Below are 72,089 nucleotides of genomic sequence, written 5' to 3' on the forward strand. Positions count from 1 at the left end.
GATTGTAAACAACACAATTTACGATTTAGCATAATTAGAGCAATGGACAAGAGTATGGTAACAACACATTCATGTTAATAAATGCAAATAAAATGCATTTGGGGCATAAGAATTCAGAGCTACAATACAGGATTAATGCTATTGCACTCTCAACTATGACAACAGAAGAAATGGATTAGGAGTAATTTAAGATAACTCTGGTTGAATGCATATACTGTATAACATGTACTGTATAACAAAGAAGTGGACCACTTTAATATATACTGTACAAAAGTAATCTATTGTGTCTATTTACAGAACTGACAAAAAAGGATCTGCATTTACCATTGCAATATATTTTTCAATTATATTTGCATATAGTATTTTATAAGAGTTGGGGCGCCAAGCACGTACTTCTTCTTTCGTCTACCCCTGGTCAGGACCCTTTTCTCCCCTACCGGCACTCTCCATTGCAGCTCTGTGCGTGCTCTCTCCCCCCCTCCAAGAAGTACCAGATGCGCATGCATACGCACTCGAGACCTGCAGCCAATGGAGGTGAAGTGGCCCACCGGGTTGCCTTGGGCACCTGGTTGGCTTGGCCCGGGCCTGTCCATTCCTCTGGCCATGTTGGTAAATTGTATAAGCAAATAAACTTTACATATTCTTTGCTTTCACTCAATACATTTATTGTTTTCTGAAACTCGTCCTAGGCTCCTCCTAGCACTTATACCAGTGTAGATCATGTTTTATAGTATAAACTGTATATTTCACTACTGTGTACGTAAATTTAATTACACAGAGAAATGTAATTTGACATGTTCTGAATGAGTTTGTAAATACAAATTATAATCATTCTGATGATCATGCGTGCTTATTAATTAAAGTAAACAACTTCACTGTATGCTGATTGAGATGCCTGATTTAATATATGAAAATATTCAGAACACTGATCAAAGTGTGTTATTTGGTATTCAACTAATAATTATCATGAGAATATGAAGCTTTGTTATGGTAAATAAATGCATATAACAATTACTCTCATGTTCACAGAAAACTAATTTGACTAATTGTATTGATGATCAGGAGTTTATTTTGTATGTGTCATATTAAACCCAGTCCTTAAGCTGTACAAATGAAAACATACTCTCAAAAACAAGATTTAAAAATTGGCAATGAATGCCAGAAGGGACAAACAGTATCTGAGGATTATCCTTCTTGAGATAATCAGGAAATCAGGTCAGTGTATCTTGCATAATCAGCTTCAACTATGCTAGGAGGCAAGATAGGTATTGGAAAAGTTAAAAATACATTCATTCTATGAAAGTAAATACTATGGTTTTGGTTTGGGAAACCATACTAAAAATTTGCCCAATGAAATAAACTATGATGCTAAGCAGCATTGCTATAAACATTCCCTACAAATACACCATGCACCAAATTAAAATGAATGATGGTCCAGTTAAGGGGCAAAAGAGGGGTACCAACCTGCCTTCCCCAGCCTGTCCCTCATGAATACAATGCTGCCGACACTTAGGGGCAGATTTATCAAGGGTCGAATTTCGAAGTGGAAAATACTTCTAAATTCGACCATCGAATTGGATTACTTCGACTTTGAATGTCAAAGTCAAAGTTTTTTTTATCAAATTAGACGTTTTTGGTCAAAGTAAAATCGTTCGATCGTACGATGAAATCCTTCGAATCGAACGATTCGAACGATTTCGTCGATCGAACAAACGATTTGATTTTGACTTCTAAAAACGTAGCCAAATGTTGGCTATAGATTCTAGAAGGTCCCCATAGGCTAACATAGCAATACGGCAGGTTTAAGATGGCGAAGTGTCGAAGTCAAATGGTCGAATAGTCAAAGTATTTTCATTTCTAATCAAAGTCAAAATCTAATTTAAGCCTATTCAATGGTCGAAGCACCCAAAAATTTGTTCGAAATTCGAAGTTAACTTCGAAAATTCACTTCGACCCTTAGTAAATCTGCCCCTTACTGCTTTATACATAAAGTACATTTACAAATGACTTTAAACTGAAAATTTGTTGTTAATGTATATTTAAAAGTTACATGTTTTTTCATTTGGTAATGTTTTGGGGTTTTACAAATACCACAACACCGATGAATGACATAAATGTTTGGATGATACAAAAAAAATTATGGAAATTGAGCTTTTATTAATTTAGAAATAAAAATGATTATTCAAAATGCCTATGAACTAGGGATGCACTGAATCTAGGATGTGGTTTGGTATTCGGACAGGATTCAAACTTTTTCAGTAAGATTTAGCAGAATCCTTGTGCCTGACTGAACCGAATCCAAATTCTTGAAATCACACGACCTTTCCGCCCAAAACAAGGTAGAAAAAATGTTTCCCTCTCTTTTTCCCTTCTCTCTTCTATTTTGCGTATGCAAATCTGGATTTGGGTTTTGGTGTTCGGCCGAATCTTTAACAATTGATTTGAGTGTTTGGATGCATCCCAAAATATATAATTCAGTGCATCCCTACAAATAACAGCCCAAAAGATCTGTGGACAGAGCCGGGCCAAGCTGGGCAGGCGCCCTAGGCAGCCTGCCCAGTTGTTGCGCCGTCTGCGCATGCGCGAAAAGACGCTCGTACGAATGTGCAAAAAGACGCTCGTTAGCATGCACAAATAGATGCTTGCATGCATGCGCAAATAGATCAAGTTCCGCAAATAGAACAAGTGGGCTGCTGGCAGAAAAGGTACCTGACTAGGGGTAGGAGTAAGTATGTGCCTGGTGCCCCTCCACCGTTGCGCCCTAGGCACGTGCCTACTCTGCCTACCCCTAGTTCCAGCCCTGTCTGTGGATGTTTCTTGGCTGTCTCTTCAGAGCAAGCTTTTCATTTAGTTTGATCTCCATTATCTGAATATATTTACTGCCCATAGAACTGTGATAAGGCCAAGGCATATGTTTTGTTTAAATGTCCAACAACAGATTTGAGTAGGAAACACGGTCTGGGTTTTCTGAATAATTTATTAGTATAATTTCTTATTAGTATATTAGTATAATTTCAGGATACTGAGGAGGGACTGCCTGTGAAATAAGGAAACACTGTTGAATTTACTAGAAGTCAATGGACAAGATGTTGATTCCAATATACTGTTAATTCTGTGATAAGGAAAATCAACTTTACTAAGATAAGGAGGTTACAATTTCTAAGGGAAATCTTAAGTTATGGGATAATGTTAATTTTGATTTCTGATGTTTCTGTTGATGGAGGGGCTTATATATCAAAATACAAATTTTTATTTAGATAAAAAAGTCAGACCAAACTAGAATCCACGATTGGACCTTATTTATTATTTAAAAAGGGCGATTTAACTGGATTGGGGACAAACTCAATAAAGTTTAAAGTAGAGTGAAAAAACATATTGTATGATTTTTTCTGAGTTTTTTCACAAATTGCTCGGTTTTTTAGGGCTTTTTCCTGAAAAAACATAATTTTTCAGATTTTTGTCGAAAAATCCAAAATAGTCGGATTTTCAAGCTAATTGCAGCGCAGACCACAGAAACTTCCAAATAGGATAGGGACTAGGGATTGGCAAAACAATTATATTTACATATAGTAAGTATTTTATGAGTTTTGATTATAAAACAACTTTGATGAGTAACATATGAATCATTCAATATATCTATCCCTATTTATAGATATCAGTATTTTTAAATCTAGATTTCTTTTGGTTGAGGCATACCTCTTCTAATTCTAATAATGTTGCATCTAATACTGCCACATAGTTGGCAAATTTCTTCTGATTGGGGTCTGTCAAGGCTCATAATAATTGTACTTCTAATACTACCACGTAGTTGGCTAATTTGTTCTGGTTGAGGCCTACCTCTTCTAATTATAATTTTAATTCTAATAATGTTGCTTCTAATACTACCACATGATTGGGAAATTTCTTCTGGTTGGGGTCTGTCAAGGCTCCTAATCATTTTACTTCTATTATTGCCGCTGCTTTGCCGCATTGTTGGCAAAAAATGTTCATGTTGGGGCCTAGCAATGCTAATGATACTGTTGCTTCTACTATTGCAGCATGGCTAGAGTTGCCACATGGTCAGTATTTTACCAGCCTAAAAATGATGCTTGACCACAATGTTATTAAAAGGAAAACAACTAAATATATAAGAAGGCGGGTGGTTTTTTTTTTTCCAAAAAAGTGGCAACCCTAAGCATGGTTGGTAATTGTAGTCATACTATTAGTACCCAAAGTCCTGCTAAGTGCTGCCTCTAAGAGGCAGATTCACCAACCAGTAAAAATTTGCCAGTGACGGCTTTGCACCTATCGCTACACTTTGCCAGCCGAAAATTTGCTCAGACAACGCTAATTTACTAAAATACACAGTTGCGTCCAGGGTGCCAAACGCTGGAAAATTTTCACTAGCATTAATTCGGCAATCAAAGCAAAGATGCGCTAGTGATGGCTTTTTTGCATAAAAGTTGAATCCACGTATATATTGCAGCAAACACATTACATAACACAAGTCTAGGAAACCTTAATAAAAAAAAAATAGAGTTGTTATAATGCCATACACATGAGCCCAGTTTATAGTTTATGTTCCATATGTTAGGAAATGTATGGGGGAACCCAGTTACCCAAAAAAAATGTAAGAACTTTTGCAGGCTATCACTCTGAATAAAGGAAAAGATGCCAGCGTTTTTTGGGACTTAGAAAATTTTCCACTAGAAATTGAGGAAGATTTATGCACTCCAATGCACTTCCCCTGGTCTGAGCTGGTGAAGGCAAGTCTGGCGGAACAAGTAACATTCAGTAAAATCCGCATATTAGTGAATTTGCGGAGTTACGTTCATTCACCAGAGCGAAAATTTGCCTGGCGTTAAAGTGCAAAGCAACGCTAGCGTCTACCTCGTTTGCTAGCGAAGTGACACGTGCGCCCATCAGTATATCGGCAAAGTAACGGGCAGTAACGCAAGCGAATTGACGCTAGAGTTAGCCACTTCACCCTTTAGTAAATCTGCCCCTTATTGAGATGTCTACAAGTACACAAATGAGGTCTCTAAAAGGGGTGCTGGCAAAAGTCCTTCTCTCTCAGTCATCATACAAATAGCAAATTAACAATCTCTTCAACTCATGCTAGTGTTGTGTTATACTTGTATTGAAGGTTTGCATTATGTATAGGGTTGCCACCTGGCCGGTATTTTACCTGCCTGGCTGGTAAAAATAATGGTTGATCCCAATGTTATTGATAGGGAAAAAAGATAAATATATAGGAAGGCTGGTATTTGTTTCGAGAAAATATGGCATAATGTATCTGAGTTCTACTCAATAGCAAATTTGTCAAATAAAGCACCCGTGCATCGAACTCGGCACGTGAGCATCAAAATAGGCACCCGTTTGACAAACTAGGTGCACGAGCAGCAAAATAGGCACCCACGCGTCAAACTAGATGTGCAAGCATCAAACTAGGTGCCCTCATGTCAAAATCGACGTGCACAGCATCAAACCGATGCACGCGTCAACAGTATAAAAACCCAATGCACTGCCCTTACTACACCTGTAGGAGTGGAACATTTTTCTACAGGAAAGATGGCACATCCAGGCCTTATGAATGAGGAACAGTTAAACTATTTCATCCGCTATCTGCACAGGGAGAGTTATGACAACATCCCCCCTGGGACCCCCGAGATACAATCCCTGCACAGGAGCATAATGGAGAGGCTGCAGCACAGTCTGAGGCTGTGTGTTGTCCAGAGGATCTGGAGCAATCTTAAGCGGCTTCATGCAGACCTCGTGAATTAGCTAAGAGCAGAATTAGAAGGTAGATTTACTTAAACAGAATAAATACATTTCCCATCTTAACTACAATAAAGCCACTTCCTATTTATTTTGCTATTTTTGAGCAAATGAGTCCTTAGGTGAATAGTGTAACATCAGTAACAGTTAACTGTCATTTAACTGCAGAGAGCAAAAGTACATCAAATGGAAGTGGTGTATTGCTCAAACTGAAATTCTTTCATTGCCAGTTAAGTGGATCCAAGATGATCCAGCTGCAGAAAGGGCAGAGGAAGAGGCAGCAGAAGGGGGAGAGGAAGTGGCAGTGGAACCTGCTGCAGATCCTCCAGCACCTTCACCTCCTTCTCCTGTATATTTGGAGTTTATTTTTAATTAAACTACTACTCAGATGGTACTTGAAGTTGATTATATATATATATATATATATATATATATATATATATATATATATATATATATATATATATATAATGACACAATTATGACTATTCTCAATTTGAGTCACTCATGTCACATTAAAGGAGAAGGAAAGGTTAAAACTAAGTAAGCCTTATCAGAAAGGTCCATCTAAATATACCAGTAAACCCCCAAAGTAATGTTGCTCTGAGTCCCCTGTCAAAAGAAACACAGCATTTCTTATCTTCTATTGTGTACTCATGGGCTTCTATATCAGACTTCCTGCCTTCAGCTTAAACCTCATTGCCCTGGGCAAGAGCATGCTCAGTTTGCTCCTCTCCCCCCACCCCTCCCTTCTCTACTGTAATCTGAGCCCAGAGCAGGGAGAGACTCAGGCAGGAAGTGATGTCACACCACTTTAATACTTCAGCTCCTATCCTAAACAAACAGAGAGTTTCTAGAGCTTTTTACTCAGGTATGGTAAAATATTCTACAGAATAAATATAGCATTCTAGCTTGCACTATTGCAGCTAATCTATTGGCAATAAAATGCCTCCATAGCTTTCCTTCTCCTTTAAATTACATAGTATTTCAGATTCCTTACATTTACACATACATATATGGTTCATTCAAATAAATATGTTTTTTTTTTTTTCATTTTAATGTGGGAAACAAAGCACCCAGATATTATGTGTGTTCAGATGAATTATTAGTTGTGCCTATTTTAGTAAGCTATTAGTAATATATACACAATATACTTTGGGTTCAACAGCAATATAGACTGAGTAGTAGTATATACTATTACCAGTCTGTAACCAGTTCCTAAGATATGTACTGTACTATCACTTGCATATTCTTTATGACAAAACCCATATCAGATAGTACACAACACATGGATGATGCTTCAAAACATAGTAACTTTTTGCTGTGCAATAAAATAATAGACCATTAGCCCAGCATAATATATATATATATATATATATATATATATATATATATATACAACTTTCTCAAATAAGAAAATCACAGTGTAAACCATTTTTTTCCAAGTAATTAATCAAGGCACATTAACAAACATTTTCTGCCCCCACTGCTTCTTCTCAGCAGGGCTTCTTAAAGGGATGCCACAAGTCCACTCTGCCAACATGGCAATTTTCACATCAGGCACTTTTACGGCCAACATAACCCAAAGTCAAAATTAAATCATCCAGTGGAACCATACCTTGGTGTCCACAAATGAGAGATAATAATTCGGGTGGGGCTTCTCTATCTTCTGGCCACCAGTCAAGGCCACTTCCTTGCTTAGGAAATGACAGGGATCCCTCTTCCCAATGCTCTTAATTGTATCTTTTAATATGGTGCAACCCCACCACCACTGAGGCAGCAGCTCATCTAACTTCTGCTGCACCCACTCCCATTTTTCCTTGGAGGCACTGTTCATCATGCCTGGGTCTAAGTCTCAACTTAATAAAATGTCCCACTTGTCCTCTAGGTGAGTAACCATACTTTTTGAACACACACCAATTAATAACATTCTGCACCTTAGAGGCAGCATGGTATTTATCGGCATCCGCCTTTCCTGGCAGCACCCAGAAGGTAATTTCATCTTCAGTGGGGAGGTACCGGGATGCAGATGGGGGTGCAACCACAGCCCCCAATTCCTCCCACTCCGACTCCTCCAACTCTGTGGAGGGGGGTCGGCCCCCACTGCTCACTAGCCAGAGCACCAGGCTCACCTCTGCCATCCTCTCCTTCTGGACGGACAGGTGGAGCTTCACTAGCCACAGGCAAATCCTGACTGGCCCTTCTAGTTCCACAGTGGATGGTTCCTCTGCTGGTACCTCAACCAGCTGCACACTACAGTCCTCAGCGTTACTAACCTATCTGGCAGTAGCTCCAACAGGTAGTTCCCTCTCGGGCTGGCCAGCTCAGTTACCATACTGGCCTCTTCCACCCCACTGACCTCATGGACCTCCTCCTCCGCGGTCACCAAAGGACGCACCAGGGGTGTAGGACTCATGCCACCTGGTGATGGCTGCACGATGGCTACAGCCGCAGCCGGTAGCAAGGGTCCAGACTGCTGGGTCTTGTTCCACCTTTAGATGGCTCTCTAGGTCTTTGGGGACTGGCCCACATTGTGTCAGGTACTGCAGAGCCTCCAAACATACCTTCCACAATTCCAGCGTGGGGGCTTCCATGGGTGTGGTGTAAAAGGGCTCTCAACAGCAGGGCAACTTGCACTTCAAGCAGCTAGCCTCATACTCTCTCACCGCCCAGCTGAGCTCTGCACTACACTGGCCACAAACAGCAACTCTTTTCCTCGCCCCAGTCACCATCAATTTTTCTCCAAAAGTATTGAGCACCCATATCACGGGTTGGTATACTCTCCAAGGGCCAGTGCATTGCATTTTGCTGGTCAATCCAGTATTGGGCTGGCATTGCCAGCTTTCAAGGTTTCTGCATCTGCCATTTTGGTTGCAATAATGATGTGCCAGACCACAGCTCATGACCGCACCTTGTCACTATCAGAACTGCTGCTGTCCAATATGGTATGCTTCTGCCTAAAGACCCTCCTCTTTCCAGGAGTGCTGGTCACTTGCACCAAAACCATCCTATCCCACCAGCCTGTAAACATGCACTTCCGGCTGCCAAGTTTTTGGCACCATGGGCTCTACGTACCCCAGGAACAGTCTCTTCCTACTGTCTCCCACACTACAGTGCAACGTATAGTTAAGGCAGACATGGTTTCTCTCAAGATACAGTCACTTTTGGACCCAATAACTTGCTTCCACTAGTAACAATCTGCCTTTCCTGCTGCACTTTGTCACACTTTTGCCCGCAGCCCTACTGCGTCATGTCACCAGCATTCAACTCCAACTAGTGTGGGTAACCAAACACAACATCCAGGAGTCTCACACACTCTTGCTGGTTGGCACTGTACTACCAGTCTTACAGGGATCCCCCCACAGGGAAAGGTGGTATCCTGCCAACTACGCCAAATATTACAGAGGCCAGGGGAGGGCCTGGGTATTTACCCTTCTGTTACCTGAATGGAGCACCATTCATTGAGTGGGGAATCACCTGGAAGGAGACACAGCAGGCACGATGTGCAGTCAAACAAATTCTACTTTATTCATCACATCATACAATGGTGCAGCAGTTCACCAGTAGGGCTCAATTCCCTGGTCCTTCAGCATTTTCCTTCCCTTTTGACTGCACACTATCACAGGGGGGCTCACAGTCTCAGGCACACCTCATTAGATACTGACCAGCACTCTCTGCCAACCTAGCCATTTCAGCCCCGATTGGCGGGTATTCCTCTAGGCAAACTTAGAGGCCACAACTGCCCATGCTAGTCTCTAACTTACACCAACTATAGCGTACCCATTACACAAACTTCCTTACTACCTCAGACTACCAGAGAGTCTGATGCTCCCCTTCTTTCCCATGATGCTGCCTTTAACTTTCCTTTTTGTTACTTTCCTTCCTTTAACCGCTGGATAGCAACAGCTACCCTCTAAATCCCCCTGGTGGTTAACCTGGAAATTCCTGTCTTAACTATTTATTATACCTTTATACTTAAACAATCAACCATTTCACCCCACTACAAGTCGACCAGAGCTAATGTTACCAACCACAGATATTCTTAAGAAACTGGCGAAAAGTGTGAGCACTTTTTTTCTTTTTAAAAGATTGGAGTCCTTTAACAATGTAGGCAGGGCATGTGTGTAGCAGTATACTGAGCAAAACAGGAGTGTGAATTAATCTTCCCATTGACTCCAATGCAATTCAGCACATTCTGACACAAATAAAAACATGACATATTCATTGATCACAGTCTACAAAGCTTGAAAGTTAGGGAAAATGATTTATTGGTAGCCCCAAAGCTGACACAAACAAAACACCCATAGAAGATGGGTTTAATCAAATTGCATTGCGCGACAAAAAATAATGTTGCAATAATGTTGCATCCTTGTGCACGTCAAAAGCTTTTGCTAGTTTTTCACTAATAGGGACCCCTCCCAATGACTTATATGCAACCTCAGTGGGTCTGAGATGTCAGATTTTCGGATTCTGACTTTTACAGCATCAGGCTTTAATATTTTCAAGTTTTCAACATTTAAACTTTAATAAATAAACACCTAAATGTTCTGATTGTCTTTCTGTTTCTGTATTTGTATGAAATTGATTTTAATCAAGAAAAGCTTTCTTTCTTTCTTTCTTTCTTTCTTTCTTTCTTTCTTTCTTTCTTTTTTTCTTTCTTACTTTCATTCTTTCGTAAATTCAACTCAACAAACTGTCTAGAACTAGTTCAATCTGTGGTATATTTGCCTTCCCACAGAGCAACTGCAGTTTTGCTCCTCACAACAGAGACAATACATTCAACCCATATCAGTAACAGAAGAAAACACAACCTACATCATCACAGCAGTACAAAGGCCTTATTGAGCCATATGATGACCTGGGCATTGCTTTCATCTGTTTTTTGAACTGCAGGAAATATCTCATACTTCATCATGCAAAGGCTGAAATCATAATAAGCACTAGTTTTTCAATGGCAACAAATACAGAAGATTTGTGAAATAATCACACTGTGAAAAGTGTTTGCTATTTCGCTTTGGTTTGCTTAACATTTGCTACTCTGAATCAGATATATTTGTATATATATATATATATATATATATATATATATATATATACATACACAACAAGCAATTTTTAACAAGATTTTATTCTTTGTGCTTTCCTTACTCCTCATTACCCTGCATGAATACAAACAGTTCAGCACTTGGTCACTACAAGGTGGAAAGAAAATTACACATTTGTGGACCATGAGCATAAAGCCCAGAGTAGAAGATACATTTCCTTTTAATACATGTTTAAAGGGAAAATAAACCCCCTTTTTGACATAAGCTCATTCAGTTGGCCATATGAAAAAAAGATGCATGTCACGAACACTGAACTTATACATACTGTATGAATGCATTTTTTGACACAAGTATAACTGACTCCAGCAATTGAAAAGACACAATAAAAGTCTTTGCGTGCTCCCTAGGACCAGTTCCCCACCCACTTTAGGATCACAGTGCCTCACCTTGTTTTGTTATGGAATGATGGATTCTGGAACTTTAGGTTCCTTTGCTTTCCAAAAAAAACTGTAGCCTATTATGGAAAACAATGGGATTTCATGTCCTACTGTATCACATTACAAAGAAACAAGCTGATGGAGTGTAGTGGTAAAGGTAATATGAAGTTCAGAAATTGCAGTTAATGCTAAGGAAATACAGTAAATATCCACACACTATGGCTTATAACACACATACTACTTTAAGTAGTATCTGTATAGTAAAACCTATTTTATAACTTTTGGTGATGTTTAAGATAGGTTCCTGAAGAGATGCAGATATACATGACAATAGAATCCCTTGGGCCTTTGATCAAAATAGCCACTGTCTAGGCCCTTTTTTCATATCTGGATGGGATTCCCCTATATTATATCCCAGACTGGATTCCCTCAAAAATCCTGAGTTAGATCCCTTGGAAGCACTGGGTTCGATTCTATAGAACAATGCTGCACAAGCTCTCGTCTACTCTAACTGTCAATCTATCGACACTGCTACCTAAACAGGCTAAGTTTACCTGTACCTATAAAGGACAAGTCAGAACAAATTGATGATCCCTCCCATTTTTCCTGTCTACTCCCTCTACAGTAAACTCTCCCTCTTCCTCTTCTAGAAGTAGAAATATTTATTGATTGCATAAAACTGGGATGGGTCGGTTCTGGGTGGGGTACAGTGTCTGTGTTTTATTAAATGCTACTGTGTAGAGTGTGAAGACAACCAACCCAGACTCTGTTGATTTATAAATTATTGCATGTAGTCTACTGTGTGACTGGTGCTGAAGTGTTAATATCAATATTTCATTTTGAGGCCTAAACATATGTAAAAGCCTGCCTTTGAAGTATTTATTTAATTCCAGAAAACATCATATTTTTCATCTCACTACAGAAAGGGATTGCATTTCACTGTGATTATAGAGAGAGTTAGTCCCAGCAAGCACACACGCACAGACTATCTTGATTTCCATTCATACTGTGGAATCAGTATTCTCATATATTTTCATACACAGGCAGTGTATGGAGTTTTTTGTATTGCTGAGACAAGACAGTAACAAGTCAAGCATCACAAGTTTTGTACAGACTGAATTGATGTGCTGTTATTGGGTCCATTTACATGCTAAATTGTATATTAAAACTGACGTGGAATGCAGAGTGGAGGAGGTACACTGAAAGGGGGAGGGGTGATTTGGCTGATTGGATCCGATCCAGAGCTAGAGAAAGAGAGATATATATTATATTATTTTATATTGTAAATGAAAGACGATTGGCCAGCAAAGTACCTGCAGGAGTTCGACCAAAAAAAGGAAGGGAGAGAAGTGGGAGAAAAGACGTAGGGATGGGTGCACACTGCAGCTCTTAAGAAATTCTGGGTGGGTGGCACACATTGTACCTGTTAAGAAATGCTGGGGGGGCACACATTGCACCTGAATTTTGGAAGGCCACATTCCGCCTTTGTGTTGCATTTTGTTCTTCTTTCAATTATTTAAAAGTTGGGAGGTATACATGTTGCTGGATAACAAGTCTCAGCATAAGGATAATCTATGAAATTCAGATACATTCACAGTAATATACCTGTTGGCTTTTTCTGACATTGGCATTTATTATGTACCAAATAGAAATGCCTTTTGGTCAGTCATGGATTAAGTTCATTTGTCAGTTTTAATATATAGCAAAATGTCCCATACAAATCCATGATTTCCTCAGTGACATTGCGTTTGTTAGTATATATTTAATATTGAGATAGTATCAGTGCTTAAACTGTAGTAAAAAAGACAAGGAATGCTATGTGAATCTAAATGCACTTGCAGTTTCTGGTTTCACATATTTTAACACAAAGCCATTTGTTATTTCCATTCTGGTATTTCCTTCTAATGAACAGTTTGATGTCCAGTATAGATTTACCTAAGTATGTGGCCTATGGGGATCCCAAAATGAAAACTGTGCATATGACTTTTCTTGGCTGCCAATTCAGCTTCTGCAAACACAGCACTCTGCCTGTGTATTGTGTGTCATAAAGCAGCACAACAACAACCACAGTATATTCTAAATCACCCCACGTTGGGCCAGATTCAATTCAGAGAAAACTGTTCTGAAGTCTTTGAATAAAAAAAACTATCTAAATTTGGAGAAAAGTTTTTTCTGCTCAAAGTGAATCTCGTCCATTACAAACCATGAGATAACTTTTTCTTGCTGACTAATTACATACATACATACTCTGCCTTAATTTTCTACTTCTCCTCTCTACTTCTCTCCCAACAATTGTTTCTTTCCTTTTATATTCTATATTCTCATTTTATTGTGCTTTTAATCTCTTCATATTATTTGCATGCAGCAGTGGGGAAGAGCAAAAAAATAAAAAACTCTGGTATTACAATAAAAAAGTTCCAGGATTCAAAACTCTTGTATCCCCCTTGAGGGGACTGCTATTTCACAGAAATAAAGAAGTCGAGGGGGGCATCTCTGTGTGTCCCTCCCCATTTCCAGCACTGGATAGTATTTATGTACTTTTTCTACATAAGTTTTAACTGTTTAAGCTCGTCAAAGAAGTGTAGTATAGTTTCCCCTTAAATGGGATTAGTCAACGATATATGAGAGAAAACGTGTATAAGGATCAATTGTAATGCATTGAAACATACTATATTTTGGCCAAAGATGTACATTAGCATTTGATAAAAATATTTTAACCTTAACTGTAAATACAAATATTAAAACATTGGGTGGGTAACGATAGATTTCAGTTGTCTAAAATGTATTATCTATATCACCTGGAATATACTATGTTGTGAACCTTGCATCAGTTATGGAACTTCTATATATATATATATATATATATATATATATATATATATATATATATATATATATATATATATATATATATATATAATCCCACAGTCCCAAATATTGACTTTATATCCACAGGTTAACCAAGCAGAAACTGTCCTTAATGAAAGAACCATCTTCCACAAAAGTTATTTGTTAATTATTTATAACTGAAAAATAGAACTTCTCAAGTTATTAATCTCAGGTTTTAGGCTTCATTATACTAAAGATGAAAGATATAAAGGAATATGAACTTCTTGCTGTGCAGTAATTAGTTGGTTTAGTAGTTGTAAGATAAGGCTTTCACAAGATGGAGATGTGAGTTTAAAATCTAGCAGGTGTATAAAGTTCTTAAGATACATTTTTTGAGAAATTGCTGTTTAAATTAAAAAGTTCATAGACATTAATTGTGTTTGTTGTTTGTTTATTATGCTTCAGATGAGCTGCTGTGTTCCTTAGTTTGTAAAGAATAGAGCATAAAGAATAGAGTGTAACAAAGTCACCTGCTCGATGAAACTGAAAGGTAAGTGTGAAGTTATAACTAATTGTGCTTCAAGACTGTAGAGTCACAAAGTAATACTGTTGTCTGCATTAAAAAAGCATTTGTTTTAGCCTGAAAATAGTGTGCATGATTTAGTGCATTAGAGTATGAATGCATTAGGTAAAAGGCTACAAAACAGTAGTAGAAAATGCTTTTGCAATAAAAGCAAATAAGCTGGAATACTAAATGATGAAACCATGTACTGATACCAGAAATTAAACCTTATTTACAATTTTGTCAAAAAAATATTTGTCTGGTGCTTTTACATTACCCATCTGATCATCCATGTTCCCCTATAAGGTTATTGCCGTATTTGTGCCATATTTGTGCAGTAGTAGTCCATTTGCATTAGAAATTCTGACCAGTTGAGTAAGTAACTGTTACTTGAAGTTCCTAAAGTGACTGTTTTGCCAATCAGCGAAAAACATCAAAATGACCCATAGATAACTTTTAGGGCCTATATCATACTGTGTTAAACAGTGGAGAAAAACATCACCAGTGACATTGCCCACAGCAACAAATCAGCAATTAGATTTCAACTGTCATCTACAAGTTAGAAAACAAAAGCAAAGATTTGATTGGTTGCTATGGGCAACATCACCATTGATGTTTCTCTAAAGGGTCAAACTGGGCTGGGAAAAAACCCGGTGAGCCCCAGCACTCATGGGCCCTGCTGGCCCAGACCCGCTCCTGTTCTCCTTTCTGATCTACCCAGGGGAGGATTTGCTGGTGCAGGGGGTGTGGGGAATTGCAGCTGTGGTGGGGGCACGTGGGGGGTGGATTGGCTGCCCTTCCAAACTTCACTGCAGCACTACCCCAAACAGCCACCTTTACTCCTTTACATGTGCCAAAAAAACAGAGTAGCACTAGATGATTGCTGCTTATGTAGGGTTGCCACCTGGTTTTGACCAGGACAGCCCGGTTTTAGGGAGGGCTGTCTGGGTCAAAACTGCTTGCCTAGTTTTCCTAATTTGGAAAAATGGGTGGGATTCCCTAAGATTGATATAGTGTTCAACTAATCGCCACGTCACAGCCTCGCCCATCGATATCATTGGCCCTCCATTACTATGTCACCAGTCTGCCCCTCATGATGTCATTGACCCACCCCTCTGCCTGGAGTTACTGGCAGGGAAAGGTGCCAGCCTTATGCTTATGTTCTTTTGGAAGTAAGGTTAAATTGCCCAGACCATACAATTTATGATATGGAGGAGAAGACAGGATACATTTAAAGAGTAATTGACAAATGGAAAACAAATAATTTCATGCTATTAATAAATAAATCTGTATTTGCATAACCTTTAATACATCTCTGCTGTTTCTTGTATTTATAGAATAGAAGATTTATGTGTAGAATGCAGCTCGGTTGTGGCTTCTGTTTGATGCTTCAAGTTCTACCCCAGCAGAATGACTACATTACTAATATCTAACTTTAAAAAAAAAAAAAATACTTAAATGGCAGCAATTCCCAATGTAAAGTAGATACATTTTTTTAACAAAGAGTTGTTAGTAGCATTTATGATTGTTCCTTTATCTGGGAATCTAAGTGCATGTGTATGACATTAGTACAATAGTACAATACTTCTAGCTAATGATCTATTTAGGAAAGTATTGCATTTATTCAATATTCCTGTCACCACTAGAATAGCTGATCAAATCTGTTGAGTATTAAAATGGGAACTACGTAAGTAATTACACTTCCAGCTTTGCTAATGCATTGGGTGAATATTTGTCTGGCTTCTCAACCTTACAAGAGCTCATATATTTTTTAATACTAGCATACAGTGAAGAAAATATTTTATATTTAATAATTCTATCAAGTATTTAATGAGAACACATTATCTTATCTCCTCAGAAAGTGCTGTGCTTCTCAAATCTGTACATACAATGAATGTGCATGGTAGGTACATACCTTAAGCTACATGACTATTACAAGTAGAAGTCAAGTGTCTATGAATTGCAAATCTGTTTTCTTTAACTATCATAATGCTCCTCAATGCTCTCCTTTGTATTGACTATGTGCAATTAGTTGTATCACCTTGAGAGCACATTAGCTGAGACTACTGTTAATTGAATTCCGATTTGTTATGTTACTGCAATTCCCAGTTCTTTACTGTAACTGATAGCTTGGTGTTATTATTTAACTAATTAGGCATATGCGCATGTGATCTGTGGATTATGGGCAACTCACACGGAGAACAGTGCATCTCAGCTGACACATTGTTCAGGTACCATAATTAAAGGGTAACAAATTAATTGAAATAAATTCCACACATTGATTAGTGCTTTTCTGTGCTATTCTTTTTACTTATATCTTTATATTCTTATACTTTATAACTAATGGAAACTGTTTTCTTGATTTGTTTTTTTACAATAGCCTTTTCCTTAAACTGACTCTTTTAGCTCTCCAAAGTAGGCATGCTAGGCTTAGTAGCTGAGGCAAGAGAATTTTCCAGTGAGAATCATTCATGTAAGGAACATGTTGATCATCATTTCTTGCCATTATTACACTGTAATAAAATGTCAGAGGGTTGGATATTATGCTGGTTTGACATTGAGGGCTGAAAAAATTGTTGGGGAGTTAGTTATGAAAACTTAAATTTGTGAATATTATAAGTTTTTTAAATTAAAATAATTCAATAATTCATCAAACTTGACTGAGCACTCATTTATTAAAAATGTGATTCTTGAATACTCAGTTGCACAGTTCATCAATGAGTCTGACTTGACACTTGACACCCAATATTAGGTATTCCGATATTTTTTTCTGTGAATGAATATAGAACATTTGAATTTTGGAACCAAAATTATAGTACAAAAAAAATACAATAAAAATTCAAGTTCAATTGTTAATAGATCAGCCTCTAAAGGAGAGTCTGAAATTAAAGCTCACAATAATAAAATTGAACCTATTTATTCCTATGGGATTATTAGAGAAGTAAATGTGAACTCTTTTACCCACTGACAAATATGCCTCTAAAAAAAATCCCATAGAAATAAATAGAAAGTGGCAGAATTTTTCTATGGTGAGCTCTAACAGTAGAGCCTAACAGAAAAGATTCAAGTGTAAGCATAACATAATTCTCGTTTGATAATACAGTTGCCTCAGTTGGGCATCCAGCTCAATTTCAGGTTTTACGCGCCATGTGTGTGACGTCATCACACAGAGTGGCACAAAATTCAAACTATTTAAAGGGGCTTTAAATCCAAGCTCATTGGCCATTGTTAGGTCTAACTTTTTAGTTCTTGGGTGTGATCCTTGTATTGTTTGATTTCTGTTTTGACCCTTGCCTGCCTGACTATATTGAACTCTGCCAAATCTGACCCTTGCCTGCCTAACTACTCTGAACTTTACCAATCCTGACCCTTGCCTGCCGGACTATTATGATTCTACCAGTATTGACTCTTGCCTGCCTGACTATGCTTGAACGCTGCCTGTACAGATGATTGTCCTCGCTTGAACTCCGCTTGAAACGACCACTGCCTGCCTATGCTTTTTGTCTATTCCCTGAACTGTTGCCGTCCAAAACCTCGGTAACGACTGTGCCCCTTTACCCGTCTATAACTCTTGCTTTGCTTCTCTCTTATTAAGACCTGGTGGCATCTGAGTAGATGAGGGCTCCTCCTAAGGCCAAAAGAGGCTGCTACAGGCGGAAGCAGAGCCATGACCAGGGAGTTAAGCAACTGTTCTGGATGTAGGGAGCCGATTGTGACAGTGTTGCCTTAAGAATTCAGGACCTGTCATGCTTTAACATTTGATAATAGGCTGGAGAATGGTAGGAATCAGGCTATGGAAAAGTTGTGTCCTATTTAATTTAATTGACCAGAATATTTTTGTTTTAAATAATCGGATCCTGCTTTTTCTATTCCATTAAAAATTACAGCATTCCAGTTCATGCCTAAGAGCAAGGATGAACTTTCTTGAAAGCTAAGAATGCTACAGTCAAAGTTTGTTCTTAACATATCTCTGTAAAATCCATAACTTAAAACTGTTAAAACACTAAATATTTTCTGTCATATATACTTCTTTGTTTAGAGCAAATAATTACTTGCATTCCTAATGATAATAATTATATATTTACTTTTTCACACAAATGCTTAAAGATGGCTCAAACTAAATTGCAGATGCAAAAATATTAAATATTCTAAATCCTGTTACCAGCACTATGACATCAGCATCTTGCTGTTTCTTACAAGCAGAGATAACTGTGTTGCTGCTATCCCACTGTAATCAAAAACATGAGGTGGGAGAACATACTGCTGTTAAGATGTTCAGTGCTATAAAACCAGTGCTTTATGTTTCCAGCTCATATTGCAGAAACAAAGACCACATTTACACAGATTAGGTAAAATGCTTATTGGTGAATTTCCCTGCATTTGTTTGATCCCAGAGAGCTAGAGAAAAACATTTTGAGTGATGTTACTTTAAGAATACAATCCTGATGTTTTTGGACTACAGCTCCCACCTATTGTTCCTATTACCCAGTGTTGGACTGGCCCACCAGGATACCAGGAAAACTCATGGTGGGCCCAGGTGTCAGTGGGCCCTCTTGCTTCTAACAATTTGGCCTATTTTACAGTCATGCCCTATTTCTTTATGGGGAAAACAAGGCTTAATAATGGAATAATTGAGTATAATCAGTCGATATAAAATAAAGAAATTTAGTGAGAAGAGGAGGAATAATAGTTTTGAAAGTGGGCCCACAGTTTAAGGTTTTCTGGTGGGCCTCTGGCATCCCATTCTGACACTGCTATTGCTAGTTTATTAGGCACAAGCAACCATATATGTTACACAATAAGTCGCCATGAGAAAAAACACTAATCGACTTTGCATTTTTAATTGGAGTGAGAAAAAACTAAGTTGCAGAGACAAAAAAATCTCCTACTGACTTTATTGCTTTTGGAGCGATATAAATAAGTTGTTTTTGTAAGAAAATTGTTACATGTAAAATAAATGTTGTTACCTATTGACTACAATGTGCTTTGGGAATTTTTTAAATAATTTCACTAATCTTTCAGTGAAACGGGACAAATTCACTTATCACTAGTGATGAGCACATTTTTTGCCAGTTTTGCTGCAAAAAACCCCCATAGATTCCAATGGTTGAAAAACTTTGTTATACGTTAAAAAATGTTTGTCGCTCATAGACTTCAATGCATTTGGCAAATTGTTTGCCATTTTGCAAATTTTCTATTAATTGAAACGGGATAGATTCACTCATCACTTCATCACTAGACTGTGGAGTTCATTAAGTCTTATGTGTACCATCCTGTTTGTTTGTATATACTGACTACCACAAAGACATGACTTTTTTTGATCTACATGTGCTGCAAGCCTGAGTGATTGCAACTGCCAGAGGTAAAGAGGAGCTGTGTTTCATCATTTGTCATTGCACCAATCACTCACCAACTTCAACTTGTGCAATCATCTGTGCTTTGGAAAGGTCTGGATGGCTGGTCAAAACCTGCCACTGCAATACATGGATATCGGGCAGTATGTTCCAAGTCAGCTAATTTAACATTCAATTCTGTAGATGTCTGCCAGCTTAAAGGGAACCATATAAAAAGTCCTTTAACAGCTCTAGAAAAATATGAGAAATTATAATTTTATTGCTACAGTGCTACCATTTGTCAAGTCAGTGCTCAAGTACAGTCAGTCCTTGTAAAGTAGTTATCAATGCAGCCAGGGTCTTGCAGATATCATTGTCTACCTATTCACATGTACAGAAAGTTTGGATTGATTATTGTATTGTCCCAAGAGTAAAACAGACACGGTAGGTGCATATTTAACGGGAAACAAGTTGGTTGGGTGGTGGTGTCTTGTAGGCATTTATATTTAAGGTTCTTTTACTTCAAACTTTTAGCTTAAATCTGCTGCCTTTTCTTGAATACTTTTTATTCCTTAATGTGTCTGCCTTAGTACATTTTTAGACCAAATAAGTAGATCTTTGAAGTGAGGAAGGCCAATCAATTAAGGATGTCAGACCTGTTCTTCCCCCAACCCCTCCCACCACTTGCCATGTACTATATTTACAATACAAGATCCTGAAGAATTATGGAAATGTTTAGAAAATTCACTGTGAAAGGATTCACTGATTACATTAAATGTAACTGCAATCACTTTGCATACAATGCAATTGTTTAATCTATAATAGTAGGTAGTATGGTTAAAATTGGAAAAAAAAACAACCCAACAAAAACTGTGCATGCATCCCTAAAGTAATACTGCACATTTCAAATGGAATGGCAGGGAACTTGATGTGTAAAGGGTAAAAGCATCATCATTATCATTAGGATATTGATAGGGCTCATTTATCAACACTGGACAAATTTGCTCCTGAAAGTAACTCATAGCAACCAATCAGCAATAGGCTTTTTTTCAGCCAGCTGTAGGTAGAACAATTAATGCCACCATTTGATTGGTTGCCATGGATTACTGCCAAGGGCAACTTTGCCCATGTTAATAAAAGACCCACACTGTTTTGTTTTGTTTTTTTCATCAGGATAGCTTTAAATGTGTATATAGAGAGAGAGAGAGAGAGAGAGAGAGAGAGAGAGAGAGAGAGAGAGAGAGAGAGAGAGAGAGAGAGAGAGAGATTTACAGAATTTGTTTTCCGAAAAAAAAAGTTAGCATAGCTTTTCAGTTTTGTAGTTTGCTATTGGGATAAATTGGTTTATTAAGTGTAAAAACCACAGAAACCTCTAACGCAAAACGCCAAGTAAAAGTTGTCAAGGTCCTATAGAAGTCAATGGGAGCTGCACTTTTATTCAATTCGGACTTTTAGAGGTTTTCAAATTTTTTTTTGCTAGCAAAGATTTTAGAGGTTTTCAAGGTATTCAGATTTTTAGCATATTTTTGTGTCATTAAATATGTACAATAATATTTAAGACAGTGGCTGTGCTGGGCAAGACCTTGCTAACACATCAGTATGATATGTTTGAAGAATGTGTGCCTTGTAACAGGTTTTAATAGTAAAATTTATAGTTTGATTTACAGGTATTTCCAATATGTGCACTTTAAATATATACAGATTTGTCAAATAGAATTTGTCAAATAGGTAATATAATATGCATAGGTAATATGAGAATAGAAAATAAAGTGAAGCTCTAGTGTTCCAGATAAACACACACACACAGAAACAGAAAAGCATGCAAATAATGGCTGATTTTATCTATATTAACAGCTGCTGCTTCTCAAAGAGATTGGCGTTTATATTCACAGTGTTCTTCTATACCCCAATAGCAGTTTTTTTCTCAAATGCAGATGAGGTGATGCCTTTAGGCATAAGCAAGCAACTAGTGTTAGCCCGAGGCCCATGTATGCAATTGGTCCACTATTCAGAAAGAATTGTTAGTGGGGTTCTTAACAATGGCTGAGGTGGCCAGCCCCAGGCACTGACACAGTACAAAACAAATCACCACAAATACAAAAGGAAAATATCTAAGTATAGGATTAATTTATTGAATTGTAAAGTAAATGATGGTAAATCAAATTAGATTTTACAGACTGATATATCAATCGCATCCATGCCCAAACCCTGGCAATTACGTTAAGTATTAGTACGATACCCGTATTAGAGTTTTTTTTTTAAATAAAATTATTTAAAAAAAAAACAAAACAGCAGTTACCTTGTTTATTCCAAAGACCTAAACCATGTAATGTTTCATTATCATCCTTTTATTTTCTACATTTGGAGTTTAAACATACTCTCAATGTCACTACCACTGCCATTTAGTTTTTAAGAAGAATTAAATTTTCTTCTGCAAAACAGGTGGTGAGCTTTGTAGCTGAGGGGAATGAAAAAAAGAGATTGAAAACTAAAAGTCACAAAATACTTTTTCTTCTCCTTGAAATTTCAGATTAAAGAAAGCAACCTATTAAAGAGAACAAATATATAAGAAGAGATATGTAGAACTGCAGCACTTAGGCGGCAATATCACTACATGAAAAGAGGAATTAGCTTTGCAGTGGAGTCTTTACCAAAACTGTGAAATCTTTATTAAGTAGTGAGTTGAAATAATCTGTTTCCTGTGTAGAAAAAAGTGAGGCAGGGTCAAAAAGAAATATTGAATGTCTCTGAATACAAAATGAAGTTTAGACAATGTTTATTTATTTACTTATTTATTTTCTTACTTTTGACCTTGAGTTTTGTAAGTAGTGAAAAAAAGTAGTGTCTATTATATCTCTTCTTTCTGTTTTAATTTACTTTGTTCTCATTTTTTCACTTCTCAAAGTCTGCAGAAGTCATTTCTTACAATGCTTGGCTTTTTTGAGACTTAAAGGAAAACTATACCCCCAAAATGAATACTTAAGTAACAGATAGTTTATATCAAATTGAATGACATATTAAAGAATCTTACCAAACTGGAATATATATTTACATAAATATTGCCCTTTTACATCTCTTGCCTTGAACCACCATTTCGTGACTCTATCTGTGCTGCCTCTGAGATCACCTGACCAGAAATACTACAACACTAAAAAGTAGTAACCTCCGCTGTATGCTGGCAAATGCACAGAGTTTGTCAGGTAAAATGGGAGACCTAGAATTAATTGCATGCTCTAAAAATTATGATATAATTGGTATCACTGAGACCTGGTGGAATGAAACATGTGACTGGATTGTGAATTTAAATGGTTACACCCTTTTTAGGAGGGACAGAGGGATTAAAAAGGGTGGAGGAGTGTGTTTGTATGTAAAGCCTGAATTAAAGCCATGCGCTAAAGAAATAAAAATAGCTGGCACTGGTGAGGGTGTAGAATCACTCTGGGTAGAGATTTCGACTGGGCAAAAGGTATCAAAAAGAATTATCATTGGTGTATGCTATAAACCACCTCGTATAAGTGTCGAGTATGAAGCCCAGCTACTCTTGCAGATACAAGCGGCTTCACAGCTGGGTCAAGTTGTTGCTATGGGTGACTTCAATTATCCAGACATTGACTGGGGTAATGGGGTTGCTAAGACAGAAAAAGCTAGTAGGTTTGTAAATATGCTGAATGACAACTTTTTATTCCAGCTCGTTCAAGAACCTACTAGGAATAACTCTCTTTTGGACCTTGTAATAACTAACAATACTGAACTCATCTCTAACATTTGTGTGGGTGAGCATTTAGGGAATAGTGATCATAACATGGTCTCCTTTGAGATTCTGTTGCAGAAGCAATTCTATAAGGGAGTAACTAAAACACTAAATTTCAGATGTGCAAACTTTGACAGTATGAGGGCATCTCTGCAACATATTAAGTGGGAAATGCTTTTCACAGGGTTAAACACAGAACAAAAATGGGAAGTCTTTAAAATGCTGCTTAATAAATATACTTGTCAGTATATTCCACTTGTAAGCAAGGAACGTCGTTGCAAAGCAAAACCTTTTTGGTTCAATAGAAGCGTTGGTGTTGAGGTGGGTAAGAAAAGACGTGCTTTTAAGGCTTTCAAGTTAGCTGGTACAGCCGAAACATTTATAAGGTACAAGGAGGCCAATAAATCATGCAAAGAAGCTATAAGGCAAGCTAAAATTGCTATAGAAAAGGATATTGCAGCAAGCAGTAAAAAAATCCAAAATTATTTTTTAAATATGTCAATAGTAAAAAAATGAAGCAGGAAGGGGTGGGACCCTTACTATCAGAGGGGGGTCAGCTGGTTGCTGAAAACAAAATAAAAGCGCAGATTCTGAACTCGTATTTTTCATCTGTCTACACAAATGAAGAACCAGTAAGTGAAGGTTTCCTTCTTAACACTCCCAATTCTAGTAATACAACTAATGATGCATGGTTCACACATGAAGAAATTCAAAAGAGACTTGAACATGTTAAGATTAACAAAGGTCCAGGGCCAGATGGTATTCATCCCAGGGTAATTAGCGAGCTTAGCTCTGTGATTGCCAAACCTCTTTACTTAATTTTTCAGGATTCATTGAGATCTGGCATAGTGCTGAGAGACTGGCGAATTGCTAATGTGGTGCCTCTATTCAAAAAAGGATCCCGTTCTCAGCCTCAAAACTATAGGCCAGTTAGTCTGACGTCAGTATTAGGAAAGCTTTTCGAAGGGTTAATAAAGGATAAGATACTGGACTTCATAGCAAATCATAATACTATGAGTTTGTGCCAGCATGGTTTTATGCGTAAAAGATCTTGCCAGACTAACTTAATTTCTTTTTACGAGAATGTAAGTAGAGACCTTGATTCTGGGATGGCAGTGGATGTGATTTACTTAGACTTTGCTAAAGCATTTGATACAGTGCCACACAAAAGGTTACTGGTTAAATTAAGGAATGTTGGCCTGGAACATAGTATTTGTACCTGGATAGAGAACTGGCTAAAAGATAGACTACAAAGAGTGGTGGTAAATGGAACATTTTCTAATTGGACCAGTGTTGTTAGTGGAGTACCGCAGGGCTCTGTACTAGGTCCCTTGCTTTTCAACTTGTTTATTAATGACCTGGAGGTGGGCATTGAAAGTACTGTTTCTATTTTTGCAGATGATACTAAATTGTGCAGAACTATAGGTTCCATGCAGGATGCTGCCACTTTGCAAAGTGATCTGTCTAAACTGGAAAACTGGGCAGCAAACTGGAAAATGAGGTTCAACGTTGATAAATGCAAGGTTATGCACTTTGGCAAAAATAATATAAATGCAAGTTATACACTAAATGGCAATGTGTTGGGAGTTTCCTTAAATGAAAAGGATCTAGGGGTCTTTGTAGATAACACGTTGTCTAATTCTGGGCAGTGTCATTCTACTATTCGACTACTAAAGCAAATAAAGTTCTGTCTTGCATAAAAAAGTGCATTAACTCAAGGGATGAAAACATAATTATGCCTCTTTATAGGTCCCTGGTGAGGCCTCATCTGAAGTATGCAGTTCAGTTTTGGACTCCAGTCCTTAAGAGGGATATAAATGAGCTGGAGAGAGTGCAGAGACGTGCAACTAAATTGGTTAGAGGGACGGAAGACTTAAATTATGAGGGTAGACTGTCAAGGTTGGGGTTGTTTTCTCTGGAAAAAAGGCGCTTGCAAGGGGACATGATTACACTTTACAAGTACATTAGAGGACATTATAGACAAATGGCAGGGGACCTTTTTACCCATAAAGTGGATCACCGTACCAGAGGCCACCCCATTAGACTAGAAGAAAAGAACTTTCATTTGAAGCAACGTAGGGGGTTCTTCACAGTCAGGACAGTGAGGTTGTGGAATGCACTGCCGGGTGATGTTGCGATGGCTGATTCAGTTAATGCCTTTAAGAATGGCTTGGATGATTTTTTGGACAGACATAATATCAAAGGCTATTGTGAAACTAAACTCTATAGTTAGTATAGGTATGGGTATATAGAATTTTAATTAAAAGTAAGGAGGGGTGTGTGTATGGATGCTGGGTTTTCATTTGGAGGGGTTGAACTTGATGGACTTTGTCTTTTTTCAACCCAATTTAACTATGTAACTATGTAACTATGTAACACTAACTGTAACAGGAAGAAGTGAGGAAGCAAAAGGCAGAACTCTGTCTGTTAATTGGCTCATGGGACCTTACATGTGGTTTGTATGTGTGCACAGTGAATCTTATGATCTCAGGGGGCGGCCCTTATTTTTTAAAATGGCAATTTTCTATTTATGATTACCCAATGGCACATACTACTAAAAAAGTATATTATTATGATAATGGTTCATTTACATGAAGCAGGGTTTTACACATGAGCTGTTTTACTCAGTATCTTTTAATAGAGACCTACATTGTTTGGGGGGTATAGTTTTCCTTTAACAAAAAAAATTTTTCACTTTTCACCTTTTAATTCATAACTTCTTAGATCTTCAAAATAAACACGCCAAACTTTACAGTATTACAGATGCAAGAGGACTTTATTTTAGTGAACGTCCTGCCTCTCAGCATTGTCTATGCATCATAGGGACATTACTGAATTTGTTTAAGTATTTGGTGCTGGAAAATAGAAAAGAAAGTGCTTTTATATTAAAGGGGTCACACACAAACACACACACACAAACACACATATCTATGTAAAGCTATCCTGTTTAAAAAATGGGCAAAGTTGCCCTTGAGCAGTAATCCATGGCAACCATGGCAAATTGTTGCATTCATTGTTCTACCTGTAGCTGGCTGAGAAAAAATCCAATCACTGACTGGTTGCATATATACAGCCATGCCTTGACCAAACTGTGATAGCCAAAGTTTCAAATTACTGACTGTAGCATACAAGATAACAATAACACTGGGCTTTGAAAGTGCCCTAAATTAGCACTATTTTTTAGATAGTACATGAACCTGTTATCCAGAAAGCTCCGAATTATGGAAAAGCTGTCTCACAAGACTCCATTTTATCCAAATCCAAATTAGTAAAAAGTAATTCCCTTTTCTCTGTAATAATAAAACAGTAACTTGTACTTGATCCAAACTTGGGTTTAATGTTTACACTATTTTTTAGTTGACTTAAAGTATGCAATAAACAATAAAAAAACAATAAAAATAAATAATGAAGAACAATTTAAAAATTGCATAGAATTAGCCATTCTATAACATACCAAAATATAATTAAAGGGGAACCACCCCTTTAATGAGGGTGTCATAGTAGCATTTAACATTTTAGTTGTGATTTTCAATTTTATTTGGGATATTCTTTGTTTTGAGATATAGCAGATGTTTCTATCAACAATTATGTTTCAAAAAAAATTGTCAGGCAGAAATTGAAACTGCCTGAAACTGATTGTTTATTTACATAATTGAAAGGGGTGGATATTTGAGTGTTACACATTTAAGGTTGCTGTTGGGTGGTTTAGAGCACCTGATGAAGGGGTACGCACCCGAAACGTTGTACTTGTCGGCTTGACATTAAACACAGGAGAAATCCCTTAAGCAGCTATGTGTGCTGGAGTTACTTATGCTCATTAAAAAAAACATCAAAATTAGATCTGCTTGCAAGATGACATGGTAGGCTTTTGCAAATATGTTAGATCAGTACATAATAGTTTAAAAATATTTCACAGCAATGTAAAGGCCACAGACTTTTGCACTTGTAGCAATTGGAATGCTATACTTGCTGTGATGGTAAGCAAACATGATTCCTAAGTCATGGGGCTTGAGTTTGATATGTTTCACACAAGAATAACAGCCAAAGCAATAGTAAGAATTGTTTCTTTAAAGGGGTGAAACGTCAAAGCAGTGATTTTAAAGTACATTAAGAATACAATAATACTGAATTATATATACAAATTTAGGCTAACACATAAAAAAAACATAACACGAATACAGGCAGTTCCTTTTGGTAATTAGTAAATATTATGATGTAAATTTAAATTTTAAGATATGGTAATGTGTTTCTTCTGTCTTGAATGACATGAACAAAAGCATCTCAGATCAATTTGACACCGAGGAACTAAGCAAAATCAATGAATGCACAAGCTTACCCAACTAACAATACCCCAATTATTAGGGACATTGAAGCTTGCTAAGAAGTTGAAGTAATGATTTGGCTTCAGGTTTCTGTCATGCTCAGAATTGCATTTTTTGTAGGTTATTATTAACGTGCTGTATCTCTCACTGTTGTGCAATTCTGAGAGGCAATTGTTTTCTTGTCATCTAATTCCAACAATGTCTTGACCCACAGATGCATACATATCAAAGTTTGTCATAGAGAGTTTGATAGATCTATGTATGTTATATAATCATCTCTGCTTGTATGAAAACATTATTAAAACACCATTTGCTGTATAATTTTACCCTTTTATGAATACATTTACCCTGTAAATTGGCATTAAAGAATGAATGCAAATAACATACACCCAGGGGCACATTTACTAAGCTCGAGTGAAGGATTCGAATGAAAAAAACTTCGAATTTCAAAGTATTTTTTTGGGTACTTCGACCATCGAATAGGCTACTACGACCTTCAACTTCGATTTGAAAGATTCAAACTAAAAATCGTTCGACTATTCGACCATTCGATAGTCGAAGTTCTGTCTTTTTAAAAAAAACTTACTTACATACTTCGGTAGTTTAAACCTACAAATGTACAATGTTAGCCTATGGGGACCGTCCCCATCACTTTTCGAAGCTTTTTTTGATCGAAGAAAAATCCTTCGTTCGATCAATTAAAATCCTTTGAATCGTTACGAATCGATTTTTACTTAGATCGTTTGATTGTAGCATTTGCGCTAAATCCTTTGAATATTCGAATTTGAAGGATTTTACTTTGAGGGTCGAATTTGAGGGTTTATTAACTCTCGATATTCGACCCTTAGTAAATGTGCCCCCCAGAGTCAATTCCACCAAATTCAATAGTTATCATTGGTATGTTTGTGTCAGGTATTATTCTTAGAATGGGTAACAGCAAATAAATGTATATATATGTACCTGTTCCTGACTGTACCATATGCCACTTAATAATTTGTTTACATTAATGATGAGCACATTTTTTCACTATGCATGGATTCACAGCAAAATGCATTTTGCCATTGGTGGAAAACATCCATTCACTTCAATGCATTTGAAGTGAGATAAAACTTGAGAAAAAAAAACATTTACTTAAAGCAATTGAAGTGAGGAAAAAATGTTTCCACAGGCGAAAATATAATTTGCAAAAAAAAAGTTATTGCGATAAATAAAGTCGGTCATAGATTCTAATATATTTTGCTGTATCAAAAACTTTACTGAGACAAAAAAGTCAGCCATAAACTTTAATGCATTTTGTGAATTGTTTGCTGTTTCATGAATTTTTCAGCAGTTTCAAAAAAATTTTGGTGAAGCAAAATGGGACAGAGTCACTCATCATTAGCGGACATTAGAAAGTTAGCCTTTTTGTTATTTTTAATTATAAATTAATAAAAGAAGTAGGATCACATATATTTGGTGCACACAACAATCATAGATTTATCCAATATTCACAAGATTACTATTCACATGTGTATCAGGTGGCTTACTCCAAGTACTATTGTTAATTTTAATCATACTGCAAATTTCAATGCAATATTAAAAAAGATTGGTGTCTGATCTGAATAAAAAAAGTAGTAAATCCAAATGCAAAAATTAGTTTTTAAAATCTGTATTATATCATTACACATTTTGAATTAATTTAAGTATGCAACTGCAGAGAGCAAAGTGCAATTAAATGCTGTGTTTTCTCCAGAATTATACATCGTGTCTCAATTAGGCAATGCACCTGACGCATGATAAATCTTGACATGTTTTCAAATCTGTGCAACATTTTTGTCATACTTTTCTGAGAAAAAGCACTCATTGATTCTAATGCATTTGGTGCAAAAAAATGTATAAAAAGAATACTCATTGGCTTCAATGCAAGTGCAGAAATGTTATCAAAATTTTCTCCTCAGTATTAGTAATATTATTATGATTCAACGTAAAAAAGATGCCCATAGACTCCAATGGGTGAATAAAATTGTTGCATGTCAAAAAAAAACATCACTTTAATGCATTTGGTGATTTTTTCACCATTTTGTGAAGTGAAACAGCATTTAAATATAATCAGTTGGAGGCTTCCCCCACCTCAAAAAAGCAATATAATTACATACGTTCTACATTGCTGCGGATACATGATTTAAAATTTCACATGGGAACAACTGTATATCATTTCTACTTACAAACTTTAACAAAAATTAACCCAAATAATAAAGCTGCATATTAAAGTATATTTCACACTAATTATTAATTAAGGCCAAATATAAAAAATAAGATTACAAAAATATGTGGTTAATTAAACACAGCTATTGACACCAAGCATTTATAATTATACACATGTTCATTGCAACTGAAGTAACAGTACTTTGATTACAAAAAAAATTGCAGTTCTTCAATATTATACAATTTTTCCCACATTTTATTGTCAGTGCTATTGTTATGTTTTTAAACAGCAGTTTACATACAGATGAATAAAACAGTAGAGTACTATGGACACTGTATAAATATCAAATATTACATTACACACATGCACATTAACAGTCAATATACCTACCAGAGCCCTTGGCTGACTTAATAAACCAGCATTTTGTAACTGGTAAACTATTAAAAATATATCATGTTGAATTTACACTTATTCTTTTAATTATTCTTAGTTTTCCGTTGGGCACTGCTAACACCAGCTTGATCAACCAAGCTAGAAAACATTGTTTGTAAGAGAACATTTAATGTGTTTACACTTCTATCCTGAACTAAAATAAAAATAGATTTTAAAGTCTAAAATTGTGTAACAACGAAGACTTGATTTAGAATGTCAATTCAGTGTCAAGGTACAATTTTAAGACATATTTCAAAAATATATTTTAAAGCAAAAAAAGGTTTGCTTTAGGTAATGTGTCAGCACAAAATATTAGTTGGGTCAAAAGATATGCCAAGGTATAAAGTGAAGTTGACCTACTTGAGAAATGTGCTGTCAAAAGCTATAGTGGGAACTTGCTGGAGAATACATTTATTTATTGGACATTATACAGCAGGAATCATGAATGTATGTTTCACTATAACTTTAACGGAATTGCAGTCTCCAATAATCAACTTGCATGAAAATATTAATATTTGTTTGTTTTTGTTTTCTTTTTAATGCATTCATTGCAGTGACACGATAAAGGAAACGGGCTATAGGTCAGTAAGAAATACAGGAATAAAAATAAAAATTCAAAGACACAAACCATTATCCTAGCTGGGGGGGGGGTGTAGAAGATGTGGTAGTAGTAGTAGTTATGGGCATTTAAAGACTGACTCTTAAAATCAGGTTTTGCAACATAGGATCATAGCGCTGGAGTAAAGTGTAGAGATGAAGCCAAACTTGGTAAAAACGTGAAAAACATTATTAATCCAGTTGAAAGCACCAAAATACAAAGCAAGCAGGGTGAGACCTTGCTTAATGCGTGTCGTGACTTCCAAGTCACTTCATCAGAAGCCATGGCTTTTCTGTCTGTGACATCATCCAGCCTAGTTAAACTGTCCAAGCTGTTGCATCTGTAGAAGTAGAGAGCCCACACTGTTCCCTGCCAAGCTGCTAGCGACTCAGGAGGTGAAAGGTGCCACTGGTGAGATTGATCCTGCTGCAGAGCTGCCTGTAATCTCCAGTGTGACTGCCTCTGAGAGCACCCCTGTGAGCTCATGTGACCTTACATGTATGGTTTGCTTGTGTGCACCAAGTTCTGTCGTTTGGTTCCACACTTCTTCCTTTTACAGTTAGCGCTGCAGTATTTCTGGTCAAGTGATCTCTGAAGCAGCACAGGATGCTGTTTCAAGGCAAGAGATGTAAAAGGGCAATATTTATTTAGATGTACTATATATATATATATATATATATATATATATATATATATATATATATATATATATATATATATCCCCATTTGGTAAGATTCTTTAATATGCCACTTAATTTGATATATGTCTGCTGCTTAAGTATTCATTTTTGGGGTATAATTTTCCTTCAAAGCAGCAGAACAAAGGTGCATATATCTATATCTACTAACTATCGAGTTTAGTATCATAATAGCCTTTGATATTATGTCTGTCCAAGAAATCATCCAAACCATTCTTAAAAGCATTGACAGAATCAGCCATCACAACATCACACGGCAGTGCATTACACAACCTCACTTTCCTCACTGTGAAGAACAACCTACATTGCTTCAAATGAAAGTTATTTTCCTCTAATCTGAAGGGGTAGCCTCTGGTGCAGTCATCCTCTTTATGGGTAAAAAGTATTTTCTTCTATAATTTCCTCTAATGTAGTTGTAAAGTGTAATCATGTCCCCTTGCAAGCTCCTTTTTTCCACAAAAAAAAAAAGAAAAAACAACCTTGACAGCCTACCCTCATAATTTAAATCTTCCATCCCTCTAAACAGTTTAGCTGCACGGTTTCAAACTCATTTATATCCCTCTTAAGATCTGGACCCCAAAACTGCACTGCACTACTCTAGGTGAGGCCATACCAGGGACCTATAAAGTATAATTTTGTTTTCATCCCTTGAGTTTATGCCCATTTTATGCAAGATAGAACTTTATTTGCATATAATTATAATTATACAACCTAACAACTATAGCATTGCAACTTTTAAAATTGATTAATCAAAGGATATTTTCACATTTTCACATTAATCATCTGTGAGAGATACCTCAAATGTATCGCTCTTTAATGCTGAATGGCTACTCCAAGTAATTGCATAATGATAATTTGACCTCCTAGTCCCTGCAAATGCAATTTTAACCTTATTAACAGCTGCATTTTACTGAAACTGGTTAAGGGACTGTAGAGGTAAACAGGTCATTTTGGCATAACTCCAATGCATTAACCCAATGAACCTAAACATTTGAAATAATGACATATGGTAAATAATGATTTTGTGAAGCATCATACTTACACAGATTTACCTAGTATGTTGAAATGTTGTCTATAAAATTGTATTCGTTTATTGAATAACATCAGTGTGTAGAAGATACATTAATGTGTAAATCTGCTATGGGTTTAAATTCAGTCTCATAAATCTAATAAATGTAAATTAGGTTATGTAAATGTAGTAGAATATACCCTCTATTAGACTCCCTGAATTAATTGAAGAAGCACCAGTGTTGCATTGAATAATTCCATTATAGATACAGTATAATGAAGTCACTTTATCTCAAGGTACATGTGAATATGTCTTATCTCAAGGTACATGTGGATATATGAGACAGTATTTGATCTACATTCCAATAGTATGTACAGATAAAGGTAATATAATGGTAAAGGTAAGATAAATTGACCTTTCAATCACTGTTTCAACACATAAATAACACCTTTGCCTAAAAAAGTAAGTACAACCTTGTAAGTAGGCATTTCTTATGGTCCCATAGATGCAAAGATTTATCTTGCCGAATGACCGATTTTAGCAAAGTCCAACCAATCCTTCAAAATTATCGTGCGATTAGTGGGATTTGAATGATCGAAAATCTAACTATATGTGCCTTTCTGGGCCTTGCACTAGGAGTACTTGTATCATGAGACAACAGATGTATACCTTGTTCTGTGTAAACATTCTACAACAGAATGGCCTTTAACCTTGAGCTTCTTCTACAACATAGCAATTCTGTCCTGTTCTATAATTTTTGTTTTTTTGACAATAAACACTTATATGCCTTACATCTAAAACCCTGATATCTACATTCTCCCACTTTTTTTCTTCTAATATAGGCACAATCCTTAAGCTAGCACTTCAGGCTGAAAACAAAAAATATATATAAAAATGGGACAAAAAATTGGCTCTACCAGACAAATACAAAATGCAACAATCACTGTGGACTCAACCACACAGTAATATGCATGTGTATACAGGAATTTCAAGGATAAAGATGGAAAAATCCAGAGGAGATGCATAGTCCATTCAATGTCCAGATGATCCAGCACCACTAAGGACTAGCCCTAGCCCATGATGAAATAGTCTCTTAAAGCATCAGTCCAAAATGTCACTTTAGTCAGTGCAGTGGTGATGAAAGTGCATAGCAAGTTGGTGTAATGAATGCTTTTGTCTGTGTACCTCACCACTCATAGTTCTCATGTGTAGCCATTGTACAGCAAGTGAGAATTCAGCTGTTGGTTCTGTCTGGTAGAGTTTAAACAAGCATGGCCAATGTGCCAGTCAAAAAGATTCAGTCAAGAGTAGAAGAACATAAGTAAAGGTGGTGTTATCTACAAAGAAACAAAGATATAAAAAATATGAGTGCACAAATAAAGAAATATTTTATATTAAAATAGGATGATGACTGGGGTGTATAAACATGGTAGTAACGCTATTGAAAATGCAATAACAAATATGTAGTAAACTTATAACATTCATCATATAATTTATATATAGTTTATCTTTTTTTTAAATATAGCATGCATACATACATACAGTATACATAAATATAAACATGAACATTTACACAAATGTAATTGCGGAGTAAATTTGTTTTTACTAGAATATTTTTGTATTATTAGTAACAGCCATTAACATTTCCCTGCTAGTGGGCTACTTTTGTTTTACAATAACTAATAGTCAATTAACGGTTTCCTTTAAAAACTTTGAAATAGATTGCACAAAAAATAATTATTTACAATATCTTGATGTAAACAAAAGCCATTTGTTGTAAAGCCGTTCATCACCATTATCATCATTATCATCAATATTATTATCAATCATCATATTTATAGTAATTACAATAAATAGGTTGTAGCTATTATACATATATATATACTGATGAATGTGATATACAGTATGTAGTTGAATTTTTGAAGGGTTTTGAGAGATGGAATTAGACTTGCAACAAACAATATCAATAAATGTTTTAAAGGGGTAATTAATGCAAAGTTATGGTACAGTGATAATATCAAAGTTAATAGATACTAGAACTATGCAACATGGCCTGTCACTCTTCCACATGGTCTAGAAGTCATGTAACAAATTAAACATGATAGCTAAGAGAGACATTACATATACAGTTAGGCCCATAAATCTTTGGACAGAGACAACTTTTTTTTTTATTTTGGTTCTGTATATTACCACAATGGATTTTAAATGAAACAACTCAGATGCAGGTGAACTGCAGACTTTCAGCTTAAATTCAGTGGGTTGAACAAAAAGATTGCATAAAAATGTGAGGAACTGAAGCCTTTTTTTAACACAATCACTTCATTTAAGGGGCTCAACAATAATTAGACAAATTAAAAAAATGAAAATATAATCTTCATTTCTAGTACTTTGTTGAAAACCTTTTGCTGGCAATGACAGCCTGAATCCTTGAACTCATGGACATCACCAGATTATGGGTTTCCTCCTTTTTAATGCTCTACCAGGCCTTTACTGCAGTGGCTTTCAGTTTCTGTTTGTTTGTAGGCCTTTCTGTTCGAAGTTTAGTCTTCAACAAGTGAAATGCATGCTCAATTGGGTCCAGATCAGCTTACTGACTTGCCCATTCAAGAATATTCCACTTTGCTTTAATAAACTCCTGGGTTGCTTTGGCTGCATGTTTTGGGTCATTATGAAATGCCTCCCAACAATTTGACTGCATTTATCTGAATTGGAGCAGACAATATGTCAGCTGCTTCTGTTTTGTGTCATTTCATTGATAAACACTAGTGTCCCAGTGCCACTGGCAGTTATGTACGCCCAAACCATCACACTGCCTCCGCCATGCTTTACAGATGACATGGTATGCTTTGGATCATGAGCTGTTCCATGCCTTCTCCATACTTTTTTTCTTGCCATCATTCTGATAGAGGTTGATCTTGGTTTCATCTGTCCAAAGAATGTTTTTCCAGAACTGTGCTGGATGTTTTAGATTTTTTTTTAGTAAAGTCCAATCTAGCCTTTCTATTCTTGATGCTTATGAGTGGCTTGCACCTTGCAGTGCACCTTCTGTATTTACTTTCATGCAGTTTTCTCTTTATGGTAGACTTGGATATTGAGAGTATTGTTCACTTGTTTGGCTGTTGTGAAGACCCTTCAGGGAAACTGAAGGGGTTTCTCTTCACCATGGAAATGATTTTGAGATCATCCACCACTGTTCCGTGGACGTCCAGGTCGTTTTGTGTTGCTGAGTTCACCAGTGCTTTCTTTCTTTCTCAGGATGTACCAGACGCTAGATTTTGCCACTCCTAATATTGTAGCAATTTCTTGGATGTTTTTTTCTGTTTTTGCAGCTTAAGGATGGCTTGTTTCACCTGCATGGAGAGCTCCTTTGACCGCATGTTCAAAGTCAAAGTCAAAGTCAAAGTAAACTTTATTGTCATCTCAGCAGTATACAAATATACAGTGAGACGAGACGACGTGGCTCCAGCTAGTACATATCACAAAAAGGCACTTAAAAATACACAATAAATATGTAAACATGAAATGTGCAATATATTGGCAGAAATTGGATATATACATGTGTAAACCTTTAGAATTGTGCAAATAAATTAACGGTTCACAAAGTTAAGTTCACAGTTGAGGTGTGTCTGGAATGTAGTGGGAGGGCAGGCAGTGAGTTGAGGAATCTGAATCTGATCTGCTTGTGGAAAAAAGCTTTCACGCAGCCTGGTTTTTCGGGCTTAAATACTGCGAAAGCATCTGCCGGATGGGAGCAGCGTGAACAGTCCATGTGAGGGGTGTGTGGAGTCCAGTGCAATGCAGGAGGCCTTTCTTACACAGCGCTTGTGGAAGATGTCCTGCAGTGATGGAAGAGCCACTCCAATGATGTTGCCAGCTGCTCTGACAGTCCGCTCTAGACTTTTCCGGTCAGCAGAGCTGGCACTACTGTACCAGATGGAGATGCAGCTCGTCAGGATGCTCTCTATTGTGCCCCTGTAGAACACTGTGAGGGTGGGAGGCGGAAGGCTGGCCCGTTTCAGTTGTCTTAGGAAGTGAAGACGCTGCTGAGCCTTTTCGGTAATGGAGGCGGTGTTGGTGGTCCAGGTGAGGTCATCAGAGATGTGGACTCCCAGGAATTTGGTGTTCTTTACTGTCTCTACTGTGGAGCCGTTGATGTTGAGTGGTGTGTGAACAGGGAGAGTTCTCCTGAAGTCGACGATCATCTCTTTCGTTTTATCCACATTCAGTGACAGGTTGTTCTCACTGCACCAGACTGCCAGCTGCTGAACCTCATCTCTGTACGCCGACTCGTCGTTGTGGTTGATGAGCCCCACCACAGTTGTGTCATCGGCGAACTTGATGATGTGGTTCGAGCTGTGTCTCACTATGCAGTCATGTGTCAGCAATGTGTACAACAACGGGCTGAGAACACATCCTTGAGGAGCTCCTGTGCTCAATCTGATGGTGCTGGAAACCTTGTTGCCGATACGAACAGACTGAGGCCTGAGGCAGAAAGTCCAAGATCCAATTGCACAAAGTGGTACTCAATCCCAGCTCTCTTAGTTTCCCACTCAGCTTTTGAGGGATGATGGTATTGAATGCTGAGCTAAAGTCTATGAACAGCATTCTCACATAACTGTCTTTCTTGTCCAGATGAGTTAGTGAGAGGTGGAGTGCAGAAGATATGGCATCCTCAGTTGACCTGTTTGGCTGATATGCAAATTGTAGTGGGTCCAGTGAGCGGGGGAGGGTGCTCTTGATGTGTGCCATCACAAGTCTCTCAAAGCATTACATGATGACTGGGGTTAATGCAACAGGGCGGTAGTCATTCAGGCAGGTTACTGAAGATTTCTTTGGCACCCTGCCTGAATGACTACCGCCCTGTTGCATTAACCCCAGTCATCATGAAATGCTTCGAGAGACTTGTGATGGCACACATGTTGTCTGTTCACAGAAAAATCATCCACATACAAGCACCCCCCTCAAATCAACTCGAGGACTTTTATCTGCTTCATTGATAATGACATAACAAAGGAATTGCCCACACCTGCCCATGAAATAGCCTTTGAGTCAATGGTCCAATTACTTTTGAGCAACTGAAATGAAGTGATTGTGTTAAAATACGGCTTTAGTTCCTCACATTTTTATGCAATCTTTTTGTTCAACCCACTGAATTAAAGCTGAAAGTCTGCAGTTCAACTGCATCTGAATCATTTAATTTCAAATTCATTGTGGTAATGTACAGAACCACAATTAGAAAAAAGTTGTCTCTGTCCAAAGATTTATGGGAATAACTGTATACATTTATGGTAAAACTTTTTCCAGATATCAAATTTTAGACCATACTAGAAGTGATCAAATATCCCATATAAACCATAGTGCAATGTTATTATATTGGAATACTTATGTCAAAATATCTCAGTAAGGTAACGAAAAAATAAAAATACATGAATATAATATGTGATGGCAAAAAGTATTGAGCTTTCTACTTTGCCAAATGGTATTTTCATTATTGTTTTTCGTGAGGTGTTTAGACAGTAGGATTTTAATCAAGGCTCTGACTTGGCCATTCCAGGACCCTCCATTTCAAAGCCTTCCCTTCATGTACAGTATTTACTTAAATCTTTTAGTTTATTTGCAAGATTTGCTTTCATTTGAGCTTCAATCATCTTTCAGATGGTCTTGCATTATTCTTAAGCACCTTCTGGTACAAGGAAGTATTCAAAGAATTCATAGTGGAGTCTATGGTAGTAATCTGTTCAAAGTCCCAAAAATGGCTGTGTGGTGTGGTAACTTTTTTGCATGAATGTATTTGTATTTGCATGACTGTATTTGTAATATTTAAAGAGCAGTACATGTACATGTTTCACAGTTTGATTATCTGTACACATGTAAAAACAAATTACCCAAATGTAGGTAGTATACAGTATGATAGATAATACCTTCAAATTAACGTATATAGTACATAAGAGTGAACATAGAATATAATTTTATGTTTGGCTTTAATACATTGTCAACTGCATTAAACCACTATTAATTTAAGTTTGTGTATGTTTTTGATGCTGTAAACACCAATTATTCTGACTAAAAGAGCATAAAAATAATTAGGGTGATGACTGGAAGGTAAGTGATAATACATAAAGGTATGTGACCTGTTATCCAGAATGCTTGGGGCCTGGGGTTTGCTGGATAAGGGATGTTTGTGTAATTTGGATCTCCAAAAAATAATCCAAACATTAAATACACCCAATAGGATTGTTTTGCCTCTAGTTATGATTAATTATATCTTACAATCAAGTACGAGCTACTGTTTTATTATAACAGAGAAAAAGGAAATTGTTTTTAAAAAATGTAATAATTTGATAAAAATGCACTTAATACACTTTGATGTTTTAAATTTGTCTTGAGATTCCTAAAGATTTCTAGTGGTCAGTCTTCTATTCCAAAATAGTAATTTATCCAAGAAACCATTATGCTGAAATGTGGTATTACTATGCATGCTATTGTAATTATAGAGTTGTCTTTATGCATAGAATCTGTCAGTGTGTTACTTCTGACCCTTGTTATTGGATACATTATACAGAACACATTTTTGTAAAGTATTTAACAATTTTGTGTGGTGGCCAATATATTTTTTTTAAATGTATTCTTTGTTTTAATTTATTAAATCATGGTTTTCCTTAATACATAAACAAATAGCAAATAAAAACAAAGGAAGAAACAAAAAAAAATCTTAACAGCGAATACATCATAGGTGCTTAATGGCATCATAATGGGTAAATATTTTTACAATTGTATATTTAGAATATCTGGTTTCCCTTCTCGTATGCCTTATAATCATTGTGTTATGAACATTAACAGGGTACAAACTACACTAATACAAACAATACAAACAGGGGAGTCGCAGGTCTGAATTGATCTCTTCTAAATCCTTCTCTTTAGAATTAGTAAAAAGGGATCTATCAAAACAAAATTCATTATAAGTTATGAATCAGGTTACTACTTAATTGAAGTTGATAGGGGGTGTTCCAGATTGTTATCGTTCACCAGCTATTAGTAGCCAAACTTAAACAACTATTATATTTTTATATTCATTGTACCTTTGTATCATGGGGCAATCCCACCAGATATGTATCATATCTCCTTTTTGGAGGTTACAGCTCCAGCATTTGTTGGGGGATGTAGGGAAAATTGATGGGTTCCTATACCAATGTGAGCAAATGTTATAGCTTGTTTCCTGGACAAGCGGTTGCCATGGTATGTGTCAACATAAAGCGTGTGGAACACTCTGCATCTGATATTGTACATTTGAGATTTTTTGCCCACTTTTCTGTGAAACCTGGGAGGTGTGACTGTTTAGGATTCAGAATTATATGATAAATCTGCAAAACAGTGTGCCTTGGGGGCTCTTTAGCTAAACATAAGTCATCAAAGGCTGTGGTATCTGTGAGTAATTTGTTTTTTTCAGGGTGAGTTTGGAACCAGTGTACTAATTAACGATTTCTGCCTGGTCACCTACTATGGTGTTAAGTGGGGATATTCTAGTAGGGGTCTCCCCATTAGAAAGGTTTGTATATTAAGCTGTATATCATCATGTGTTAGACATTCTATTAAAGTCATAATCTCTTCCCATAGTGGTTGTATTAAAGGACAGTCCCAGAACAAGTGTTGTAGGTTTACTGTCATCGTACAACCTCTCCAACATGCCTCAGTTGTGTTGGAAAAGAGTTTATGCAATACAGAGGGGGTTAGGTACCAGAACATTAGTACCTTATATGTTTTCTATCTGTTTGGTACAAGTTATCTTAGCTTAGCATTCATCCATATTTGACCAATCTTCAATCGTGATTTCCAAACCCAACTTAGTGTACCATTTCTGCATATATAGATGTTTGTATCCTGTTGCAAAGGGGGTTCATTAATAATTTTGTCACACAAGACACTTTTGCACTTCATTGAACAACATATTCTGGCATTCATGTCAAGGGAAAAAAGGCTGATGACTTTCTTTTAAAGTAAAGGGGGTTAGTGGGCAAATCCTTCCGAACCAAATGCCTAGATAAAAAGTTTGTTTTATCTATATGTCAGCTGTACAATCAGTGGCGGTACTACTCCACTTAGCATGTAGAAACACTTTCAGTACATTGCCTGGAATTCTAACTGGTATAAGATAGCATAGCTATTTTTTAGATATTTTTAAGATTTAAGATCTGTACACATGTATCTTGCTACTGAGATTTCTTACCCAGAATTACGTTTCTTCTGCAGGAACTATAAACATGTAGGGATTAATAGCATAAAAGTTTTACAACTGAACGTCCAAAATACTGCACAGTGATATATTGGTAAAAAGAATTCTTTATTTAGGCATTATGCAAAGATAAAATTTGTCATGCATTATATCATCAGCAGCACTACAAATATATATATGATATGCTTTTAGCTTCAGCTACATTTAGTGATGAGTGCATTGCATCACATCTACAGTAGCTTTCATTGGGATTTATGAAATAGTGAACCTTGAACTATGTGACCTTCAGAACATCCTGTACTTAAATATGTACAGTAAAATCTACTAATGTCATTTGTGGCACTAAACATAAAGATTTTATGCTGCAGGGCTAAACTGTAAAATTAGTGCTGAACATTTCCCTGTAATTGATATCAGTGCATGATTCAGAATCGGAAAAGACTGAATTCCTATGAAATGGCAATTGCCTAAACTGTGTTATCTAATTTAAACATACAGGGGAATATAATGAGTTTGCTTTAGATTAATTCTTTTTACACCTGCACAGAGTCATTTCTTAAAAGTGGCTGCAATTCAACTGTTTTTTTATGCAAAAAAGGCAATACTGCTACACTGGAAATCCATGGGGTCGTCTGCATTGAACTTTTGGAAAAAACTTATCAATGACAATTGCCTAAGCAGAAGTTGGTATACCAGGCCCACAGATGCTCTGGTAAATTTGAAGCCATCTGGGGAACATGGCTGGAAATATACACATTGCCTTAGCGGTACCCATAAGGGCAGCGGATGCAGTAGAAATAAATGTGTAATGTTCTCATTTTGGTTACCCCCCCCCCAGCTAGCCTCTCTTCTCCCTCTCTCTCACTCTACACTTTCTTTCCTCTGTTCCTCTCTTAACCAAGGGGGCTAGCCATCGGTACTGTTGGAAAATTTAAATGCAAAATAAAACCTACAAAATTAAAGTGGCTGCAATTCCTTAGTCTACAAATTTATTTGTAACCCAGCTCATTTTACATTTCAAGACTGGAGCACCATGGCGAATTAAAAAGAACACATTTTATGTTCTGGAATCTGAAGAAGACGATGAGCTCACATGCAACTGGGTTTTATTTTTTTCTTTATCTATGTACGATATTTAAAAAACCTGACATCTTTAGTTGTGCTTAAATGTTTCTTTCAAATGATATGACCCTAATTTGGCTATGTAAATATCAGCTCTTACTTTTACTATGGATAGCAACTATGAATGCTTATAGTATTATGTGTAGTATTATATGTGCTCTACCAGTGGTAGAGCCACGAATGAGTCTGATTAAGTGCAGTTCATCAAAAATTGGAAAACTTTGCTCAAATAAGAACAAAAAAACTGCATTTTGCAATGTAATGTTCTCCATTTAAATTATATTTCATTGGGATTTTTCTTTAAGGCGTTTTATTACATAGACTGCATTTTTGTACAAACTACATAACTGGTGAATGGGTTCACTAATCACTATTAAAGTATTGCTATTAAAACAAAAGGAAAAAAATTATTCATACTACACATAATGTTTTGATTAATGACTTTAACAGACTTAAACAGACAGACTGTCTGCAAAAAAGGGACAACCCATTGGTTCCACAGCTGAAAAAAACCCACAAAATCACCATACCCCTCATACCAGGTATTAGTTGGGAAATGAAAGGAAATTCAGATAAAGTCAACCATTAGGGTCCCCAGAATGAGAGATAAAACATGTACTTGGAGGTGGAGGGGAGGAGCAAATAGGAATTTTTAATAGGAAGAATACATTGTGACCCCAGGGGAGGGGATGGCATTTAGATTGTGGGTGTGACCTATGAACAGTATAAGAAGGAAGGAGATAGGAAGATAGGGGTTAGTTATGGAACCTTTCCAACCACTTGATATAAAATAAATCAGAAGAAGGTAGATCCAATTAGCAATGCAGTCCCCATGTCTTTATATACTCTATGTAACAGTCTATGGAGTACATGGATGTATGTCTAAACAAAGATATCATATAAAATATACTTTAAGGTTCTACAAATTGTTCCTTTCTGACAATTTGTATGCGCTAAATTGCCTCTGCACCCATTTTCATTAGCCTAAATTGCCAAGTAAGTGAAACATGTTAATTGACTGCTGTTAGTGGAATTCCTTGTATATTATGAATAAAGATGGACCTAATATTGTTAGTATATAGACTACAGACTATATTACAGAGTTTATAGAGAGGTGTACTATAGAAATAAATTTTCATGTAAAAGGCAATAATACATAATAAGCCTTTTTGTTTGAGGAAGGTTCCCTTAAAAAGTTTGGGCCAGGCCCTGTATTGATATAAAGGCGCCCTATATGACAAATTACATACAGAAAAAAAATATATACATATACACATATATGTATATATAAAACAGTTTGAAAGGATGCATTAATATGCAATATGTTTTGGAGTTTAGTAAATTGGCTGTGTTTTGGTCTGCTGCCCAACTTCATTAGTTTGTAAAATGATTTTGCAGATTCAACTATTAATGGGTTCTCTATTTCAGATTGTAGTGTACAGCATTTCCCTTAACATCTGTGACTGTTCAGAGTTGAGATGCCTAGATCTGGTTTTCATTTAAATCAATTAAAAAACACCTGATCAAGTGTTTGACATGAGACCAAGGTGATGTATGTTGTAAGATCTTGCCTGCATAAAACATACACAAAGATGCTTACACATATGCATAATGAGGCTTGCTAACAAATGCATTAGCCTACACCTAGGTATTGGCAAATTTTTTCACCTTGTTCACCGTGAAAATGAGGCCCATAGACTTGTATGGCAGCATGCGTCAAAAAAAAGAAAAAAAAAAAAGATGTGCGTCAAAAAATGTTGCCGCGTGACAAAATTTTTTTGACGCCCATAGACTTTAATGGGTGTCAGCGACAATTCAGTGGCGGAAAATTTTTGCCGAAATGAAATGCCTCAAATTCACCCATCCAAACCTACAGCAGCCAAAATTTTGTCACTCCCCTTCCTCCCTCTGTCCGTGACTCCCTTCTCTCTCTGTCAGTCACTGCCCTCTCTCTGTTCGTCACTCCCCTCTCTCTGTCCATCCCTCCCTCCCTCTGTCCATCACTCCCCTCCCTCTGTCCGTCACTCCTTCCCGCTGTCCGTTACTTTCCTTCCTCTGTCTGTCACTCCCCTCCCTCTGTCTGTCACTCCCTCCCTCTGTCTGTCACTCCCCTCCCTCTGTCTGTCACTCCCCTCCCTCTGTCTATCACTCCCCTCCCTCCCTCTGTCCATCAATCCCTCATCACACTCCCCCCCTTTGTTACTGCCCTTTCCATTCCCTCCCTCCCTCCCTCTGTCCATCACTCCCAACCCTCCCTCTGTCCATCACTCCCCTCCCTCTGTCCGTCACTCCCCTCCCTCCCTCTGTCCATCAATCCCTCATCACACTCCCCCCCTTTGTTACTGCCCTTTCCATTCCCTACAGTGCATGCGCACTTGCGAGTGCACATGCTCACATGTTGGAAGGCGGGGATAGCTGACCGGGTGCCTTGGGCACCCTATCGTCTTGGCCCAGCCCTGGTAAAAACTGTTTAGCGCCCACTTCTGACAGTGGAAGACCATTTGCGAATTCTATAGTTTGCACCAATGAGCAATAAATGTAATAAAACTTCTTACTGAAAAAGTCGTTATGTTTTCTCCATAAGATTAAGACACCTTCAAGCACTTCTTAAGACTTAAAAATTAAAATTCGCAATGCAATAACAGTTTAAGGAACAATATTACATTGGGAGATGTGGATTTTTATTCTTATTGGTGCAAATGTTTTTTCTCTTTGCGACTTTAATTACATTCCCCCCCATGTTTTAAACAGGTAACAGATTAAGGAAATAAAAACTAAAATGAAAAGAAGAAAAGTTGCATAGAGATTTAGGATAGAGAGGCAGGAAACAACAAAAGAACGTGTGAGGTGGCTTATTGATTAATGCTAGACCATCTATTAAAAGAGAAGTAAAGCCTAACTAAAGAAGGAGCTAGAAATGTTGTACATTATGTTTTGGGCTGCTGTACAGGCCCAAGGAACCACAGCCCTTTAGCAGTAAAGATCTGTGTCTCCAAAGATGCCCCAGTAGCTCCCCATCTTTTCTGCTGATTCACTGCACATGCTCTGTGCTGCTGTCACTTACTGAGCTTAGGGACCCACTCACAATAGTACACATAGAATAGAAATGTCACAATATGAGGCTGATTAGTGATTAATACAGATAATTACTACATGGTAGCACAGAAACCTGTGCAATTAGCATCAGAATTTAATAATCAGCCCTGTAGCATCAGCTTATATTACAGACAAACCTCATTTTCTGCTTGATAATTTGTGACGACCCCTAAACTTAGCTTCTCACCAGCTGCTCAGAGCCCAATGAGCATGTGAGGGTCACAGACAGTTTCCAAGAGGATCCCTGTGACAAGGTTGAAGTCCTGGATCATTGCTGCTATTGACAAGCTAAAACTTTAGGCTGGTGCAATAAGTTCACTATATACTGTAAAATATGGCATTTTTAGCCACATTAGTTTTTAAGGTTTAGTTCTTCTTTAAGAGATCAGTAATCCCTGGTTTCGGAAAAGTAAATCATTAATGAAACAAGATGGAAATATGTAAGGCAGTACAAATTCACAGAACTTGCATGTATTGTTTGTTCGTTTCTTTAGTGTGGTAACATCAATATACACTCCGTTGTTTCCAGTTGTAATATATTTTAATACAGGAAGCCAAAATTTCATATTTGTAATTGAAGTAATTGTCAGCCATATTTTAATATAAATTGGGATTATTTTCTAAACCTGAATATTTGACTCCCACTGCAAATAAAAGGTATTGGATAACGGTGTGGTATTTACCTGGTTTCACCTTGGCTATGTCTCATAATGCAAATTTGTTTAATGAAAAACCAGCATCTGATTGGCTGCTATTGGTTTATGCACTTGAGAGCTGCATTAGAATTTGAGCGACTGAGCAGAATGTGATATTAACTTTGGATTGCAGTTTTCTGGACAGGGAATTATCAATAATAGATATTTTATATATATATATATATATATATATATATATATATATATATATATATATATATATATATATATATATATATATATATATATATATATATATATATATATATATATATATATATATATATATATACTGTGTATATATATATATATATAGATAGATATAGATAGATAGATATTATCCTGGATTAACCATTATTCTTGACATTAATATTTCAGTCATTAATAATAAAACTCTTTATGGATGTTTTTAAAACCAAATAAACAGCAAGCTTAAAGGAATAGTTGATTTTTACGTTGTGCCTGTTTGTAAACATGCATTACCCTGCAGGGCCTAGTTTTCTATATGCCAGTGCTTATGGTGGCAACTTCAGATGTCTTTAAAGAAAAAAAATCTGAATTTCTTTTAAAAAAAAATCACTAAGCACACTAGACACTTGGTTAAATTCAGTGGCAGAGGTTATTTTGTTGAAATAAAAGTTGTGAAATGATATGATGGGAATTGGAACAGATTTACTAATGTACTGATAATGATAAAGGAGGGAATAACGATTATCTTTGTAACAATGACAAGGTCCTTACTGCATTTACTGGAAGATGTGAAGAGAGCAATTTCCCCTGATTCTGAACAAATGAAAAGTAAGCAGAAGTCTACATATAGATCTTATTATGTATTTGTAGTTTGCTACATTTTTACCCATTGTAACAAAGATTGATCAGTTTTTATCTGCGGGACGTTGCTTTATTAACAAAAGTGCTAAAAGTGTATTTTGTCCAGCAATAAAAATATATATTTTGGAACTCTGAAGACCTACCCCTTAATGCTGATGCCTGGAACACCAGAAAATGCATGATGCCAACACCATATACCCATCTGCTCTCAAAAACTTGCATGAAAGGTTTTGTCCCTGATTGTCCCTGTGCTTTGTTAATTGGCAGGTCAGGTAAACAGATGGTTAGTTGGCTGGCTATATAATAAGGAAAAATAGCAGAGGGTTAAAAATACAGTTTATTATCCATGCCTAGTTGAATACATCTGCTGCACTGCCTATAGTCTACAGAATGGGAGGGGTGAGCCAACATAGTTTTGGAAGGAGTCCTTACTAGTTGCTGAACAGAAAGCTCAGTGATGTCAGGGACACAAAATCCGCTGTTCGGCACTAGATCAAATCAAATAAATGATTTATTCCATAGCCACAGTAGAATTATTATGGCCCTCAACTAGAATTACTGACTATGTTCATAGACCCCTTACACTTACAGTATGGGCACCCGCCCAAACAATTTCACTGCTTATTTGCATTAATTAAGAATAAAAAATTAAACTGAATTATAAAAACCCCTGAGTCACTATGGTACATAAAAGTCCATATATCAGCTTATTAAACTGTTGCACAGAGATTTAAAATGGGATGGAATGATATACAGAAGTATATGTCTGACTAATTAATACTGGAGTACCTCCAGAAACACCATACCACCCTTGACTTGACAGCCTCTTGGAGAAATATGTCAGAGGCTATTCCTGCATAACTTTTTTTATTGGTTATAAAGTCATAACATTCTGGCCAGCATTAGCTGCATGATTTAAGAGCTTGGTTTGAGGGACATAGAAAGTCATAGATGGCATTTAGCCAAGGTAAAAATGACTAGATACTGACATCATTTTACAAAGCGCAAATACAGTGCTGGCTGTTTTCAGCTAACTGGAAACTGTTCTGATTTGTACTGTGCTTAGTAAGAATATGTCATTTGAGTTGGCAAAGCAATTAGAGAATGTGAATAACTATATATTATGCATATGGCTGAACTGTGGAAAAAAAAAATAGAAATAACATCACCAGAAAAGGGTCTTATCAGTCTCCTGCATTTGCTGTTTAAACATAAATGTTGGTATTCATTTTCTAAAATATTTGGCATTGACAGCTCATTTAGAATTAAGGGAACTGATGTTGTGAGAGCTTTTTAATTAAGGTTGTGACACAAACAATATGATCGTTCTGTCAAAGAAGGCAGTAATTACGATTGTAAAAATGTGCGATTAATGTCAGGGCTCAATACTTATATTGGGCCAAAGTTTAATGAGCAACACGTTTTCTGAATAATACATTGATGTTTGGAAACTCGCATATGCCAAAACTAATTGACTTGTGTACTCCTTATGAGCAAATAACAACTAAGCTGTGACTTTGAACTTGCAACAAAACAAACGCAAGGTGCTAGCCTGGTTTGGGTGCTTTACATAAATTGCTATTCTTTACTTTCTTGCTGTTCTTCCATTAATTATGACTGAATGCATGTTATATTAGCACATTTGTATGAAATCAAAGGAGTGTATAGTACATATGAAATGTGGCATGAGAGCCATGGATCTCTGATACATCTCTTGTGCACACTAAAAAAGGGGCAATATAACAAATAGCAAGCTTTATTGAATTATTATCGCTTCATCTTCATTAAATAGTAGATGGTTATAACCCATGAAACAGCCTCTATTTATACCTGCTTCCACATAGCTAATTATAACAGAGCTCTAAAAATTTATATTTGTATAAGCCCATGTCTGGGATAGATCTTCCTGTGTGTTTAGGAGGTAGAAAAGGAAGACATTAATAACTTCCGGTTGCTGCTCTATATAAATTAAGGTTGGCACAGTAGTGACAGTGGTTATGCTTCTAATAAGTATATTATCTTAGCAAACAGCTTGAAATGTGATAGACCTAAAATACAGTAAGGTCCATAAATATTTGGACAGACAACTTTTTTTTTCTAATTTTGGTTCTGTACATTACCACAATGAAACAACTCGGATGCAGTTAAACTGCAGACTTTCAGCTTTAATTCAATGGGTTACATAGTTACATAGTCAGATCAGATCAGGTGACTGGCTTGGCCATTCAAGAATATTCCACTTATTTGCTTTAATAAACTCCCGGGTTGCTTTGGCTGTATGTTTTGGGTTATTATGAAAAACCTCCCAATCAGTTTGACTGCATTTAGCTGGATTTGAGCAGACAGTGTCTCTGAACACCTCAGAATTCATTTGGTTGCTTCTATCCTTTGTCACATCATGCATACACACTAGTGTCCCAGTGCCACGGGCAGCCATGCACACCCAAGCCATCACACTGCCTCCACCATGTTTTACAGATGATGTGGTATGCTTTGGATCATGAGCTGTTCCTCAACTTCTCCATACTTTTTTCTTGCCATCATTCTGGTGGAGGTTGATCTTGGTTTCATCTGTCCAAAGAATGTTTTTCCAGAACTGTGCTGGCTTTTTTAGATGTTTTTTTTTTTTTTAGCAAAGTCCATTATAGCCTTTCTATTCTTGATGCTTATGAGTGGCTTGCACCGTGCAGTGCACCCTCTGTATTTACTTTCATGCAGTCTTCTCTTTATGGTAGACTTGGATATCAATACACCTACCTCCTGGAGAGTGTTGTTCACTTGTTTAGCCGTTGTAAAGGGGTTTCTCTTCACCATGGAAATTATTCTGCTATCATCGACCATTGTTGTCTTCCATGGATGTCCAGGTCGTTTTGCATTGTTGAGTTCACCAGTGCTTTCTTTCTCAGGATGTACCAAACTGTAGATTTTGCCACTCCTAATATTGTAGCAATGGGTCGGATGGGTTTTTCTGTTTTTGCAGCTTAAGGATAGCTTAAGGTTGTTTCACCTGCATGGAGAGCTCCTTTGACCGCAGGTTGTCTGTTCACAGCAAAATCTTCCAGATACAAGCAAAAACCCTCAAATCAACTCCAGGGCTTTTATCTGCTTCATTGATAGACATAACAAAAGAATTGCCCACACCTGCCCATGAAATAGCCTTTGACTCAATTGTCCAATTACTTTTGAGCCCCTGAAATGATTGTTTTAAAAAAAGGCTTTAGTTCCTCACGTTTTTCTGCAATCTTTTTGTTCAACCCACTGAATTAAAGATGAAAGTCTGCAGTTCAACTGCATCTGAGTTGTTTCATTTAAAATTCATTGACATAATGTACAGAACCAAAATTAGAAAAAAAGTTGTCTGTCCAAATATTTATGGACCTAACTGTAAAGAGAGAAGAATAAGATATTGTTCAAGAGAACACATTTGGAACTACATAATTATAACTTCATTATCACACATTGAGCTCTGATTCAATTTAGTGAGAAAAAGGGTTATTACTTTAAAACTCATGGACAAGATTTAATTTGAGATGCACTTCAAATCTGAAAAACATATCTCACCGTTTATCAAGCAAAAACTCTATTTATGTCTATGGGAAAAAAACTCAAACTGAATTTGGAGAAAAGTTTTTTCTCCTCAAATTGAATCTCATCCATGAGTATTCACATGATAAACCATGATTTACTTATTTCTTCACTGAATTGAATCTGGCAGTACTGGGTGATAATATAAGGGGGGGATTAAATAAGGGGTAATAATAAGCTATTTCACACATACCCACTATGTTTATAAGATAGTTTGGATGCTACCTGTTGCCTTACCTTTTTCTGGGGATTCAATAATAAAACATTAGCTTTTTGCTATTTTGGTTCCTTACAGAGTACTATTCCAAAAGCTATACCTATTTATAATAACAAAAACTGCAAGCACAGACACAATACTGTTTTTTAAAGGGAATAGTTCACAAGATGCAATAAATTATTACACAAACTTTCAGTCCACTCAACCTTACTGTTAAAAATATTCAACACACAACTAAGCTCTTCTAAACTAAAACCTTGCAATTCAAATATCTGAAGAAGCAAGTAGTAAGTAGTTAAAAAGAAAAAAACAGCCCAATATGTGAGCAACCAATGTGCACAGATGAGGTAGGAACGTTTACATGATGCACAATTTCCCATGTGCATGATTAAGAGAATGCTCCCTCCAATAATTGGAATTACTTTGTTCTAACCCTACCCTAGCACTCTGAATTCATTTTCATATGTGCAACTTTTAGACCCTTGTTACACTGTACGTTTTTGTTTAGGTCTGACCTGGGTTTTTTTTAAGTGCATGATTATCAATAGCAAGTGCAAATATATACATTACCCATGAGTGGAAACTTAAAACTTTTTAGTGGCAAGTTTTAAAACATTTTTGCAGTATTTCTGGCAAAATTGTTTGCACCACAGAAAATTTGTTTGTAGTGTGAATGTTTATTGTGTTGAGATACACAGTTTCTGTTCTACCTTGATAGCTGCCCTTCTACCTGAATACTGTGCTAGGTGCTACACCATGTCATGTATATAAACAAGCTGAAGTTATTGCAGACCATGCATGAGAGGTTGGATGGAAGTTCATCACCTGCATCTGTCCCAGACCATGATTGGGCATATTGATATTTTCATCATGAGAAAAACATCAGATATGGGATTATCTGGAATGCTTGGGGTCTAGATAAGGGACATTTAATAATATAGAGCACCATTCCTTTAAACTATAATTAAACATTTAAAAGCCCAATAGGACTGTTGACACTAACATGAAGTTATGCTTTCTTAGTCAAGTAAGAAGTTAGGAAAGAAAGTAAGAAAAAAAAACCAATTGCCTTCTCAATTATGACTTCAGGATCTGAGAGCTCTCTGGATAATAGTCTTCTGCATAACAGATTATACATACAATATATCTGTGTTTCTGTAGAAGATATGTTTTACTTTAAAGCACATACCTGTACTTTAAGGATTTTGGGGATTCCATGAAATATTACATAGTACCCACAATTTAGTTACAAACCCCCCAAAAATGAGCATCCTCAATAACAATGTTCATAAAACATACTGTGACATTTCTCAAAACGAAAATCATTTTATACACATAAAGCTATTGATAAATATCAGATTACATTTCAGTTCTGATTCCTGGCTGCTATTATGATGCAATGGCCATTTTCATATCTTAATAAAAGAAAAAATTGGATTACATGCTCTACTGGGCAAGCATGACATGACTTTCACCGGCATATGTATTGTAAGGTGCGCAGAGAACCTGTTGGGAATGCATATTCAGTTGAAGTTCCACATGAGCACACTTCTTAGGAAATTAGTTGAGCCTTAATGGTAGTGTAGAAGTTAGAAGCTAGGGAAAATGGAGATCATTGATTTAAGCCTAATTAAAAAGACCTGATAAAATGTAAGAAAGCCAGATGGTGAAGTCAATTTTTTTTCATTACCTACTTAGAAAAAAATTGTTAAGCAGTTGACATTCAACGAGGGTAGACAGATAATATCTGTGCTCAAACCATACGGAGTTTAAGAACATTGCAGTAACCAATGTGTAAAACACACAAAATACTGAAAATTGTTGAGCTCTACATTGCCTTTACTTCACTCCGTGCTGAAACATCGGCTGAATAACATATTTAATTATTTAATTGTTTGTTAAGGCAGTAAGTTTAATTAACAGACATATTATGGACAAACTTTTATCAATTAAATTATGCCGATACCAAAAAAATCCTGTTTAAGCATCATGTCTTGTAATGTCTTGATGTAATGTTCTACGACAATCATTGTTAATTAAGGCACAGATAGAAGCAGCTTGTAATAAATGATATGGCTGCTGGTGCATGCCTAAAAGATAAGGTGATCATTCACTAATGTCTATTTTCCCACAAAGGTAAAAACATACCTGTAGTTTAATCCTCATAAGGATATAGATTTAAAGTTCAGTTAAAGTAATGTACACCAAAAATAGGTGTAAAAAGTGGTTTAAACTAAAGTATCTATTTATAAAGTACTGCCATTGTCTTTAAATATGAATTATCGAGAACTTATCATGGTATTTTTAAAGGTATGTATTTTTTTCCTCTCAACTAACACTGTAATTTATATCATTATAATACACAAAAAAATCGTATAAATTATATCCTTATAAACGGTGACTAGTGATGCTATCAGTTATAAATGGGGAGTAGTGTTGTAATTTTTGTCACATAACTCATTAAAACTTGTGTATTATAATAAATATAGTACCCCTTGTTGGAAAGTATGAGGCTATTAGAAGTAACCTTGTGCTTTTTATATGGTCATGGAACTCCTCAATGACTTATAATATCTTTATATTTTACAATAGGGGGTTCTTTATGTACTATATTTAATACCAGTTGAGACTTCACAAAATCCACTGAATTAATTTGAAAAAATGAGTTTATGAAATTAAATAAGATTAACACAACTGTCTCCATTAGTTAAACATATTATTAAATGTATTTATTAGGCTCATAAATATAACATCTCTCACAATTTGACAATATCATCTCTCACAATTTAGACAATATCAAAAAAGTAAACCAAAAAATGGTTTAAAAGTTCAAATACATGTATAAGGATAATATATATATATATATATATATATATATATATATATATATATATATATATATATATATATATATATATATATATATATATATATATATATATATATAAATATAAAACAAGTTAGGGACCGCCATTCGGGGTTTACCTTGACGTGGTATGGTGGCTTATCAATTTTATGATCATAACTTTGTAACAAAATAACCCCTGTTTTGGGTACATATGCAATAGCATTTATTATACTTATATATATATATATACTTTAAAGCCTTTAGAGTGCTCCCACAACCCCCCTGTTTTGATATTGTATATTTAGCCAGGAGCTGTGGCATAGCTTCAGTGGTTGTAGCACCCCATACCCCCCCTTTTAACTAGTGGTGATCCTATGCTTTTAAAATTGGGCGTTTGTTTTGGGAATATCTCTCCTTTAAAAGCTTGATTGCTGGCTGGGGAGGATTTAGCCCTCAGTGAAAAAACAGCGTTCAACGGACATTGATTACAGGTAATGCTAAAATGCACATAAAATATAAAACAAGTTAGGGACCGCCATTCGGGGTTTACCTTGACGTGGTATGTGGCTTATCAATTTTATGATCATAACTTTGTAACAAAATAACCCCTGTTTTGGGCACATATGCAATAGCATTTATTATACTTATATATATATATATATATACTTTAAAGCCTTTAGAGTGCTCCCACAACCCCCCTGTTTTGATATTGTATATTTAGCCAGGAGCTGTGGCATAGCTTCAGTGGTTGTAGCACCCCATACCCCCCCTTTTAACTAGTGGTGATCCTATGCTTTTAAAACTGGGCGTTTGTTTTGGGAATATCTCTCCTTTAAAAGCCTGATTGCTGGCTGCGGAGGATTTAGCCCTCAGTGAAAAAACAGCGTTCAACGGACATTGATCACAGGTAATGCTAAAATGCACATAAAATATAAAACAAGTTAGGGACCGCCATTCGGGGTTTACCTTGACGTGGTATGGTGGCTTATCAATTTTATGATCATAACTTTGTAACAAAATAACCCCTGTTTTGGGTACATATGCAATAGCATTTATTATACTTATATATATATATATATATATATATATATATATATATATATACTTTAAAGCCTTTAGAGTGCTCCCACAACCCCCCTGTTTTGATATTGTATATTTAGCCAGGAGCTGTGGCATAGCTTCAGTGGTTGTAGCACCCCATACCCCCCCCCCCCTTTAAACTAGTGGTGATCCTTTGCTTTTAAAACAGGGCGTTTGTTTTGGGAATATCTCTCCTTTAAAAGCCTGATTGCTGGCTGGGGAGGATTTAGCCCTCAGTGAAAAAACAGCGTTCAACGGACATTGATTACAGGTAATGCTAAAATGCACATAAAATATAAAACAAGTTAGGGACCGCCATTCGGGGTTTACCTTGACGTGGTATGGTGGCTTATCAATTTTATGATCATAACTTTGTAACAAAATAACCCCTGTTTTGGGTACATATGCAATAGCATTTATTATACTTATATATATATATATACTTTAAAGCCTTTAGAGTGCTCCCACAACCCCCCTGTTTTGATATTGTATATTTAGCCAGGAGCTGTGGCATAGCTTCAGTGGTTGTAGCACCCCATACCCCCCCCCCTTTAAACTAGTGGTGATCCTTTGCTTTTAAAACTGGGCGTTTGTTTTGGGAATATCTCTCCTTTAAAAGCCTGATTGCTGGCTGGGGAGGATTTAGCCCTCAGTGAAAAAACAGCGTTCAACGGACATTGATCACAGGTAATGCTAAAATGCACATAAAATATAAAACAAGTTAGGGACCGCCATTCGGGGTTTACCTTGACGTGGTATGGTGGCTTATCAATTTTATGATCATAACTTTGTAACAAAATAACCCCTGTTTTGGGTACATATGCAATAGCATTTATTATACTTATATATATATATATATATATATATATATATATATATACTTTAAAGCCTTTAGAGTGCTCCCACAACTCCCTGTTTTGATATTGTATATATATATCTAACTTGTTTTATATTTATATATATATATATATATATATATATATATATATATATATATATATATATATATATACATATTCTACAATCAAAGGTGCGGTCAAAGGAGCTCTCCATGCAGGTGAAACAAGATATCCTTAAGCTGCAAAAACAGAAAAACCCATCCGATAAATTGCTACATTAGGATTGGCAAAATCTACAGTTTGGTACATCCTGAGAAAGAAAGAAAGCACTGGTGAACTCAACAACGCAAAAAGACCTGGATATCCACAGAAAACAACAGTGGTGGATGATCGCAGAATCATTTCCATAGTGAAGAGAAACCCCTTCACAACAGCCAAACAAGCGAAAAACACTCTCCAGGAGGTAAGCATATTGACATCCAAGTCTACCATAAAGAGAAGACTGCATTAAAGCAAATACAGTGGGTGCATTGCAAGGTGCAATGCACTCATAAGCATCAAAAATAGAAAGGCTAGAATGGATGTTGCTAAAAAAAACATCTAAAAAAGTCAGCACAGTTCTGGAAAAACATTCTCTAAAAATAAGATCAACCTCTACCAGAATGATGGCAAGGAAAAAGTATGGAGAAGGAACAGCTCATGATCCAAAGCATACCACATCATCTATAAAACATGGCGGAGGCAGTTTGATGGCTTGGGTGTGCATGGCTGCCAGTGGCACTGGGACACTAGTGTTTATCCATGATGTGACACAGGACAGAAGCAGCCGAATTAATTCTGAGGTGTTCAAAGACATTCTGTCTGCTCAAATCCAGCTAAATGCAGTCAAATTGATTGGGAGGTGTTTCATAATACAGATGGACAATGACCCAAAACATACAGCCAAAGCAACCCAGAAGTTTATTAATGCAATTTATTAAAGCAAACAAGATGAATATTGTTGAATGGCCAAGTCAGTCACCTGATCTGAACCCAACTGAGCATGCATTTCACTTATTGGAGACTAAACTTCGGACTGAAAGTCCCACAAACAAACAGCAACTGAAAGCCGCTGCAGTAAAGGCCTAGCAGAGCATTAAAAAGGAGGAAACCCAGAATCTGTCCATGAGTTCAAGACTTCAGACTGTCATTGCCAGCAAAGGACTTTCAACCAAGTATTAGAAATGAACATTTTATTTTCAGTTTTTTAATTTGTCCAATTACTTTTGAGCCCCTGAAATTAAGTGATTTTGTTAAAAAAAGGCTTTAGTTCCTCATCTTTTTGTTCAACCCACTGAATTAAAGCTGAAACTCTGCAGTTCATTTACAATTCATTGTGGAAAGAGGTTAAAACTTACCCATATATGCATTGAATAAATTATTTCCTAAATGTATCATAATATCAAGTAAGACTAAAAACAAAACCTATATGTAACATTATTGACTCTAGTAATTAGTAACTTGGTATCTTACACATAAAGGAAACTATGTGATCTGTGTTACATATAAGTTAGAAGAAGAGAAACAGATCTAATGAATGGCTCATGGTTGAGTGCTGGCTTCCCTTGGAATTTACATATATATATATGTACATGCACCTTTTATATTTGTACATGCACCTTTTAATACAGTTGTCTTGAATAAGAAAACTCGGTGTTGCTGGTCTGATTTATTGCATATGGAATGACTTTACCTTGCACCAGGGGATACACACAAAGAAGTGGTGTGCTGCCCTACTGAAAGATATATATATATATATATATATATATATATATATACATATATATATATATATATACATATATATACATATATATATATATATATATATATATATATATATATATATATATATATATATATATATATATATATATATATATATATATATATATATATATATATATATATATATATATACTCTCAATTTGGAATAAAGCATTCCCAGGCCAGCACTTCCCTTAGTAAATCAAGTGATTTTATTTTTCACACATCACAGTGCTCCAACGTTTCGGTCCCTCTTGGGACCTTTTTCAAGGAAAACGGTCCCAAGAGGGACCGAAACGTTGGAGCACTGTGATGTGTGAAAAATAAAATCACTTGATATACTAAGGGAAGTGCTGGCCTGGGAATGCTTTATTCCAAATTGAGAGTATATGATTGATATTAGGCCGTGCACCCCTGCAATTGCGTTGTTGGAGTGCGGATACTGAAGATATTATATATATATATATATATATATATATATATATATATATATATATATATATATATATATATATAATATATACAATCGAATATAAATCACACGCTATTTTTGATAGTAGTCAGTAAAAACGTAGAAAAAATCTTAGGTGCTCTTAGAACTCACCAGTTATGAAGGAAGGTCCAGGTGCACCACCCTGAACCCTCAGCTTAGGGAGCGGACCACTGTATAATAGTTTAGTAGTTTATTGTAGAACTCAAGGATACAACCTCACCGCTTTACACGTTTCATATCTCTCAGATACTTAATTATAGGCTCATGATTAAGTATCTGAGAGATAAGAAATGCATTAGGCAGTGAGGTTGTATCCTTGAGTTCTACAATAAACTACTAAATGTTTTGACAAGCCTGCCTGGGAGACTGGTCTCTGATAGTGCCACAGACAAACACACACGACTCCAGGGGTGGGTTCTGGGCAACAGGTATATTTCCCCTTTATTCAGGTACCTGGAAGGTGCACTGGAGAACTAATTACAACTAAAACAGTGCAGCAAATAAGAGAGCCCTGAGAGTTCAGGAAAGGGGTTGGTAGCCACACGTGAGGTGTGAAAAAGGAAAAGTGTAGTAGAAACCTACACTTGTTTTTTATGCAACCAAAACTTGCATAAAAAAATAAGCTCCTGCTTTGAGCCCACTAGCAGCAACATCCAAGGGGTTGGAGAGAAACATTTTGCTCACAAGCAACTTGTTGGGGATCACTGTACTATTGTGTTGTGGCCGTAGTGAATGGGCGATCCCACTCCCCCTGAACTCAATATATATATTGAGTCAGAAAGTACCCGCACTCATACCCCAAGTCCAATGGCGGGTGCTAGGTCAAATTATGATATATAATATGTAAAGTGGACCAGAACTCCAGTAATTTTCCAAACTATTTTATTGAGTCATCACTTGTGTGTCCATATTCGCCCATCACTATAAATGATTTAAGTATTACATAGAAATAGGGTGGAATCAGACCAAGAAAGGTGCAGTGCTAAACTGCAGATTATCCTTTTATTAGACACGTTTATACAAAAGTTGCCGTTTATCAAGTGTGTACACTTGTTGGAAAAAAAAAACGAATTTTCAGGACAAAGGTTGAATAATTGTGTGAATTTTAGTTGCAAATAATTAAATAAATAAATAAATGTTTTAAATATTATCATTATAAAACTGCAAATAAGTACAGCATGCTTGGAGGGTAAATTAAACATGGGATTTTTTCCATGTAGGTCTCAAAATCTTTTCCTGTATTGGGAAGGCAATTGTATAAGACCACAGTACATTTTCCATATATAGAACAGCCATGTGTAACCAAGTTTAAATACCCTTGTGTTGCATCATACCTTTCTTGGTTTCATTTTGATTCAGTGTTGGCAATCATACTTGTCCACCAACCACTTCTATTCTCATTTACTGCTTGTTTGCTTTGAGGGTGTCCTTCAGACCAGGGTGCAAATATGATGACCACCAAAGATGCTTCTAACCATTCACATTGACCTTAATGGGCATAATTATAAAACTGTAATAAAAAAGGTTTGAAATGAATGCTAGCCAGGGCTGGGACTAGGGGTATGCAGAGTAGGCACATGCCTAGGGCGCAAAGCTGGTGAGGGCACCAGGCACTTACTTTCACTGCCTCCTACTCCTAGTCGGGCGTCCCCTCTCTGCCTGACTGTCCGCCAGTGTGTTAATTTGTGCATGCACGCACTCCCAGTCGTCGCTGTGACTGGCCAGGTTACCTAGGGCACCTTGGCGGCCTGGCCCAGCTCTGTTGCTAGCAGCAGTTCAGACAAACACAATCTTTTACCTGATGAAATAAAAGGGGGATTTAATACATTATATGAGCTAAAGTGAACACTTATGGTCATTTGATGTCCAACAGTATCAGAATTTGCCAAAGACATGGGAAGGTGGAAGAGAATGTTTAGGCTACTACAGCCAAAAGGCTAATAAAAGCTGAAATATCTGTATAAGATAAGATTTAACTAAGCATTGCATATCTTGTCGGCGCTATATAAATAAATGATGATGAAGATGATGATGATTTAACGGAACAATGCAAGACTGGTAACTATGATTTGTTGTTGTTTTTGTTGTTGATGATTTTGCAGATATTTCATGAAACAAAAAAAAAACACAGCCAAACATTTATTCTCAGATGTACATGTTTAAGAATCTAAATGCAGTCTCTTCACTGATAAAAGGTAATAGACTTTAGGAACAAAAACAAATCAATACAGCAGGAGCAATGCCTATGTCAAATTGAATTGAAATGAAGAATAACTTGGAGATGTACTGAGAAAAATGCAATGATCAAAATCTGTTCGGAATTCAAAAAGTATTTCATCAAATGATCAATTCATTAATTATTAAACAGACCATAGCATTAAAAGCACATAAAAAAGATAACCCTGGCTAATAGTGAATATAGTTATGATCACCATTACAGTTTAAGATGCATTACAGGACATTTACCACCATGTAAAGTGGTAAATATAAATATAGTAAAAATAATCCATACATATGTAACGCTAATTTGGTTACTGTCCCTTTAAATAATAGCTTCTTTGGCAATTCAGGGGCCCTGAGTCCCTTTTGCAAGTCGAAAAGTACTGGGAACTAGGAATCACAGCGCAGTGCCTCCACCTAGGGAGCACTGAGGAACTTACCTCAGAGGAATCCCCTAGGAAATAATAAACACACACTCTTTGCAGATAACAATATTTAACTTTATATAAACTGTAAAGTAGTAACTAATACAAAAGTCACGCCTGTATGGGAATATAAGGGACACTACCTAAATCCCTATTAGGTTTTAACTATCTGTTCAAACACAGTTCGTATAATATCACAGTCCCACTTGTCTGGAAGGGTTAAAAAGCACACAGTTCAAAATGCAATGTCCCTTTCCCCAGAGCTCTTATTCCCCCGGTAGTGCTACCTTTCCCCAGAGTACCTTTTCCCTTGGAAAATAGCAGCTTCCCACGTAGCAGGCAAAATTACACAAGGCCTGTCTTCCTGTGGCAAATCCTCTTTTCAAGGGATTTACTTAGCGATTTCTCTCAGAGGCAGATCACATTGGAATCACAAATAACTCTTCTCCAGAATCACTCTCACCAATGGCACTTTCCTTCTCTGAAACTTTAGCAGCGTGGCAGGGTCAGACAGCCTCTTTCTGCACTCCTGCAGACCTCACAGATCCAGCAGCTCTTGCAGGACTTTGCTTCCTTTTGATCCTTTCTCCACAGCACGTGTTAGATTCAATCACACGGCCTACACACACAGATCCAGCAGGGCCTACACACACAGCTTCACAGTCTGGCACACCCTCTCCTCCCAGGATGCACTGCGGTGTCTAGCCAATCAGTTCGCTCTCCAGCCTGTTACTGGGCTGAATGATGTCACAGACAGAAAAGCAGGGGAAGGATTTCTCTTCTCCCCTACACATACATGAATTCAGAATGGTTGGAATGCAAAGATGAATAAAACAGTCCTATAAGGCATTGGTGAGCAAAATGTTAGATGTAATAATATAGCAAGGTTTATTTTCCTAATAAACCAATGCATCTTCCTATGTAGTGTCTGTTCATATTGGGAGAAAATGATTGTTCATCAAACCTGTGCTATGAAAAATGCTACAGGTATAGCATATGTTTACAGAATACTGGACCTTAAATAGAGCCAATAGGATTGTTTTGCCACCAATATGGATTCACACAGCATAATTAGCATCAAGTACAAGATACCGTTTCGTTATTGCAGAGAAAAAGGAAAAATTTTAATACTTTGTTTAAAAATGTACTGTATGGGAGATGCCCTTCCCAAAACTTGGAACTTTCTGGATAACAGTTTTCCAGATAAGGGATTCCATAGCTATTTATAGATTCCATAGCTTTTATAAGTACTCTTTTGCAAGTGATATGTAGGGAGTTTTCTCTTAAAATTAAACTCTGTCCCAGTGTATATTTCTCATATAATTGTAGGGTGTAATATTTTCATGGAGGAGATGATGTAGATAATAACTGCTCTATCTTTATAAAGACAGTTTGCCATTCTGAACGTTTTGTGTACTATTAGTGATCTATTGGTAAACTATTAGAAATCTCACTTGGAGAAAAGATGTGAATATTTGGTAAGGTGAACAGAGAATGTATACAAAGTTAATTCGTCAACATTTGTCACACTGTCCTTTAAGTAAATGCTTTTTTTAAAAAAAATATTTATCTTTCTGTCATACTGTACTCCAGACTTTTTTGAAAATATTAATTGGTTCCCTATGTTAAGTAAAATGCAGATTTATCCTGAATTTTTTAATTCATTATTTATTAATTATTTTTCATCAGCCCTCTCCTATCCATCTTCCATCTTGACATTCAAATTAAAACATAGATTAGACCATAGCAAACATATAGCATGTAAAATCTAAAATACATGAATAAGCTTTATTATGAGGAACATTTAAACATGAAAAACCCAATAGGGTTTGACGCCATACTTCTTTAGTTTACCGTACGTGCACGTCAGTACGTCTATTGACAACTTCAGCCATAAAGAAGTATGAGAAAAAGTGCATCTCTACGTGCCAGTATGTGTCTATTGCTAACACCTTCAGCACACAGGCAGCAGTATAGACCAAGTGGCAGATCATTTCACTAATTTGCCCAAATATTACTGCAATGGGATTCCTGATTGCACTGTGCTGGGGGGCCTCATTATTATTAATTTCAAGATGGAGGCTGAGGGCCAGTGTGAATTTGAAAATTGGCCGCAATTGGCCCCCAGGCCACACTTTGGACATGCCTGCCCTAGGGGTACCATAGCTTATTCATCACGGTTGAATGTCCACATTGATTACTCTCCCTTCTTTAAATATTTTTTTCCTTTATAGCCCAGCTTTATCATAGGGTTAATATCAAAAGAATTGAACTTCCCACACCTTCCCAGAGTCAATAATACATTACAATGCAAAATCATCATTTAGAATACTACCTAATGTATGTTAATCTGTCTCTGAGAACTAGGGGTGTTGAGGAAAAGTTTAATGAAACTGCCAGTTTATATGATCACTGATTTGAAGTGGAAAAAGCTCAGAGAATAAGTATTTTGTAATCTTACAGAAAAAAAAACTGTTTTATTTTGATCCAACGTAGTATTTTTTATTTTCTGTGAATAATTCTCGGATTAAGACCCTACTAGAGAGAACTGCTCCAGGCTTTTCATAGAAAATTCAATAACAGTTAAATATTTTATCTTCTAATATGTCATTGTTTGACTACAAGTGTGGTCTGTAAAGACTCAGCCAATGCTATATTATTTTTAAAGATAAAAATTATAAAATAATATGCAAAGAAAATGTTTATAGCAATGTAAATTTTGATTATATTAAATAAACCAATATATATAATATAAACCAATTAACCTTTATATAGCCTTTCAAGGAAAAAGGTGTGTATCTGAGGTAACATTCCGGATACCCTTAAAAAAGAAGTATTGACTAAATTTAATAAAATCAATACACTCCATGTCAGGTTTCTTTTTCCACTAAATTATATGTTGTTAATGAAATGTTGAAATGGCACCTTTTCTCTTAGGAATTGTGAAAGTTTCTGCTGGGTTGTTTAAGAATTGGTTTCCTATTTAGTAGATATTCATTACCCAAGATAAACTTCACTTTCTTACATCTATAAAAATTTCTGTAGGGTTTTCAACTGTATATTATGCCAAAGAAATCTGTGTGGTAATTTAGTAAAAACCTACAAATGCCATTTGACCTTTTCAGTACTATAAGGGCAGATTTATCAAAGGTTGAAGCGAAAATTTGAATTTAAAAAATTCAAATGTCAAGCTAATTTTTGTGTACTTCAACTAGGGAATAGTCTAAATTTGGTTTGAATTTAAAAAATATTGAATATTTGAATATTCTCTTTAAAAATTCGACTTCGACCATTCAGCATCTAAAACATGGTGAATTGCTGTTTTAGCCTATGGGGGACCTCCTAGAACCTATTTGGAGTCAATTGGTGGACTTTGAATGTGAAATTAATTTGATTAATTTGACCTATTCGATTGAAAATGGATTTATTTTGCCAAACAAACCCTTCAATTTAATTTCGGTTGGTCTTTTTGAATTCAATTTCGAAGTTTTTCAAATTCAAAATTTGACCCTTGATAAATCTGCCCCTCATATATGTGTGTGTGTGTGTGTGTGTATATATATATATATATATATATACTGTATATATTCTGTATATACACATACACAGTATATATATAGGGGGGAACACAGCCTTGCTGGACCCAGACTCAGTTAATTGCTAAAAACAATCAATAACACAATATTCACATGTCCTAATTCCTAAAGGACAAGGTAGAGGGCATCAGCGGATGCAGGTCACAACAAGGTCTTGTCCTTTCTGCCTGTCCTATGACAGAAATTGCAAGAGAAGAACCTGTGCTCAGAGTAAAGTGAAGCAGAAGTTGAGACCTCAAGTGTTTAGAGGGTCACATGTTTCCACTAAATGATTACCAATAGCATACTGAATGCTGTTTGCAGGCACAAATGTAGCTTGGAGACTGGATCAGAGAACAGAATATCAAGAGCAGGCCAGGTCATACAAAAGAGATGAAAAGTTGAATCTTGGATGGGACCAGTCCATATGTAGTGGAATTGCTGGAGGTTAGCCCAGTATTTTGCCAGATTTTGGTAAACAAGGTTCATAATTGTGTTTTTACACTATTCAATTTGATTTTCCATATAGTTTAACAATTATCTATGTAGCTGTGTTCCCGAGAAACCAATATTTAATAGGATACCAGTGAGCTGATTAATATTTTATGAGTTCAATGAATAATTTTATTGCGGATATGTTTACAGTGATCTTCTTTATCTCTTGTCAACACCTTTACACATTGCAAAATGAAAAGGTTAGAAGGCTTTTTCTTTGCTTTATTGTAATTATTATGCTATATAATTAGTTTTCTAGTACCTGTTATCATAATCAGGAGCACAGAATCACATTGTTCTGTTTCCTCGGTTCAGAAGAGTAGATTGCAATCTTGAATGTCTAATGCATTCAGTGGGATATTGTGTTCCAGGCAATTCTGACCTTTTCATTACGAATCTACTTGGATTTGATTGTTTGGTGCCCCACAGTCTTGCATGAAATACATGGAGAACACAAAGTCTGATAACTCTCTTGAAGAGAAAGCATTTCACTCTCTTGAAAGCAAATAAGGATACAAAAGTCAACATCCAAATCCTCTGCTGTGATAATTGTAGCAGTAAGAATTAGACACAAAGCTATTTATTTATTATCACCATATCATCACAATTATCACAGACATTTACAGTGATAATTTTGCCTCCACCTTTTATATGTCAGAGCTAGTAAATTATAATAATAATGTAAATTATTATTATTACATTATGACCTTCTTGCATCAGTCGTTCACATATTTATCTTTTTTTATAATTATCCTTCACTGCACATACTAAACAGTTTTCAGTGCAAAAAACATGAGGTATTCTCCCCTCAGACCACTTCAAAGGCTTAACTAATGTTAGAAACCCTGCTGAGCTGCTTCAAGTCAGACAAATGAGATGCTCAGTGATCAGACGTAGTTTCAATCAATTTACAGGGTGAAGGATTTTCACTTACTTTACCAAACACAGACACTTGTTCTTACCCTGCAAATTAATTTATTTGCTTATATTGTAAAATTCAAAGTTATATTTTTTTTGCTGTAGTACAAACACATTTTAGAAGTTTTGCTGTAATGGAACACTGAAAATTTAGCCTGACAACATGAACTGGTCGGTTCACTGGGACATACGTTTTGGTACTGGAAAATTATGCATGATGATGATGTTTTTGAAAGTGTATTCGATGCCAGTAACGTAACTAGGTGGGGGCCTCACAATATATAAACACACTTCTGCACTGGAAGTATAGCTCAACACTTCTGGTCAGGTTTATGAAAATGTGTGATTAGCTCACAACAGAAAAATGCACCCACTTTCTATGTTTTCCTAAGGGATTTTTAGAAGCATATTTATTAATATCTGACAGTTGGGGGCAGAATTATCAAGGGTCGAATTTCAAAGTAATGCAAGTTTTTTTGAACTCCCATAACTTTGAAATCCGAAGAAAAAAAGACCAACCAAAATCTATTAAAAAAAATAATCAATGTTTTTTTTCTGTGGGTAAATAGGCTGTATTCAAATCATTCAACTCGAAGTAAGATTGTATTTGATCTACTTTGATTTGAAATTTTTCAAAAAAAACCCTTGATTTTTCAAAGTCCACCAAATGACTCCAAATAGGTTCTAGGCAGTCCAGGTTTTAGATGGCGAATGGTCGAAGTCGAAGAGGCAATACATGATAAATTTCTATATTCGAATAGACACATTTTTTTTCAAATTGGAATCAAATTTTGGCTTATTTGATAGTCGCAGTACACAAAAATAGCTAGAAAATTGGAATTTGTTTGCTTCAAATTTTTACTTCAACCCTTGATAAATCTGCCCCTTAGAGTTTACTATTTATAAAAAAAAACCCATGGAAATGAATGGTTTTCAAATGCACATTTAGAGAGTCCTTGAGGTTTGGGTTTCTGCAAAACAAGTGCAGAAAATGCAGGTGAGTTCCTGAAATCCCCTGTATTTTCATTTGCTTCTGAACCAGCTTTTAATAAAACAAGTGTCTTTTTTTCACAAGCGGGTAAAACTTTCCAACTAAAGCATTTATTTTGACAAAATTATTCCTTAAGGGGAAAAAAAGACACCCTTTTTTGTAAACCGATTTGGTAGCAATCAATTGTGATTTTCTGCAATCATTTTACACAAAACCTCAAATATTTTTAAAATCTCCCCTGTACCATGCTGAATGGAGAAACTAGGTAATACTAGAACTCTGCCTTGTGTATTTCCTGGTAACATACTATATAAATGTACTGTAAAATGTTACTGTTATGGAGGTGATATACTACAAATATGTATAGTACATCTTATCGTACCCCAGCTCTCTATCCAATAGGAACATTAAGGCAATTGTCACATTCATCTGCAAAAGAAAGAAATTCAATTCTTTACCCTTACCAAAGGGTATTGATGAGTTCACAGAATTTATGAGCTCACAGAGATTATGAGATAATTTCCCCTTCCCACAAACTGAGTATTAAGGGTTTCATAAGCTGGCTCAAAAGTCTTTGAAATCTTTAATTCTTCATCTGTGGAAAGGGACTGTGGTTACGGTCCTTGAGAGAACTGTAGAATCTCATTAATGAGAAATTGATAGAGGGTCCTTTGCCAGATATACGTATGTGAACATTGACGTATCTCGCCTACATAATGTGCTTCTGCTATTTCACATGCTTTCTGACAGTGAAAGTCAGTGAGGGGTTTGAGTATTGTTTGTTAAATTATCTAGTGCATACGAAGTTGTTAAAAAAAAAAACAATTTATACTTGACCTGCTTTGATGGCATGATACAAAGCTAGCTTATTAGCCTGCCCACAGATCTCCAAACCATACCTCCTGTTTCATCTCACAACAAGTATCTGCATTTTGCTGTGTAAGTAGAAAGGCAGTTTGTGCTTTTGATAAGTACAGCTTTGGAAATCCTTTCTACAGTATATACCTTGGTTACATTAGTTATTGTATTTGGCCTTTTCTGATCTTTTTGTTTTGTATGCAGTGCCTTATCCATGTAACCAACTATTCATACATGATTATAGACCTCTGTTTTATGTAGTAAACCAAAACAAGGGATCCCCAATCTTTTTTTTACCCCTGAGCAACATTCAGATGTAAAGAGAGTTTAATTAGTGCTGTGATTGGCCATTTGGTAGCCCCTATGTGGACTGTGAACCTACAGGAGACTTCGTTTTGCAGTACATATACAGTATTTGCAACCAAAAACTTGCCCCAAGCCAGGAATTAAAACAATAAGCACATACTTTGAGGCCACTGTGTGTAACATCCAAGTGGTTGGTGAGCAACGAGCCACTGGTTTGGGACCATTGATCTAAGCCCTGTAATGTATTGCATATCCAACTAGTATCCCTGGGTTCTTTCCCTACTGAAAATACTACTTTGTACAGGAATTCAGGCGACAATCTATCTCAGAATGATTTGCATATGCTGAAGACCGATTACCAGACCTAACCATAGCAAGTACTAGCAGGCCAAAATAAGCTATGTATTAAGTTGGATTTGGCTGCAATTTGTGATAACCAAGATTGTGAAAGCTTCTAGTCTAACATTACCTTCTTCCTCTCATCCATCACCCACAGTCTCAGTTATCAATTCTCTTTTCTTCTTCTGAAGTTATTTCCTGTTCGGGCAATTAAAAAATATGTATGCATGATTTTGCAGACAGCTGAAACCCCGCTATCACAGAGCAAGATAACATTGCATCAAAGACATGAAGCACTCCAGACCAAGACACATCTAGGCATGTGTGGACAGTTTGATTTTTTTTTTTCAAATTCAAGTTTTCTGAGCATCGGTAAGATAAAATATGGCAATAAGGGATTAAATATAAATTATCTTGGAAATAATTACAGTATTTTAATGATATGTTATGTTCAATTCTAGCCTGATGCTCTTTACTACATGGTCTAAAATTTCTGTATTGGCATATTATGTTCATTTCTTATTCAAAAAGGGGGGTTGTGTGAGCACTCCTAAGGCTAAGTTAAAATGTATTAAAGTATAATGGAAGTGCTACTGACTTGGCCAATTAATCAGTGCACATACCCTGGTCTCCTGTCTAAGTAATTCAGTATATATGCAAGTGCATGTGTTCACAAAGACAGGGGTTTTAGTTACAAAGTTATGATCATAAAGTTGATAAGCCACCATACAACATCAAGGTAAACCCCAAATGGTGGTCCATAACTTGTTTACTTCTGGTCATGTTATAAAAGGTCTTGTACATGTACCTCTCTGCCTATTAGCATTAATTGGAGTAAATGTCTCCAGAACCTTGGTTTCAGTCTGAGTGCTAAATCCTCCCCCGTCACTAGCTTGCTGCATTTAAGAGAGAGAGAGAGATTGCCCAAACCAATTTTTTTTAAAAAAAATGAATAATGGAAAAACAATAGTGAAGGCAAAGTAAAGTTGTATGCATAGGTGCAAACTTGGAAAGTGTGTATGCATATGTGTGGGTATAGGTGTGAGTATAGGTAAGAATATAGGTGTAAGCAAAAGTAAATAAAAAGACAAACTAAATTAAGTGTAATAGGTACAGTAAGTGTAAATAGGTGCAAAAGTGTTACTTGATGCAATTAAAACATAGGGCCACCATTAGTTAAACGGGGTAGGTATGGGATGCTGCTAACCACATGTAGCTCAGCCACAGCTTCCGGCTACATTTCAAATACAAAAAGGGGGGCTGTGGGAGCACTCCTAAAGCTAAGTAAAAATGTATTAAAGTATAATGGAAGTGCTACTGACCTGGCCAATTAATCAGTCCACATTCCCTGGTCCCCTGTCTAAGTAATGCTACTATGCAGAGAGGTACAAGATCTTTTATTCCATGACCAGAGGTAAACAAGTTAGGGACTACAATGTGGGTTTACCTTGATGTTGTATGGTGGCTTATCAACTTTATGATCGTAACTTTGTAACCAAAAACCCCCAGTCTTTGTGAACACATGCACTTGCATATATACTGAATTACTTAGACAGGGGACCAGGGAATGTGCATTGATTAATTTGCCAAGTCAGTAGCACTTCCATTATACTTTAATACATTTTTACATAGCTGTACGAGTGCTCCCACAACCCCCTTATTTGATATGTTAATTTCTTGCCTGATGCTTTACTACATGGTCTAAAATTTCTATATTGTGTCTAATAAAATAAGTTAAAAAATTCTTATACACTACAGCTTGAAAAACCTATGTCATTTAATAAGATAGTTGATAAGACAAAGGCTAGCCTATTGTTCTTCTGCTTCTGTGTGCTTTTTCTTATCAGCAATAACTACTTTTACACTTTGGAGAAGAAATATACTATGAAATCAACACAAATGTAAGGTCACTGTGTTCTCTACAAAACATAGGCTAGAGCTTAAATTACTGTGCTTTATCTGGCATTGTATCAATTGCCAAAATCTGGCAGGATTTCAGGAAAGTGTGAGATCCATATTGTGTATAGCTACAGTATCCTCATTATTTTGTCTATTTATAGGAAGTTAAAAGATGCCAGAATGCTTATCAGGGTGATAAACATCTATCTTGAGTGACACAGTATTCAGTCTAGCAAAGGAAAGTTAAACTAAGAAAAGAAAAGCTACAAGAGAGATAAAATCATTCTTGGGGGGGAGGGCAAAAATAAATAACACAGAATCAATGAGGAAACAGATCCAGTCCTCTGTAATGAGTGTATCAGAATGTGAAATAAATGTTTTGCACAGAATATTGTAAAACTGAATTTAATGCTTATATCATACAGTACAAATGCCTGTAACAACACTGTAACATTTTTCATACATATTTTAGACTTGGACAGGCAATCTCTAGTTCCTTTATACTAAAAGATACCACAACAACAGCTGTCTAATAATTTCCCTACCTGATTTTCCATTGTAATTTACCCTCATCTTCTTAATAGAGATAAATTACAATGTATCTGTTGCACATTTAATGATATATGAGAGGGTTATTTAAAAACAATCTAAGTTGCAATACCAAAAATTGGTGGAAACATATGTTCATTTTGTACTTAATACAACATCAAAGTGTCTTTGTCTAAACCAAATGTGTAAATCTTTTCAGTCAGCTTTAATTCGGCAACTTTTTGTTACAGCCTCTCTCTCTTTTAAGTATAGCTCTAAGAAATGGGAAAAAAACACAATTGGTCAAAGTCTAGAAACGATCATCTTTTTTCATAGTTCACAATATATATTATTGTTTCTTTCTTCTTTCAGTATAAAGCATCTGTCGCACAATAGCAAGAACAGGCCGTAATGTGGTCTATACGGAATGTTTGATCCACCCCTATGATCATATGCCCTTTGTTCGCAATATTAAACATTTTATTAATAGAGTTAGAAGAGATATAAAGATGTTCTTACATTCTTCATGTGCTAAAAATAACACTTCAAAAAGAACCATAATTTTGTGTTAACATTTAAGGCTTAGACTGCCCCGTCTGGTCCTTTCTATGCTTTATCTGTAGAAAACACATTGTAAATGTGAAGACCTTGTAAGTGTAATATTCTACAATGTCCTAATGTATTTCTTATATACTGTACATTTTAGTGGTAAAATGCTGATGTCCTCTTTGGTTTAAGGTGCTTAAGGTTGGGCTTATATTAAAGCATTAGTGTGGGGAGATTAAAATAGATGTAAACTCTCTCATTGTTATCTAACATACAGAGATACCAAGCAGTTTTTGGCTTCACGGTATCAGGCTGTAATAAGAAAATGCAAAGGGATGACATACAGTACTGCTAAGTGTTTTTTTGCTAGTGTTTGATGCTTCCAGCTCCATTTGCAGAAAAAGATAGCATGGAGCCAGGTTTGCACAGACCAGGTGCAATTCTGTGAAATATACTGAAAACAAAATTTGAGTACAGCACAATTGAGCAACAATTTTAGATACCCTTTAATGAATGATACCAGTAAATAGCTTCATTATTTTTGTCAGGCTCCATGAAGCAAGTTGATTATATTGCAATCCTTCATATTCCATCTTACTGTTCAGAAAAAATGCATGCCTTTTATGGTATAAAGCTTTTTGTAATTAGTGTTTTAAAAATAATTCCCTCATCACATGCACACTTAATCGTTATTATATTTTACAGCAACTTAATTTTATGCAGTGCTGTACTCGCAAGTAATAAGACAAATGTATCAATACATGCAAAACTAGATGTAAACCACTGGTTCAACCGATTGTCCTGAAGAAAATCCAGCAAATGGGCAATGTTTTCTTTTTTTCTAAATCTTAAATCCGTTGTTTCTCTTCATGCAAGACCAAGATTGCTTTTGTTGTTAGAAGACACAGTGTACAATGATCTAGTAAAACATGCATCAGGTCAGAAACTGTAATAGGTCACTATAGGAGTGACAGTCAGGAAAAGTTAGGAAAGTCGTGAGCAGCTAAAGCTCCAATGAGGAGTTTAGTGGAGTTACTACCCTGTGATGACAAGGCCAGAAGGTTAGGGACTCAGGTTCAGGGATCGAGAGATCCTTGGATCATGGGGCCAGCTGTGAGGTTCACCTTCAATGGGGAGTGTGCACCAGAGTCAGGCAATACTACTCTGTGTGAGAAGCTAACTAACCAGA

The 72,089-nt window shown here is 36.3% G+C and overlaps 1 long non-coding RNA gene across 1 annotated transcript; it reads right to left on the reverse strand.

The window, feature by feature from the left end:
* Nucleotides 1-33,229: 33,229 nt before the first annotated feature.
* Nucleotides 33,230-59,888, reverse strand: LOC121397731. Its single transcript, XR_005963877.1, has 2 exons — nt 59,419-59,888; nt 33,230-34,295 (listed from the first exon to the last, which is right to left on the reverse strand). It is a non-coding gene; the product is annotated as an uncharacterized LOC121397731 (long non-coding RNA).
* Nucleotides 59,889-72,089: the final 12,201 nt, after the last annotated feature.

The sequence above is a fragment of the Xenopus laevis genome, chromosome 8S, assembly GCF_017654675.1.
Source record: "Xenopus laevis strain J_2021 chromosome 8S, Xenopus_laevis_v10.1, whole genome shotgun sequence".
Lineage (NCBI taxonomy): Eukaryota > Metazoa > Chordata > Amphibia > Anura > Pipidae > Xenopus > Xenopus laevis.